Source organism: Lactuca saligna, chromosome 2 (genome assembly GCF_052625555.1).
Source record: "Lactuca saligna cultivar CGN05327 chromosome 2, ASM5262555v1, whole genome shotgun sequence".
Lineage (NCBI taxonomy): Eukaryota > Viridiplantae > Streptophyta > Magnoliopsida > Asterales > Asteraceae > Lactuca > Lactuca saligna.
Window position 1 is genome coordinate 50,849,027 of NC_136418.1, and position 72,089 is coordinate 50,921,115.

The 72,089-nt window shown below is 35.0% G+C and overlaps 1 protein-coding gene and 1 pseudogene across 2 annotated transcripts; one reads left to right on the top strand and one right to left on the bottom strand.

The window, feature by feature from the left end:
- Positions 1-32,603: 32,603 nt before the first annotated feature.
- LOC145029715 (putative disease resistance protein RGA3) lies at positions 32,604-36,361 on the top strand. Its single transcript, XM_078978193.1, has one exon. The coding sequence runs from the start codon at positions 32,632-32,634 to the stop codon at positions 36,253-36,255; it is 3,624 nt and encodes a 1,207-aa protein (XP_078834319.1). The 5' UTR covers positions 32,604-32,631; the 3' UTR covers positions 36,256-36,361.
- A 591-nt stretch (positions 36,362-36,952) lies between these two features.
- On the bottom strand, positions 36,953-42,348 carry LOC145030943 (gamma-tubulin complex component 2-like; annotated as a pseudogene). Its single transcript, XR_013676756.1, has 15 exons — positions 42,137-42,348; positions 41,938-41,966; positions 41,783-41,828; positions 41,485-41,619; positions 41,125-41,244; positions 40,956-41,009; positions 40,783-40,866; positions 40,119-40,193; positions 39,889-40,027; positions 39,155-39,280; positions 38,931-39,038; positions 38,545-38,607; positions 38,176-38,250; positions 37,418-37,623; positions 36,953-37,295 (listed from the first exon to the last, which is right to left on the bottom strand). The product of XR_013676756.1 is annotated as a gamma-tubulin complex component 2-like (transcript).
- Between the last annotated feature and the right edge of the window lie 29,741 nt (positions 42,349-72,089).

Consider the following 72,089-nt stretch of genomic DNA (forward strand, 5'->3'; position numbering starts at 1 on the left):
TAACCCTTGAATAATTGTTTTGTCAAGGAATGTTTCTTGACAAGAGAATCGTATATGTCAAGAGGTCAGTAGGAGTCTTAATGATCTTGAAAAGTTTCAAGAACTAATCAAGAGTAAACCTGTAGTTAATCACTAGCACATGACTTGAGGTTTGTAACTTATCGTGTTGACAAATTCTTGTTTCTGTGCCAATCCAGTTGTGTTAACTGTGCATATGAGTTCTAAGAGTTCTCATTTGACTACATAAAGGCAAATCAACTTGATCAATGGAAAGTACATTGAGCTGCTTAACAACCTAAAAGCAATGATGGGCATTCGTGCTACCATGAGGCAAGAAATTAAGATCGAACAATTTCAATCCATATGAGTTGGATTTGTCAAAAACATTGTCTTATGATTATGGTTATGACAAATTCACATGGATACGAACACATACACCATAAAATCTAAGTGTCATAAGGTTTCTCTCCGTTACATGAAAATGATTGTGAGGAAACGCTTACACTAAGAGAGATTTTAAGGAGATAGAAATTGTGAAAATCGCATTCTCAAATTCGATTATGATTACGACATCCCTCTTCATAGTTCGAATTGTGAGATTTGGCGATTAGTCTGAATGTTTGGGAGTTATTGATATAAGTTCTTAATTAGTTTAGACACACATGTGAGCTATCTAAGGAAAGGTGTATGAGTTTGAGAAGCTTAGATAAAGGCTTATCAAAGCATCTCGTATCAGAAATATGAACTTTGGTTAAGAAATTCAATAAGTATTGTTGTCTAGAAGTTCAGCTGATTTCTGGATACATGTCAAAGCTAGTGGGAACATAAATGTTATGTTGGTAAAGAAATAACCATCATGTTAGTGGGAGCATGATTATTAAAATAAGTGTTGCAAGTTAACAATATTAATTATAGAAAACAAAATTTCACTTTGCTAAGTTGCAGAGGTTGAAAGGTTGTTTTGCTATAATTAAGGGAGAAAATATTATACTTTATTTCAAATCTAAAAGCTTAGATCGATAAATTTTAATCAAATTTAGTCAAAAGATATATATATATATATATATATATATATATATATATATATATATATATATATATATATATATGAATGTTATGTTGAAAAGATTCAACATAAGGGAATTCTTTATATAGTAATATTACAGCAAGAAACTGGTAAAGTATCACGTTTTTCATTGTGAATCGTGTCCCATACGCTTCGGGTATAGGATTGATTGCATATGCTGTAATATTTGACCGTTCTAAATTTTCCAAATTCCTAGGGCATTAAGAAGGAAAAAGGACTAGAACCGAAAATGACTAAAATAATTAGACAACTATCAAAGGACGATATGAGGTTCGCTAAGGATTTGTCGCTTGTGAGTAGTTGGAAGTATAGTATTGGATGGACCATGTTGACATTATTATGAATAGATAAGATTCTATTTATAATAAGACCTCATATGGCAAATATGGAAATGTTTCCATAATGGGAGTTGGACGTTAAGAATCTATGTCTAGATTACAAACTTTTATGCAAGAAGGATATTCAAAGGAATGTACTTTGAATGTGAGACTTCATATCTATGGAATTGTCTTGTAGCAATATCTGATAGAGTAATTTGTAATTTCATTGGCCGAGTCTTTGTGACTTTGGTGTTGTGACATTACGAAAGGATCGTTGCATAAAATGTTAGAATCTAACATATAACATATTCTAATAGTGGTAAGAATTTGGTATTCTTACACTAATGATGAGGATTAGGAATTATGAAATAAGCAACAGTGGAAATGTCTTCAATTGATCTATTTCACATAGTATGGACCATAGGTAAACATAGTGTGCATGCTTGGAGCATGGGAAAACTATTGTTATAATTCAAGTGATAAGTCTATTATCCAAAACATTATACAATGAATAATGAGTAATCAATATGGTGATTAAATAAAAGGTGTTTTTATTTATACTCAAAAGTTTTGGGGGACATATAGGATTAAGTATTATTATTGTGTTTCACTTCGCATGTTTTGACTTCCAAAATAACTAGGTTATTCAAACATCCACAGTCGGTCATACGTTGGAAGTAGGTATGAAGCAAGACTGTCATGAATCCGTCTGTAGATTGTCTAAAGTTGTTTAGACATAACACAAGTTTGCTGCAGAATTCATGAGTGCTCCTGTAATAAGATTAGAGTATTGGATTAAACCCACGCTCACTTGAATCACTTCATGGATTTTATCACGGGTGATTAGTGAGACGATAATATCTTATATTCTTGAAACCAAGACATGTGAGTTGTAATTTACAAGTCGGTTGCGCATTGATACTATGTAAACGCACCAGTAACTTGGTGTTATAAAACATATTGTTGTGTGTGATTTGATGAGTAAGTGCAAGTGAGCATTTGAGTCGAAATTTATCCATTTCTTTTACCCAAAGTTGGATAAAAGCGATATCTGTGGGCCCCTTGATGATTTAGTGATGACACCCCAAAGCGCTTGGCCAAGCCTGGACTGATTTGATTTGTTCAATTAGTCAGTCGTCATAAATCGAAAATCGGGAAACAACATATAGACAGAGCAAATGATTAAAATCCATGTCTCGTGTCTATACGTTATCTTGAGAATGGAGGAATATATGATCCCTTATCTAAACAACGCGTTACTGATAAGATCAGAGTTGACAGCAGCTTTTGAAAGCTACGATTTCTAATCAGGTTCTGAAGTCGTACCTGCCAAATAGTTATTAGACTTATCCAAGTGGGAGACTGTTGGATTAGGTGTCTAAGCCCATAACTATTTTGGTATGTACTTGAACCGATTATGAGCATGATCCATTCGGGTTGCCTTCACCATAGCAACTGATAGGATGAATTAAGGAGAAAGAGGATTAATTATGATTTATTAATATATTATAAGAATAACATATTCAAAGAGAAATCAAATTGTTTAATTAATATTGATCAAGAGTTAATTTAGAATTAATTTTCTGGTCAAAATAGATTAATTAAATAAATGGGACTGATATTGTAATTCTAAGATAGTTACAAAGCTGGGCTTAGGAACCATAAATGAAGCATGGATGAATTCTATATGGAGGTCCATATAGAAATCGTCCAAGGGCCTTCTGGAAGAATCATTTGGGCTGCTTAAGGCCTAAGCAATTGGATTAGGGTTTCCTAGTTGATAACCCTAGAAGCCTAACTATAAAAGGAACCCCTAAGGCCTCAAAAACGTGGCTGAGCATTCCTTGGAGTATCTTGGATGTTTTTGGTGCCTCCTCTCTCTCTCTCTCTCTCTCTCTCTTGTTCATCTTTGTTGCTTATGGTGTTTGTGACTCCATTAGAGGTGCAACATCTGAGGCACTAAGCTTTCAAAAGTCAAGATCAAGAAGTTTTGTTGCTCATGGTCTTGTTCATTTTTGGTGTTTGTGACTCCATTAGAGGTGCAACATTCAGGATTTTGACCTGTTTTAGATTTGGATAATTACCAAAAATGATTTTGATTGATAAAATCCGATTTTTATTGATATGTAGTGATTATCCTTGCCAAAATAGAAGATAATTGTCATTTAATTGGATAATCATTGCCTTATATGATAAACTTGATTTATTTAAATTATTTGATTGAATTATCTTGCTATAAAATTGAATTTGGTCAAATTTAGATAATTACCAATTATTTGATTAATTGAATTATTTTTAATTTGATCTAGATAGTTTAGAAAAGTTTCAAAACTTGCCCTCAAGTTTTGGAATTTAAATTTTTGGTTAAAAGTTCAATTTTGAAATATTTAAATTCTAAACCCTAGAATTTTACAAGTTTAAAGTTCAACCCTTATGGTTTTATTAAGTTAATTAAGTGTATAATTAAAAAAGAGTTAATAAATCCATAATGATTTGGTTTATATTTAATTAAATTAAAAGTATAATTTATTAAATTAGACCACCTAGTATTTTAAAAGTGTAAAATACACCCTTATACTATATATAAAATTAAAAGTCTAATATTATATATGTATGAGTAAAGAGTCAGTCTTAGCGTTAGTAGGCCTCATTCACGAAGCTGGTCTCTAAGGGGTGTTTAAGGAAATTGCCTATAAAATGGCGATTGAATGGGTATCCACTCTTACCCACCACACTCTTGACTGGTGGAGGGGCGTTAGCCGAACGGGTAGGATAGGACAGAACCTTCCATTATAAGTATAATGAATACAAAGTAACTAAACGCTTTTATAAAATTCCTAAATCTTAGTTACTTTAGGCAAAATGTAAAAATATATGCTAATCCATGAAATTACACTTTGCACCTTGCTGAGACATTAGTGGAGTGTGTATGGGTAACCGACACACTAATCTGGGATTGGTAAGGGTGGCGAAGGGTGGCTCGAAGATTTTCATAGATCAATGGAGCATGTGTAGCTAACTGGCACATTGATTTTGGTGATAATGACATTGAGTGCACCATTTATATTTGCATGGTTATTCACACCTTGTTTGTGATCCTCGGCATCCCAGTCACAAACTTGAAGGGCATAATCGAGATTAAACATGCCATTGAAAAGTTCAATGAATCTCAAAATATCTAGGAGTTTCAATTCATTTAAATGTTAAATTTCTTTTTCGTTTTTCATGGTGGAAATTGGTAAATCGTCATTTACCTACCTTTAAATGTTCTACAACTGGGTTACGGCATCCCTCTTCCAAGTTGTAGAACATTGTGTTGGCTCCGAGCCTTAATATCTCATTTGGGTGTTTTCTTAAGGACTTAATCGACTAACTTAAATTTTCTCCCATTTTGTAGATGTGTGATTCTAACTATGGTCATCCCAAATCCTATGGAACAAGCTTTCCACATGAAGATAATATTCCACTATTCGATCGAGGAACACGAGATCATTCTTCACTTCCTCCACCTCCTCTTGTTGTTCTCCCTGACCCACGTGATCGTAAGATTGAAAAGTTCAAAGTCACTCAAGCCTTTTTGGCAAGTAAACACGAAGATGTAAAGTCTGTGTGTGCACACATCTTAGAGATGAAGTCACACATTGATAGATTGAGGATGTTGGGTGTCGATGTTCCAAGGAAGTTGGTTGTTGACTGGGTTCTTCAGTCTCCCTGGCTCATATAGTGAGTTCATTAGGGAGTACTATATGATGGACCACGACCTGACCCTCATTAATCTCATCTATTTTCTTATTACTGCTGAATCAACAATGATTTGGCGCACTGGTCAAGCAAATCTATCTGGTAGGTCAACCTTCCAACCTTCTATGGACAATGGCATCATTGGAAGTCCAGAAAAGTTTTCTCTACGCAAGAGAAAGACTGAGTCTGAGATAGTCCCGTGTACCATCCCAGAAGAGTCCATATGTTTCTACTGCTAAGAGAAGGGGCATTGGATACGAAGCTGCCATGTTTACCTGAGAGATCGAAAGGATGGGAGAGTCAATATGTATAACTCTGCTTCAGGTAAAATCCACTATCTAACTCTATTAAGTTCCTATTTTGTAGATTCTTAATATATAATGTGATAAGATTACATTTTGATGTTTTTTAGGATCAAAGAAAATAAAGGAAGCTTAAAGGAAGAAGTGTGCTGAGTCTGATCACGAAGAAATGGATTTCGATCACAAGGTTCGATGATCGGATTTTTGAGCTTCTACTTAGAGAGTTATGATAGATTTTTTAGGAATATGTAAAAGCATAGTTTTCATTTGAATTGCATTATAAGGACAAGAATTTTCTGCATTCTATAAATAAAATAAATTTTGAGTTTTTGTCTTATTTATATATTTCCTTGCAATGGCATGTGTGAAAATTGATGTTTGTGTATTTCTATTGTTAGCAATGTTGAAATGGATGTGATTCTTAGTTATGTTATTTGTGGTAATGTCGAGAATTTACCAAATAAGGAAAGATTTTCATCGCCCAAGTCTCAATTGGACAGAAACTTGGAATCATACAACTTGTATTGTATGATGAACGAGAAACTTCATATTTGGAAAATTAAGACTAATTCCTTGACAAAGAGTCAAGGGAAGAACTAAAAAAATGGTACACAATGTTGTGCAGTGGTCAAGTCCACCACAAATAACGATAAAAGTATTCGTCATGATTTGCTAAAAGTTAGTAAATATGGTTATGCTTACAAGATTAAGTGTAATTCCGAATCACTGAAAAGTTTCAATGTATGTCAGAACGAATAAGAAGAATCAATTAGGCGGAAAGATAAAAGGTTCTCCAATCTAAAAAGAAGGGAGAGTACTTTTGTATCGTGTTTTATGATCGTCGTAATGATTATGAAACCGTATCACAGTTGATCCTCCATGTAAATCTTAGTGCACTTGTATGGCTAAGAAGAGGAATCGAAATTGTTGAAATTCTTAAGTCAAAAGGTGAATCATACTTCGTTCCAATATCGAGTCTTAAAGTCAAGATTGTGACGTTGAGTGACACGTACTTTAGTAGGTTTGTAACACTTATCAAATGTGGAATAAGAAAAGTTTCTTAATTCTGCACATTTGAAATTGGTAAGTTGTGATGTCTTGGAGAAGACAAAAACTAACTAGAACCAATTGTGTGAAGTGTTAGTGTTGATAGGAATTTACACTAACCCTTGAATAATTGTTTTGTCAAGGAATGTTTCTTGACAAGAGAATCGTATATGTCAAGAGGTCAGTAGGAGTCTTAATGATCTTGAAAAGTTTCAAGAACTAATCAAGAGTAAACCTGTAGTTAATCACTAGCACATGACTTGAGGTTTGTAACTTATCGTGTTGACAAATTCTTGTTTCTGTGCCAATCCAGTTGTGTTAACTGTGCATATGAGTTCTAAGAGTTCTCATTTGACTACATAAAGGCAAATCAACTTGATCAATGGAAAGTACATTGAGCTGCTTAACAACCTAAAAGCAATGATGGGCATTCGTGCTACCATGAGGCAAGAAATTAAGATCGAACAATTTCAATCCATATGAGTTGGATTTGTCAAAAACATTGTCTTATGATTATGGTTATGACAAATTCACATGGATACGAACACATACACCATAAAATCTAAGTGTCATAAGGTTTCTCTCCGTTACATGAAAATGATTGTGAGGAAACGCTTACACTAAGAGAGATTTTAAGGAGATAGAAATTGTGAAAATCGCATTCTCAAATTCGATTATGATTACGACATCCCTCTTCATAGTTCGAATTGTGAGATTTGGCGATTAGTCTGAATGTTTGGGAGTTATTGATATAAGTTCTTAATTAGTTTAGACACACATGTGAGCTATCTAAGGAAAGGTGTATGAGTTTGAGAAGCTTAGATAAAGGCTTATCAAAGCATCTCGTATCAGAAATATGAACTTTGGTTAAGAAATTCAATAAGTATTGTTGTCTAGAAGTTCAGCTGATTTCTGGATACATGTCAAAGCTAGTGGGAACATAAATGTTATGTTGGTAAAGAAATAACCATCATGTTAGTGGGAGCATGATTATTAAAATAAGTGTTGCAAGTTAACAATATTAATTATAGAAAACAAAATTTCACTTTGCTAAGTTGCAGAGGTTGAAAGGTTGTTTTGCTATAATTAAGGGAGAAAATATTATACTTTATTTCAAATCTAAAAGCTTAGATCGATAAATTTTAATCAAATTTAGTCAAAAGATATATATATATATATATATATATATATATATATATATATATATATATATATGAATGTTATGTTGAAAAGATTCAACATAAGGGAATTCTTTATATAGTAATATTACAGCAAGAAACTGGTAAAGTATCACGTTTTTCATTGTGAATCGTGTCCCATACGCTTCGGGTATAGGATTGATTGCATATGCTGTAATATTTGACCGTTCTAAATTTTCCAAATTCCTAGGGCATTAAGAAGGAAAAAGGACTAGAACCGAAAATGACTAAAATAATTAGACAACTATCAAAGGACGATATGAGGTTCGCTAAGGATTTGTCGCTTGTGAGTAGTTGGAAGTATAGTATTGGATGGACCATGTTGACATTATTATGAATAGATAAGATTCTATTTATAATAAGACCTCATATGGCAAATATGGAAATGTTTCCATAATGGGAGTTGGACGTTAAGAATCTATGTCTAGATTACAAACTTTTATGCAAGAAGGATATTCAAAGGAATGTACTTTGAATGTGAGACTTCATATCTATGGAATTGTCTTGTAGCAATATCTGATAGAGTAATTTGTAATTTCATTGGCCGAGTCTTTGTGACTTTGGTGTTGTGACATTACGAAAGGATCGTTGCATAAAATGTTAGAATCTAACATATAACATATTCTAATAGTGGTAAGAATTTGGTATTCTTACACTAATGATGAGGATTAGGAATTATGAAATAAGCAACAGTGGAAATGTCTTCAATTGATCTATTTCACATAGTATGGACCATAGGTAAACATAGTGTGCATGCTTGGAGCATGGGAAAACTATTGTTATAATTCAAGTGATAAGTCTATTATCCAAAACATTATACAATGAATAATGAGTAATCAATATGGTGATTAAATAAAAGGTGTTTTTATTTATACTCAAAAGTTTTGGGGGACATATAGGATTAAGTATTATTATTGTGTTTCACTTCGCATGTTTTGACTTCCAAAATAACTAGGTTATTCAAACATCCACAGTCGGTCATACGTTGGAAGTAGGTATGAAGCAAGACTGTCATGAATCCGTCTGTAGATTGTCTAAAGTTGTTTAGACATAACACAAGTTTGCTGCAGAATTCATGAGTGCTCCTGTAATAAGATTAGAGTATTGGATTAAACCCACGCTCACTTGAATCACTTCATGGATTTTATCACGGGTGATTAGTGAGACGATAATATCTTATATTCTTGAAACCAAGACATGTGAGTTGTAATTTACAAGTCGGTTGCGCATTGATACTATGTAAACGCACCAGTAACTTGGTGTTATAAAACATATTGTTGTGTGTGATTTGATGAGTAAGTGCAAGTGAGCATTTGAGTCGAAATTTATCCATTTCTTTTACCCAAAGTTGGATAAAAGCGATATCTGTGGGCCCCTTGATGATTTAGTGATGACACCCCAAAGCGCTTGGCCAAGCCTGGACTGATTTGATTTGTTCAATTAGTCAGTCGTCATAAATCGAAAATCGGGAAACAACATATAGACAGAGCAAATGATTAAAATCCATGTCTCGTGTCTATACGTTATCTTGAGAATGGAGGAATATATGATCCCTTATCTAAACAACGCGTTACTGATAAGATCAGAGTTGACAGCAGCTTTTGAAAGCTACGATTTCTAATCAGGTTCTGAAGTCGTACCTGCCAAATAGTTATTAGACTTATCCAAGTGGGAGACTGTTGGATTAGGTGTCTAAGCCCATAACTATTTTGGTATGTACTTGAACCGATTATGAGCATGATCCATTCGGGTTGCCTTCACCATAGCAACTGATAGGATGAATTAAGGAGAAAGAGGATTAATTATGATTTATTAATATATTATAAGAATAACATATTCAAAGAGAAATCAAATTGTTTAATTAATATTGATCAAGAGTTAATTTAGAATTAATTTTCTGGTCAAAATAGATTAATTAAATAAATGGGACTGATATTGTAATTCTAAGATAGTTACAAAGCTGGGCTTAGGAACCATAAATGAAGCATGGATGAATTCTATATGGAGGTCCATATAGAAATCGTCCAAGGGCCTTCTGGAAGAATCATTTGGGCTGCTTAAGGCCTAAGCAATTGGATTAGGGTTTCCTAGTTGATAACCCTAGAAGCCTAACTATAAAAGGAACCCCTAAGGCCTCAAAAACGTGGCTGAGCATTCCTTGGAGTATCTTGGATGTTTTTGGTGCCTCCTCTCTCTCTCTCTCTCTCTCTCTCTTGTTCATCTTTGTTGCTTATGGTGTTTGTGACTCCATTAGAGGTGCAACATCTGAGGCACTAAGCTTTCAAAAGTCAAGATCAAGAAGTTTTGTTGCTCATGGTCTTGTTCATTTTTGGTGTTTGTGACTCCATTAGAGGTGCAACATTCAGGATTTTGACCTGTTTTAGATTTGGATAATTACCAAAAATGATTTTGATTGATAAAATCCGATTTTTATTGATATGTAGTGATTATCCTTGCCAAAATAGAAGATAATTGTCATTTAATTGGATAATCATTGCCTTATATGATAAACTTGATTTATTTAAATTATTTGATTGAATTATCTTGCTATAAAATTGAATTTGGTCAAATTTAGATAATTACCAATTATTTGATTAATTGAATTATTTTTAATTTGATCTAGATAGTTTAGAAAAGTTTCAAAACTTGCCCTCAAGTTTTGGAATTTAAATTTTTGGTTAAAAGTTCAATTTTGAAATATTTAAATTCTAAACCCTAGAATTTTACAAGTTTAAAGTTCAACCCTTATGGTTTTATTAAGTTAATTAAGTGTATAATTAAAAAAGAGTTAATAAATCCATAATGATTTGGTTTATATTTAATTAAATTAAAAGTATAATTTATTAAATTAGACCACCTAGTATTTTAAAAGTGTAAAATACACCCTTATACTATATATAAAATTAAAAGTCTAATATTATATATGTATGAGTAAAGAGTCAGTCTTAGCGTTAGTAGGCCTCATTCACGAAGCTGGTCTCTAAGGGGTGTTTAAGGAAATTGCCTATAAAATGGCGATTGAATGGGTATCCACTCTTACCCACCACACTCTTGACTGGTGGAGGGGCGTTAGCCGAACGGGTAGGATAGGACAGAACCTTCCATTATAAGTATAATGAATACAAAGTAACTAAACGCTTTTATAAAATTCCTAAATCTTAGTTACTTTAGGCAAAATGTAAAAATATATGCTAATCCATGAAATTACACTTTGCACCTTGCTGAGACATTAGTGGAGTGTGTATGGGTAACCGACACACTAATCTGGGATTGGTAAGGGTGGCGAAGGGTGGCTCGAAGATTTTCATAGATCAATGGAGCATGTGTAGCTAACTGGCACATTGATTTTGGTGATAATGACATTGAGTGCACCATTTATATTTGCATGGTTATTCACACCTTGTTTGTGATCCTCGGCATCCCAGTCACAAACTTGAAGGGCATAATCGAGATTAAACATGCCATTGAAAAGTTCAATGAATCTCAAAATATCTAGGAGTTTCAATTCATTTAAATGTTAAATTTCTTTTTCGTTTTTCATGGTGGAAATTGGTAAATCGTCATTTACCTACCTTTAAATGTTCTACAACTGGGTTACGGCATCCCTCTTCCAAGTTGTAGAACATTGTGTTGGCTCCGAGCCTTAATATCTCATTTGGGTGTTTTCTTAAGGACTTAATCGACTAACTTAAATTTTCTCCCATTTTGTAGATGTGTGATTCTAACTATGGTCATCCCAAATCCTATGGAACAAGCTTTCCACATGAAGATAATATTCCACTATTCGATCGAGGAACACGAGATCATTCTTCACTTCCTCCACCTCCTCTTGTTGTTCTCCCTGACCCACGTGATCGTAAGATTGAAAAGTTCAAAGTCACTCAAGCCTTTTTGGCAAGTAAACACGAAGATGTAAAGTCTGTGTGTGCACACATCTTAGAGATGAAGTCACACATTGATAGATTGAGGATGTTGGGTGTCGATGTTCCAAGGAAGTTGGTTGTTGACTGGGTTCTTCAGTCTCCCTGGCTCATATAGTGAGTTCATTAGGGAGTACTATATGATGGACCACGACCTGACCCTCATTAATCTCATCTATTTTCTTATTACTGCTGAATCAACAATGATTTGGCGCACTGGTCAAGCAAATCTATCTGGTAGGTCAACCTTCCAACCTTCTATGGACAATGGCATCATTGGAAGTCCAGAAAAGTTTTCTCTACGCAAGAGAAAGACTGAGTCTGAGATAGTCCCGTGTACCATCCCAGAAGAGTCCATATGTTTCTACTGCTAAGAGAAGGGGCATTGGATACGAAGCTGCCATGTTTACCTGAGAGATCGAAAGGATGGGAGAGTCAATATGTATAACTCTGCTTCAGGTAAAATCCACTATCTAACTCTATTAAGTTCCTATTTTGTAGATTCTTAATATATAATGTGATAAGATTACATTTTGATGTTTTTTAGGATCAAAGAAAATAAAGGAAGCTTAAAGGAAGAAGTGTGCTGAGTCTGATCACGAAGAAATGGATTTCGATCACAAGGTTCGATGATCGGATTTTTGAGCTTCTACTTAGAGAGTTATGATAGATTTTTTAGGAATATGTAAAAGCATAGTTTTCATTTGAATTGCATTATAAGGACAAGAATTTTCTGCATTCTATAAATAAAATAAATTTTGAGTTTTTGTCTTATTTATATATTTCCTTGCAATGGCATGTGTGAAAATTGATGTTTGTGTATTTCTATTGTTAGCAATGTTGAAATGGATGTGATTCTTAGTTATGTTATTTGTGGTAATGTCGAGAATTTACCAAATAAGGAAAGATTTTCATCGCCCAAGTCTCAATTGGACAGAAACTTGGAATCATACAACTTGTATTGTATGATGAACGAGAAACTTCATATTTGGAAAATTAAGACTAATTCCTTGACAAAGAGTCAAGGGAAGAACTAAAAAAATGGTACACAATGTTGTGCAGTGGTCAAGTCCACCACAAATAACGATAAAAGTATTCGTCATGATTTGCTAAAAGTTAGTAAATATGGTTATGCTTACAAGATTAAGTGTAATTCCGAATCACTGAAAAGTTTCAATGTATGTCAGAACGAATAAGAAGAATCAATTAGGCGGAAAGATAAAAGGTTCTCCAATCTAAAAAGAAGGGAGAGTACTTTTGTATCGTGTTTTATGATCGTCGTAATGATTATGAAACCGTATCACAGTTGATCCTCCATGTAAATCTTAGTGCACTTGTATGGCTAAGAAGAGGAATCGAAATTGTTGAAATTCTTAAGTCAAAAGGTGAATCATACTTCGTTCCAATATCGAGTCTTAAAGTCAAGATTGTGACGTTGAGTGACACGTACTTTAGTAGGTTTGTAACACTTATCAAATGTGGAATAAGAAAAGTTTCTTAATTCTGCACATTTGAAATTGGTAAGTTGTGATGTCTTGGAGAAGACAAAAACTAACTAGAACCAATTGTGTGAAGTGTTAGTGTTGATAGGAATTTACACTAACCCTTGAATAATTGTTTTGTCAAGGAATGTTTCTTGACAAGAGAATCGTATATGTCAAGAGGTCAGTAGGAGTCTTAATGATCTTGAAAAGTTTCAAGAACTAATCAAGAGTAAACCTGTAGTTAATCACTAGCACATGACTTGAGGTTTGTAACTTATCGTGTTGACAAATTCTTGTTTCTGTGCCAATCCAGTTGTGTTAACTGTGCATATGAGTTCTAAGAGTTCTCATTTGACTACATAAAGGCAAATCAACTTGATCAATGGAAAGTACATTGAGCTGCTTAACAACCTAAAAGCAATGATGGGCATTCGTGCTACCATGAGGCAAGAAATTAAGATCGAACAATTTCAATCCATATGAGTTGGATTTGTCAAAAACATTGTCTTATGATTATGGTTATGACAAATTCACATGGATACGAACACATACACCATAAAATCTAAGTGTCATAAGGTTTCTCTCCGTTACATGAAAATGATTGTGAGGAAACGCTTACACTAAGAGAGATTTTAAGGAGATAGAAATTGTGAAAATCGCATTCTCAAATTCGATTATGATTACGACATCCCTCTTCATAGTTCGAATTGTGAGATTTGGCGATTAGTCTGAATGTTTGGGAGTTATTGATATAAGTTCTTAATTAGTTTAGACACACATGTGAGCTATCTAAGGAAAGGTGTATGAGTTTGAGAAGCTTAGATAAAGGCTTATCAAAGCATCTCGTATCAGAAATATGAACTTTGGTTAAGAAATTCAATAAGTATTGTTGTCTAGAAGTTCAGCTGATTTCTGGATACATGTCAAAGCTAGTGGGAACATAAATGTTATGTTGGTAAAGAAATAACCATCATGTTAGTGGGAGCATGATTATTAAAATAAGTGTTGCAAGTTAACAATATTAATTATAGAAAACAAAATTTCACTTTGCTAAGTTGCAGAGGTTGAAAGGTTGTTTTGCTATAATTAAGGGAGAAAATATTATACTTTATTTCAAATCTAAAAGCTTAGATCGATAAATTTTAATCAAATTTAGTCAAAAGATATATATATATATATATATATATATATATATATATATATATATATATATATATATATATATATATGAATGTTATGTTGAAAAGATTCAACATAAGGGAATTCTTTATATAGTAATATTACAGCAAGAAACTGGTAAAGTATCACGTTTTTCATTGTGAATCGTGTCCCATACGCTTCGGGTATAGGATTGATTGCATATGCTGTAATATTTGACCGTTCTAAATTTTCCAAATTCCTAGGGCATTAAGAAGGAAAAAGGACTAGAACCGAAAATGACTAAAATAATTAGACAACTATCAAAGGACGATATGAGGTTCGCTAAGGATTTGTCGCTTGTGAGTAGTTGGAAGTATAGTATTGGATGGACCATGTTGACATTATTATGAATAGATAAGATTCTATTTATAATAAGACCTCATATGGCAAATATGGAAATGTTTCCATAATGGGAGTTGGACGTTAAGAATCTATGTCTAGATTACAAACTTTTATGCAAGAAGGATATTCAAAGGAATGTACTTTGAATGTGAGACTTCATATCTATGGAATTGTCTTGTAGCAATATCTGATAGAGTAATTTGTAATTTCATTGGCCGAGTCTTTGTGACTTTGGTGTTGTGACATTACGAAAGGATCGTTGCATAAAATGTTAGAATCTAACATATAACATATTCTAATAGTGGTAAGAATTTGGTATTCTTACACTAATGATGAGGATTAGGAATTATGAAATAAGCAACAGTGGAAATGTCTTCAATTGATCTATTTCACATAGTATGGACCATAGGTAAACATAGTGTGCATGCTTGGAGCATGGGACAACTATTGTTATAATTCAAGTGATAAGTCTATCATCCAAAACATTATACAATGAATAATGAGTAATCAATATGGTGATTAAATAAAAGGTGTTTTTATTTATACTCAAAAGTTTTGGGGGACATATAGGATTAAGTATTATTATTGTGTTTCACTTCGCATGTTTTGACTTCCAAAATAACTAGGTTATTCAAACATCCACAGTCGGTCATACGTTGGAAGTAGGTATGAAGCAAGACTGTCATGAATCCGTCTGTAGATTGTCTAAAGTTGTTTAGACATAACACAAGTTTGCTGCAGAATTCATGAGTGCTCCTGTAATAAGATTAGAGTATTGGATTAAACCTACGCTCACTTGAATCACTTCATGGATTTTATCACGGGTGATTAGTGAGACGATAATATCTTATATTCTTGAAACCAAGACATGTGAGTTGTAATTTACAAGTCGGTTGCGCATTGATACTATGTAAACGCACCAGTAACTTGGTGTTATAAAACATATTGTTGTGTGTGATTTGATGAGTAAGTGCAAGTGAGCATTTGAGTCGAAGTTTATCCATTTCTTTTACCCAAAGTTGGATAAAAGCGATATCTGTGGGCCCCTTGATGATTTAGTGATGACACCCCAAAGCGCTTGGCCAAGCCTGGACTGATTTGATTTGTTCAATTAGTCAGTCGTCATAAATCGAAAATCGGGAAACAACATATAGACAGAGCAAATGATTAAAATCCATGTCTCGTGTCTATACGTTATCTTGAGAATGGAGGAATATATGATCCCTTATCTAAACAACGTGTTACTGATAAGATCAGAGTTGACAGCGGCTTTTGAAAGCTACGATTTCTAATCAGGTTCTGAAGTCGTACCTGCCAAATAGTTATTAGACTTATCCAAGTGGGAGACTGTTGGATTAAGTGTCTAAGCCCATAACTATTTTGGTATGTACTTGACCCGATTATGAGTATGGTCCTTTTGGTTTGCCTTCACCATAGCAACTGATAGGATGAATTAAGGAGAAAGAGGATTAATTATGATTTATTAATATATTATAAGAATAATATATTAAAAGAGAAATCATATTGTTTAATTAGTATTGATCAAGAATTAATTTTATGGTTAAAAGAGATTAATTAAATAAAGGGGACTGATATTGTAATTCTAAGACAGTTACTTAGTTGGGCTTAGGATCCATAAAGGAAGCATGGACGAATTCTATATTGAGGTCCATATAGAAATCGTCTAAGGGCCTACTGGAAGGATCCTTTGGGCTGCTTAAGGCGTAAGGAACTGGATTAGGATTTCCTAGTTTATAACCCTAGAAGCCTAACTATAAAAGGAACCCCTAAGGCCCCAAAAACGTGGTTGAGCATTCCTTGGAGTATCTTGGACATTTTTTGGTGCCTCCTCTCTCTCTCTTGTTCATCTTTGTTGCTTATGGTGTTTGTGACTCCATTAGAGGTGCAACATTTGAGGCACTAAGCTTTCAAAAGTCAAGATCAAGAAGTTTTGTGATTGTTATTGCAATATAACAATCAAAGGTAAGATCTAAACTCTATTCATATGTTAATTCGATTATTCTATGCTAGATCTAGGGTTTATGAGCCTTGGATGATTAATGCATGTTCATTAGACAAACTAGATCCAAAGCTTTAGGGTTTGCATGTACACCATAGGATTGATGTAGTGCTCAAAACCCATCAATAGCAACATACGGTAAACCAGGATATCAATCCAATGGGTCGGTCTTGGTGCCTTCGACCCGAAAGTACAGTGAGGAAAACTCACCTCACAGTTTGATAAAAAGTTGAACGGTAAACTACTCCACATACTGGCTCTACGTGTCACCTATTAAACAGACAAAGACCAAGACTCAACTATTGCTCAAAATACCCAAAATAACCTTAAGTCAAACTTGGTCAACCTTGGTCAAAGTCATAGTCAAAGTCAATGGGTCAAGAAAAGTCAACCCAGATGAAGTACGCCCTGCATACTCGGCTCGTACGCGCCACGTACTTGCGATCCAGATCGGGCTCCTTTAGGCGTACGCCCGATGTTCGATAAGTTACGCCCAGAGTATGCAATGACTTAACAACTTCATTTTGAGGACTTAATTCCTCAAGCCACAACGTCCAAATCCCAGTCTTAGTCCCAAATGGCATCCCAAACCTTAAAGTTCCCAACTTTATGGTTCTACATATCTAAATCAAGACCAACAACAAAACCCTAACTTATCTTAACCACTAAAGCTCTTAATGGCTTGCATGAAAGAATCTTAGGGGTCAAGATCATATTTTTATGATTCAAGACATGGAAATACGTCCAAAAGGACTGCCCAAACGTTATAAAGACACAAGAAAGGCCATATTTGTGGATAAAAACTCATATTATCATCATGCAAGCTAGATCTAGCAACTTAATCATCAAGGTGGGAACTTTTTACCTTCTGGAGATGTAGAATGATGCAAGACTTCCATATCCAAGCTTGCTTCTAGCTTCTAAGGTTCACCACCACCTTCTTCCTCTTTTTGAACACAAAAAAACACACTCAAAGGTCACCAAAATGCACTATTCTCACTTAAGGTTTGATTGGGATCATTTTCACAGAGGGAGACTGATGAAGGAATGAGACATGAGGCTATAATGGGGGTTTAAATATGGATCAGACCCTAAAAATTAGGGTTTGGACATTCCTTACGTACACCCCGTGTACGAGATGTACGCCCAGCATACTAGGGCGCGCCCTAGTATGCCTAGCGTACAAAACGTACGCTCATCGTACTACACTTGGGCAAAATTACGATATTACCACTATGGGACATTTTGCAATCCTTTTCAATGCCAAGGGCTGAGATGCAATATTATTCAAACACAGAGTTGAAATTAAAATTACCTTGACAACAGGATGTTACATAATACGATCGATCGATCGACTGAAATCATTCAAAAATTTCATATCTCATATCTTTGTCTAAATTAATACATCTACAACAACTGAATCATATGGCGAATTTTAAAACTGATCAGGTTGTTTATTTTTTATAGTTTTGTATATTAATACGTTGAGACAATTTTCAAACTGGTCAGGTATGTATTTGATTTGTTAGGTGTTTAGCACTCATGAAAATTTGAAGGAGTGGGTTGACAATGTGGCACGAACTCTTGGATATGTGGTCATTACAAAGAAATAAAAGTTCGAAATAAATGCAAACTATGTTTCAAAAATCATTTTAGTTTGTGATCAGAGTTGTGTCTATAGAGGTACAAATACATCTGGCATAAATAAGGGACAAAAAAAATTGTCCCTTTGAATTGGTCGGAAATGATTATAAGACTTATGATTATTGGACCTTGATGGTTAAAAATGGTGAACATAATCATGATCGTGCAATGTATATGGAGGGTCATGCATCTGCAAAACGGTTAACTAAAGATGAGCATCCTATGGTGGAAGACATGACTGATATATTCGTTTGGAGAATCTTCAATGTTCAACCAGAAACCAGAACCGGAGAGGCAGAGTACGTATTTGTTTGGAGAATCTTCAATGTTCAACCAGGAACCAACGTATCAAAGATCATACTTCGACCATACACTTATGGATGATATTTCAAATGAATTTCAACCATATGTGTCAAACATACAAAATGTGGAAGGAGATGTACATTGTGGATTTCGAGCAGTAGTTGTTGCTCTTGGTTATAGTGAAGATTATTGGCATCAAATTCAGACGGACTAATACGGAGAGTTATTGATGCACATTGATGATTATAGAGTGGTTTTTGCAAATGACGTAAATACCGTTAATGAAGCGTTGAATTTCTATGGAACACCCGCGATTCGAAAATATTGGATGATTATGCCTAACAGTGGTATTCTAATTGCTAATAAGTATGGTGTTATTGTTTATTTCTTAAGTAAGCTCAAATCTTCAACGTCTTTCCCACTTTGGAGTGGTCCACAAGATTTCCCAAATCATCCAATTATAAATATCACCCTCCTTAACGTTTTCATTATGTTAAGGTTGATTTACAAAAGGGTCATCCAATGGCTAATGTTTCTTAGATATGGAATATGCACAAATCAGCACGCTCTACCAAATGGAAAACACTGTATCATGTTTGATTGAATGCTTACGTTCCACCATATAGACAACGCAATAATCGTTGTCCTGAAATAGTTAACGTATCAGATAGTTAGTAAAATGTAAAATTTTAATATGTTTAATAATAACATTGTATTCTTATGTTTTATCACGCTCAACCGAATGTAAAATTTTAATTATTTTAATGTTTAATGTTTAATTTGTTTAATGATAACATTGTATGTATAATAATAACGTTGTAGTGACAATCTTTAGAATTTGTTAATTTTTTTAAGGGTAAAATTTTGAATTCATAATATCGTTTTAATATTTGAAATAGTTAACGTATCAGATAATTAGTAAAATGTAAAATTTTAATTTGTTTAATAATAACATTGTATGCTTACGTTGTCTCACGCTCAACCGAATGTAAAATTTTAATTATTTTAAGAGATAATTACAAAATTAGCCAAATACACTAATTACCTTACAAATTTAGCCAAAAAAATAAAAATTGCAATTATAACCACTGAAATCGCAAAGGGAAATGACCCATCTGCGATTTTGCCCTTCCATCTGCGAAGGTACAAGTGCCTAAAGCACAGTTGTGCTTTAGGCACTTGTACCTTCCCAGATGGAATAGTCCATCTGCGATTTGCCTGTTCCACCTGCGCTTTTCCGAACAAAATACTATAAAACCGTTTTTTTTCCTTCATTTTTCACTCTTCAATATAGAAAAACTCTCTATCTCTCGGCGATTCCTTGTGACGATTTCTTGAAGAAAATGGACAATTTTTTCAACAATCCCGAAAATATGGTTAGATTTTAACTTTTTTTTATGTTTGAATTAACATTTATTTACTATTTGTTTTTATTATTTTATTATTTATTGTATTAGTTTGTGTAAAAAACTGAAATTATATTGTTTGTGATTGGGTAATTTTGTTGTATTTGATAGATTTAATATTATTTGTTAGTAAACTTGAAGTTTTAATGCTATTTTGTTAGTGGTTGTATGAATGTACAAGTATAGACTGCGTAGAATGTACATTGGTTAGTTGTACATTTAGTAAAATGGTTAGAATATGTTATTTTTTTTTTAAGTTCAAAGTTAAAGAAAGTGTTACAATAATGTTTACAATATGTTTGGTTAGTGGTTTAAGTTGAGAAATTGATATAACATGGTTAGAATATGTTATTTGTCGTTTGTATAGTTGTTGTATAACTTGAAAAATTGTATATATCGTATAAGTGGTAGTATAACTTGAAAAATGGTTATAATAATGTTTACAATATGTTTACAATAGTCGTTTGTATATTTGTCGTCTAACTTGAAAATTTGTATATACTTGTCGTTTAAGTTAAAAATTTGTTATAGTATGGTTAGAATATGTTATTTTATTTAATTTGAAAGTTAAATATCGTTTGTATAATTGTCGTATAACTTGAAAAATTGTATATAGTTGTCGTTTAAGTTGAAAAATTATTATAGTATGTTATTGTTTTTCAGTGTAAATATAGAAATTATTGATTAAATGTTGGTTTTTTCATTGTTTATGTTTGTAATTTGAATGTTCGATTATTATTGCATTTAATATTCCGATATTTTAAAATGAAATAGTTGTTTAGTTTTCTAATATGTTATTGTTTTTTGTGCATCATGATTCTAATAATTTCAATGTTAAATGTTAAAGCTATTGTGAACTTAAAAGGATCGGGGTGTAACATATGAGAAGTATTTGATGTGTTAGATGATGCCAGACGTGATATTTTTAGACAAACAGTATTTGGTTACTTGTTGGACGTCCCTCGTTTGCAAGGGGATGGATTGCTGTTCCACAAGATGTTTCTTCATCATATACGGTCGGACGCTGTTTTATCTCCATATGGAATAAAACGGTTATATTTTAGAGTGGGTGATACGAAAGTGGTATATGGTCCGGAAGAGTTTTGTTTGATAACCGGGTTGAATTTTGGCGAGTATCCTAAAATGATCGGCAAAAAGTGTCAGAAAAAATAGTTAGTAGTAAAAAAAGATGTTTATTGCATGAACGTTTATTTCCGAACCATACAAATAGTTCGGTGAAAATCGGTGACCTGAAAAGTTTTATTTTTAATCATTCATTCTTAGAAGTTGGCGACACTGATGCAGTTAGAGTATGTTTGATATACATTTCGTATGAAGGTTTTTTGGGAAAAGAAATAAATGATCGGGTGCCACAAGATTGGTTTTTTTTGGCTGAGAATTTGGATGTCTGGAACAAGTATTTTTTGTTTACTTTGAAAGTTTCATATTATTAATGTGAATGTATATTATAACTAATATTTTTTTGTTTTGTTAGTTTTGCTTGGGGTAGCTATTTGTGGGATTTTACCTATGAGGACCTTGAGGATACGTGGAACAAGATAAATAAATATTTAATCACTGCCTGAGCGTCGTTAAACTTTAAAATACTCCGTCTCAGGATTTACGGCTCCATTTAGGGTATAAAAAATTATTTATATTTAAATGCTTTTATTGTTATGTTAGTTATTTTAATATTAACTTTTATTACTATAATTGTAAAAAATGTAGATATGGATATATGAGATGCTTCCAGCTGTTCGAGCCTGTGGATTTGTATTGAGAAAAAATAGAGACATGTCTCGGATGAAACGATGGAGTGACACAAAAAAATTGAAATGGGTTGATGTGAACAATATTTTTTCAAAGATATAGGTTTATAAAAAAATTATTTTTAATAAAATAAATTATTATACTTTTATATGCATTTTTAATATGTTCAATTTTTTACGAGGGACAACGACCAAGAAATAAAATGTCACCGAGTGATGATGAGATGACATCTTGTTATTATATGTCATTTCAAGAATATGTCATCAACTCATTTCAAGAATATGTATATGGTGAACGGAAATCAGTTCCATCCCCAGTACGGGACCATTTTAGGAGACAAGACGAATCTTCGTCTAGTATGTCGTCTAGTGGTCGCTCTCACGGTAGAGGTGGGCGTAGTGGGAAACCCAGCTTAAAGGAGGTGTTGAAACGACTACATGCAATAGAACAACAGGTGTTTATGAACCGAGAACCTACTGAGGTGTTTATTGAAGAAATGAATAATGAAGATCTATGGAATAACATCAGTTTTGAGGAGCTTGCAGTATTCCAAACAAATTTTGATCAACCGGTTAGTTACACGCTACATTTTTTTAAATTTATTAACATATTTGAAAATTTTTGTTCATATTTTATAGTTGAAAATGTAGGTTGTAGAAGGTGAAAGGATGAATAAAAATAATAAAAATAAAAATGTTTTTGGTGATATTGAAGACAACAAGGTTATTATATATAATGTAGGGGTTGGAGGAGATGAATGAGAATGCGGGTTGTAGTAGGAACAATTTTGATGATGATGTGTTTGATGTAAATGATTATAATGAAGCTAAAGAGGTTGTTATACTTACATTTATTTAATTTTTTTAGTAGATTGAAACATTTTTTAATTAGAGATTATTTCTTATTAATTTAGGTGTCGGAGGAAGATGATTTAATAATGATGGGAAATGTATATTATTATGATGCTTATGGTTTTGATGGCAAAGAAGTTACACCCGATAGACCGAGGGCTCGAAATCCATCAAAGTATTTGTGTCCTCCTTACACTGAGGTATTCGTTTAATTTAAAAGCTTATATCGTAATAATAGAATTTTATTTTTATATGAATTATTTGAAAGATAGAGATTTAAACATTTGAATATTGTTTTAGTTGCACACGACACCGAAGCAAAAAAGAAGACAAAAAATGAAGGTTGATATCAAATCAACAAGCCTCGTTCCTCCTCCGGCATTTGCTGTTGTTCACGACTTCTCCATGTTGCGCCTGCAACCTTATGTAGCAGGCGGTGAGGTTGTGATCCAAAATTATTTATTTCATTCATATGACGTGCATCATCGTTTGTTTAATTTGGTGTTAGATAGAGATTTTTGGAGCGACTTGTTTGGGCATACACACGACGGATGGTTGGAGGCAGCGGTAAAATAATTTTTAATTTATTATTTTAATTTTTTTTTTGTTTTTTAGTTAATAACAAAAGTATCATAATTTTGTGCAGCATATCACCATTTGGTATAGACTACTGATAGAGAGACGTTTTGATAGCGACCGACATAGAATAATGCCTCCAAATTTTTTTGTTTGCCATGTTCTGGAGGAAGGGTACGATTGGAGGGCGTTTATGGTTGGTATTGCTACATACCCCAACTTCATGGTTGCTTGGTGGGATGTCGATACGGTAAACTGAATTTTATTTTTTGAAAATTTTTTTGTTATGTTTTTGTATTATGATATGTAAACATAAAAAAAAAATTATCCTTATACAGGTCCTAATGCCGATTCATTCATCCCCTAATCACTGGTTATTTGGGGAACTACGATCGGCATCAATGGAAGTCCATATTTATGACAGTCTCAGTAGAGGGGCTTATGAAAAATTCAACTATGATGGAACCTTTACCAAATTTGAAGCTCGGGTGGCAGATTATTTAGACAATATTGACTATTGGGCCCGGAGGAACATCCCAAGGATTCCATTGAATATGCAATTCATTTTCAAAACAAATGTTCTCCAACAAAGTAGTCATTTGGGATATTGCGGTGTTTTTGTTTGTATGTTTATGGAACAATTAGTTTCAAGGCAACCAATACGTGAACTTATTGACCCAAGGAACGCAACTTTAGAGTTTCGCCAACGGATGGCAAAAGTTTATTGGGGGTCGAGTCTTGGTCCTATGTAGTTGGATTATATATTTGTATATGTAATTGAATGTTGGATTTAATGACCTAGTAATAACTTAAATACTTACAACATAACAACGACACCACCATTTGTTTTAACGTTACAAGTACACTGCTCTAAACATAAAAACAAATACAACAATTTATTGATGTAACAACTTCAAAACTATCAAAACAATATTAAAAAGCTTACAACTTGTAAACAATAATTGCCAAAAACAACACCCAACTACAAACCAAGGCTATCTTTAACTTCTTATTTTCCGATTGAAAGTGCTTATTATAGTTAGCTACTTTAGCTATTACCATAGATGATTGGTCATTCTCTTCATCAACCCAACTGATAAACCCGCATTTTGGTCCCTGTAAATTTAAACATTAACAATAAGAATTGTTGCCATATAATCATGAGGGTGTAAATATGAATGAAGTTAAGAACATGATACCATATATAGGCAAGCGTAAAATAATCTTCATGAGTTTGTAGTTGTACCCGAAATCCTAATGATATGTTCACCTCCGCAATTACAGTATGTCATTCGCCTTATTTATTCTATCAAATATGAATTACTTTCACAGATAAATTTCATGGTGTGACTTTACACCTATTTATAGAAGAAATTTTATTACAGACACGTATGTTTGACTATGAAATGAATTGGCTTGACTAGGAATTCAAAAAGTTGAACTATGAACTGCATACAAGTACATTTTATTGTCTTGTTGGCAAGTGATGTTTGACTATGAACTGGTTTGACTATGAATTTAAAAAGTTGAACTATGAACTGCAGACAAGTACATTGTCTTGTCTTGTCTTGTCAGTCAGTGATGTTTGACTATGAAATGAACTGGTTTGACTATGAATTTAAAAAGTTGAACTATGAAGTATGAACTGTAGAGAAATACTAATTTGTATATAATTATAGTTGTATTCGTGTGATGATTGTAAAACACTTTCATTGCTTGTGAAAATGAGTACTTACACTGAAAGAAGCTTTTCTCAGCTACCAATATTCTTGCATAATCTACAAAGAACAAATCCTAATATCTTCATAGCCATCAATAAAACGGATACCAACCACTTTCAATACTGTTTTGTGGATTTAGGTTGCGTGGTATAACATATTTGTTTTATTGAGTTAATTAATATTTCTTGGTAATGTATCTCATTTACTTTTTACTTATCACTAATATATGTTTGTTTTTTGCAGGGAGGTTGTCTGGTGGGGTGACCCCTTATCTTGAGAATAAGGTTCAAAAATGTGTCAGCAAGTCTTATAATTGGGTGGCAAGACGTTTGTATGGGGATACATTTGAAGTCGATGACAATTTTGCCACCAGCAAAGTACAATTTGAACGTAGGGTATGTAGTTGTGGGAAATGGCAAAAAAGCGGTATACCATGTGGCTACACTATAGCATCTCTAAAAACCCGTACGTCTGAAGCCATTCACGAAATGGTTGGTTATAAGTTCACTGCTTTCGTGTATCGAGTTGCATTTGTATCTGAGTCGGTGAATTCTATACCATCACATGTGCACTGGGAAATACCAAATGAAAGGGTGGTCATGTTACCTCCCTAAAAGAAGTAGTTATTCATGTACCCTGTTTGCATTTTATGTCATATTATGTATTATTTATTTATGTATGATGTTGCATTTTATGTCATGTTATGTACTAGTTATGGGTTAATGTTTTAATGAATTGATTATGGACCTGTTATCTTAATTCAATTTTTAATTGCGATTGAGGAAACAACATACATTAAAAGTAAGGGAGATTTCTTAACTACTCACAAAACACACGTACAATAACAAGCAACTTAACTAACGAAAAACAAATAACTTAACCGACATGCATATTAAAAGTGAGGGACATTCTTTAAAAGATTCCATGCATCTCCGTGGGTAAACTCTCTACCATCAGATTCGAAACAGTATAGTTCAAAAGCCACATGTATGAGAATGTCTTCATCCATATTCGCATGTTCATTATCCAGCTCGTTATAAATACGTTGAAAATGCTTGACCTTTATTTTCAAATCCAGAAACTTCACTTTGACATCTCTTCTTCTTCGATATTGAGTACGCCCCATTTGATGGTGAAACAAGTGACAGACACGAGACCAAAATGATCCAACGCGAACTTCTGGCGGACCCGGTGGAAAATTTTCCTCTAGAGTTACAATCCAAGCTTGAACCAAAGCGACCTCCTCTTCGTTGCTCCATCTATGTGGTACAGGTGAGTCCATATTTGCAAGGGGAAAAGTAATGCGATACAATTAAAATGGATATAAACAACTATTTATAGCGACTCCTTATTTTCCCAGTGCAATGGCTTGTCAACTCAAGTAGCAGTGTATTGTGTTGTCATTCGATGCAATGACTTTTCAACTCGAACAGTGATTTGTTGTGTTCTCAGTTAGTACACTGCGTTCTTCAGTTAAGTTGGACTATGAATTGCAGACAAATTAGAAGATTAGACTGCGATATTATGTATAAACTACTATAAATTGACATTAAGTTAAAAAAACAGTTTACTAAACGATGTTACAGTTATTCATATATTATTTTTGAAATTTTACTCTCTTTGTTTCACTAAAAATGAGTTTTATACCATGGAGCAATGAGGAGTTCTTGGTTCTTACACGTGCATATATTCATGTGTACGAGACCAGCAAGTGGAACGATCCTATGTTTTGGACTCGTTTAACCAATATCTTCAACGCTGAAAACTGAATGACTACAACAAACGATCGTGACGAACTGGACATCTTATCAAGATGGTATGAAATGAAAACTAAAGTTCTATTATTCAACGATCTTTATACCAAAATGGACGACACCCGTTTAAATGCTACTGAGGAGGTCATCTTGGAAGCTGCTAAGGAGGAATACAAATCATTAAGTGACGGGTTGGAATTCCAGTTTGAAGCCCCTTGGAATATTTTGAAATATATCTCATTTATTTAATATCTATTTCAATTTATTAGGTGTGTACTAGGTTATTTTCATGTATTACATATGTATTGGATGCACCTCCTATGTTTATTTTTAATTAATAAATGCTCATTGCATTAGTTTTCATGATACATTACAATACATTACTAACAACAATTCCATGAACCATTACAAACATTACAAAACATTACTAAAAACAATGAATTAAACTTAAACTATTAAACTAACAACCATTACATGAAACATTAAAGTTATAACATTACTACAAACAAAGCATTAAAATAAAAAACAAGTCCATGGGTTATTTTAACAGAAAATAGAGCGGTCTACATGAAATACTAATTATTTTTAACAACCTTCCAAACTTCCTTATATTCGAAGTCTCTGCCTTCACGCTCATAGATGTAAAAATCTATAACAACTTCCAAGAACTCTTCTTCGTCTCGACAACGAAGTTTGGTACTTTTCGCATAATTACACGCTCAATTGAACCATGTGACTTCTTCCTTTACATCTATCCATTTACTAACAACATCTAATTGTTGTCGTTGTTGTCCTTCTCCCATCTCATGGTTGAACAAAGTTGTTATGCGGGTCCATTCATCGCCTACTAGGAAATGGGGGGAGCAAGTAATGGTACACCCTCCTTAACATTTAGCCAGCATCGTGTTAGAACCAACACCTCGTTTCTCTTCCATGGTCGTTCAGAATTGGAACCAGGTACTTCATTCGAAGAAGTTTCTGCATTCGATGACATTTCTAAATATGGGAGTTGGTTTCGTTTAAGTGATATGGGTGTTTGGTTTGTAGATCTTAAACATCTATTTATATTAATAAATACAGGACTATGAATTACAACTTTGACTATGAAATGGTTGCATTTGGACTATGATTTGCAGGTTGTTGTAGTGACTTATCATGTCAAACAGTCATTTATGTCTTGTCACTTCAGAGTTTGACTACGATTTGCAGGTTACTACAATGACTTGTCATTAATGTGTAGTCATTTCAAAGTTCGACTATGAATTACAACTCTAACTACGATATGGTTGCATTTGGACTAGTATGTATAAATACCACTTATAGCACCAGTTTATTATAATCTCAACTTTATTATGAGTTCCTCACAAAAATTCGAAGTTTGCTCATGCAACGAAGTAGATTGTTACTACTGTGATTCAGTCGACCCTTTTTTTACACCCTCTTCCTCCGGCCCATATATGTCAGATGAAAATTTTGAAGAATTGAAGAAGGCTGAAGAACAACAAGAACAGGACAAAGAGTCATCCCGACTTCTCACTCAACGTGGTAATGATATTGCATCGGAATGAAAACAAGCTCAAGAATGGATAGACCTCAATAAAAAAAAATCAAAGAGCATGAAGAATGGATAAAAATATACTAAGAAGGCAATCAAAACGACTGAAAAATAGCTTGCTGAGAAGGACGAGTAGTTGATACACCTTAGGGTGCAAAAGAATCGTTTGGAAGATAAAATGAGAATTAGGGATGACTATATAACAATCGAGAAAGAGAAGTACCCATTGCAGTTCCCTGAGTTTAAAAATTAGTTACAAAAATGTTGTAACATTATCATGATACACCTTAGGGTGAAAAAGGATCGTTTGTTGTTTTTTTTTAAATAACATCTTGTAATTGTTATATGCAAACTAAATATTATAATATAAAAGCTTCATTAATTGTTATAATCTACAAACTAAACTAAAATATGAAAGCATAACAATGTCTGGTAAGATTTAATACAAAAATTACAATACATAATAAGTTAACAACTCTTCATTTCAAGGTTGTTTTATATCAAAATTTGCGTCATAGGTTTGTGAGCAACTCGCTGAACCACCAATATTAAATGTCATTTCTGCAGTAGAAATTTTTGTGCGATGTGCTCCACTATCGGACGCCCTTCCAATACAATTGTTTCTCGTGTGTCCTAGTTGACCACATATAGAACACTCTTTTCTAATTGGACCCTCGCCTTGGGATGTAATGCAGTCTGTGTTTCTTGGCCTGCCTGGCTGACGTTTATCCATTATAGGTGGCTTAACAATCATCAAATCATCGGGGATATCCCATTCGGATGGCTTTGGCAAAGGGTTTATTGATTCCTCATATGTTTTCCTTAGTGTTTCAGTAAAGTAAGCATTTAATGCATACCTTGAGCAGTCTTGGTAATTTTACACTGATAAACATCTTATGACATGACCACAAGGTATCCCATCAAGTTGCCAATGCCTACATGTACATGTCATTTGTTGGAAATTAACAATCACGTTTCGTGCCCCCTTTTTGACCTCGCATTTCGTATTTGAGATCATGCGAACATCCCACTTACTAAAAGTTTTTTTGTTTTCTTTTACAATATCATCAGCCCAAGGGGTGAGTGTTGTTGTTGCTTCCGCTTAAAAACAGACAAAATGAAGAAGTTAAGATCAATAACATTTAATAAAACATTAATATTAAAAATTAACTTAATACCTACAAAGTTACGTCTTTGAAACCACCATTGTTACATTGTTGCACGGAAAAAAATCGATCAACATAAGTATCGGCACCTTACGTGCGTGTCTAGATAATGCATTTATAGACTCCACACTGTTGGACGACATAAGATTGTATCGGTTCCCTCTAAAATGTGCCCTAGACCAATTTTCTGGATTTATACTTTTTAAGTACTCCCATACTGATTCTTTTGTCTTTTTCATAACTTCCATGGCAGCGTCAAAAGCATCAACTGTGTACGCCCTACAAGCCTCCCAAAAAATCCATTTAACTATGTTACTCTTCCCGAATCTAGATACTATGTTGAAATACAAATGGACAGCACATATTCCATGATGAGCGTGAGGAAAAATGTTGGCAATGGATGTTGCTATAGATGGAGACCTATCAGATATAATTGTAAGCTCCTGCATATTGCCTATGCAATCACGTAGTTTTTGAAAAAAACCATGTCTAAGAATCTGTACACTCATTTTTGCATATACCATATACAACCGGTAATATTTGGTTTTGTCCGTCCTTAGTAACTGCAAGTAACATGATACCTTTGAACTCGCCCTTTAGGTGGGCTCCATCTACTACAAGGGTCGGTTTACAAAAATTGACAAAAGCACGTACCTACAATACATTATATATCTATTCAAATACACCAAAATAAAAATGTAAAAAATAATAAAATATTAAAATACTAACCGAACAACCAAGTGTGTGGTACAAAAACTCAAAGCAATCATCACCATCTGTTTTAATATGTGTCACCGTACCCAGATTATGTTTGACCAAATTGTGGAAATAAGCCGGAAGTTTGGTAAAAGAATCCTCTTTCGTATCCCTTAACAACAACAATGCATATTGCTTCGCACGCCATGCCTGATGGTATGAGATATTGATATTCCATTGAGCATTCATATCATTAATAATATCCTTTCCCCGATAAACTCTACTATAATCTTCAGCCAAAACATCAGCAAGATATTCACGCAAAACATATTTGTTTGTTTATCGATGATTAGGTTGCAAAATTGTTGAAGAACATGTGTGTACATTAACAAATTTATTCACTTGGAAAAGTCCATCAGAATTTTTAATTGCTTTTGCTCTTAGTAACCAAGAACAATTATTCGAAACACACACAGCCTCATACCTTGATTTGGTGGATCTACTTTCCTCGTCTGAAAACCTTCTCTAAGACATTTTTTTACCAATAGCCCGCTTTAAAAGTTCTTTGTTCGTAAATATACTCTCACATTCAATCTTTTGAAGATTGATGTCTACCATCTGTGTTAGGATATCTTCATTAATATCAACTAGGCATGCTGGTAGAGGGGGCATACCGTAAAAAAGGTTATCGGGAAACTTAGCTTTAACTTCATCACCCAACTCATCTCCATCTGAATTGCTTTCTAAGTCAGTTATATCTAAACCTACATCAGCAACATCAACATAATCCCCGTAAACATGCTTTTTTTCATCTTTTTGACGCATAATTTTTTTTTTCTTTTTACTTTTATCTACTACACGCCTATTCATAACTTTAACTTCTTGTTTGGGAACATCAACACAACAACCACCCACGTCATTAAGATATGTACCAACATCATCATCACCAACATACTTGTAATTCTCAGGATCCACATAGTGAATAGGTGAATAACTAACATTAACATTTTTAGCAACACTTTGAAATTGAGGTACACTAGGAGTATTGAAAGTACCTATCGGATCGTTGCTCCCTTTATAGCTGCATAAATTACCAATCGGCTGATTTCCACTCTGACCAGTCTCATTAACCTCATCTCCTTCATCAACCACCACAAACACTTTCACAGCCCTTCCTCCGCTACATTTGATTACATTTATCAACATTCTAACATCCATGTCTTCAACTATAGCTATATAATAATTCAATTCAGGATGATGGAAACGAAGACTAATTCTATATTTGTCTAACAAACCAATTTTGCTTCTCACCAAAGATACAAAATCACTATAACTAATATACTCAGAAAATATCAAAGCGAATTCAGAAATACCTGCATGTGGACATACATATTTCAGATTTGTTTCAATAACTTGCCATCTCCCACCAGTTACAAGACAAACCAAATATTCAATCATTTTTTTAGAGAGATTTTAAAGAAATTTCCTAAAGAAATAACAAGTAAACTGATAATTTTCTACAAAAGTTTATATATAATAAGGTTATTTTGTAGTCAAACCCATTGATTTCATAGTCAAAATTAAAAAAATTATATATATATATATATATATATATATATATATATATATATATATATATATATATTCGCAGATGAAAGAGAGAGGAAATCGCAGATGGACACAATCCATCTGCGATTTTAGCCTGGTAAACCCCTATATATATATATATATAAAGAAAAATTAAAAAAAATACTCCACTTGTACATTCGCAGATGGACCATTCCCATCTATGATTTCTGTGGCCAAATTTGCAATTTCAATTTTTTTGCTATTTTCCACAAAATAATTAGTATATTTGGCTATTTTTTTCATTTTCTCTTATTTTAATGTTTAATGTTTAATTTGTTTAATAACAACATTGTATGTTTAATAATAACATTGTAGTGAAAATCTTTAGAATTTGTTTATTTTTTTTAAGGGTAAAATTTTGAATTCATAATTTCGTTTTAATATTTATAATCATCTATAATTTTCAATTAATTACAAAATAAATGTAATTTGTAGTTGATATGGTTCAAAACTCCTACATTAACAAAAAGATAGCATTAAGATCGTTTATATTAATGTCATTAAAAAAAATATTTTTTTAATTCGATAAAAAAAAGGTAACATCCAAACAATTTAAAAGGAAAAAAGACAAAAAAAATAAAAAAAAATAAAAATAAAAATAAAATAAAAATAAGAAATAAAAACATGATTTTAATTGATTTAATATTATATAATAATAACAAAAATATATATATTAAAAAAAAAAGTTTACATTTGGGAATCACGGTACATAAAAAAATCCCCAATTACAAATATTATATTGATTTCTTTTAAGATAAAATTAATATTGAATATGTTGAAGCATCTTTTCTGTTTTCCATGTTGCGAGTTTTGAATTGTGTGACTTTATATTTCACGCTCTTCCATCGACTCTCTCTCGTATCTCAAACACACATACACACACCCTTGAAATTTGAAAATGGCCGACGCTTTAGTTAATGTTGCTGCCGAGGCGATCCTGAAAAAGTTAGCATCCATAGCTGTCAACGAAGTCGCCCTTGCTTGGGGTTACAAAGAGAAGTTGTACACACTTGAAGGGACCTTGAAAATGATTCGTGCCAAGTTACAGGATGCCGAGAATCAGAAAGGTCAAAAACATAGTGTGATGGAGTGGCTGAAACAGCTAAAAGAGGTGGTTGCTGAAGCTGATGATGTAGTCGATGAGGTTCACTACGAAATGTTGAGGCGTGAGGTAAAGAAGCGAGATCGGGTGGCAATAAAGGTACCCTCTCTCCCAAGCTTGAAAAAGCTTTTCTTTCGTAGTGAAATGGGTCATAAAATCAAAAACATTAACGAAAAGTTGTCTCAAATCAATAAACAAGCAAACGAGTTGGGACTACAAAATGAACAGCCTGGCCCTGTTGTTCAATATCGCCCCTACCTGGAGACAGATCCAAATTTAGGCGAATTCAAAATTGTTGGGAGGGAGGATGAGGAAGAACGCATCATACACCTTTTAACCGAGTTAAGAAAAGAAGAAAAACTTACGATTGTTCCTATTGTGGGAATGGGCGGGATGGGGAAGACCACTCTGGCTAAGTCCGTATACAATAATCCAAAAATCCAGCAACATTTTGATGTGAAAGCTTGGTTGTGTGTGTCGGTTAAGGTTGATATCAACACACTTCTCGTAAAGATCTATGAATCTGTTGCAGGAGAGAAACCTAAGTTGGAAACAATGGTCAATTTAGTTCGAGATCTTGAATTGAAGTTGGGTTCAAAAAGATATTTGCTAGTCCTGGATGATGTCTGGGATGAACAGAGATTATATTGGGAAGACTTTAGGAGTGTTATGATAAATGTGAAGTCCCAAATTGGAAGTAGCATTCTTGTTACTACCCGGAAACTTGACATCGGAACTAAGGCTATGGCGATGGATTCATGTCCTTTAAAAGGTCTTTCTAGTGATCATTGTTGGTACATCTTTAAAGAGAGAGCGTTTCTACCAGGTCAATCACCACTAACCGAATTGGAGGAGATAGGGCGTGATATTGTGAAAAAGTGTGGTGGTTTACCGTTGCTAGTAAAGGTAATAGGAGGCATGTTGCAAAATTACAATGACCAAGAAAAGTGGTTGTCCATCAAAAATAGCAAAGTCTGGGATCTAGAAGATGAAAGGGATAGAGTTGAAAAAAGCTTGCAACTAAGCTTTGATAATCTTCCTAATTCTATGGCTAAGCAATGCTTTGCATATTGTTCCATCTTTAAGAAAGATACACTCATGAAAAAGGAAGAACTGATCCAACTTTGGATGGCTTTTGGGTTGGTTCAAGCAGATGAGGAAAAAGACAAGGAGGTGGATGATGTGGGAAATGATATTTTTCAAATTTTGGTTAGCAATTCATTGTTCCAAGATGTTGAAAGGGATGAGCTGTATGGTCACATCACTTGTAGCATGCATGATCTGGTGCATGATCTTTCATTATCACTTTCAAAACATGAAAGCTTATGTCTGGTGGATGCGACAAATGATGACATTACATGTATCCCTCAGGTTAAACATCTCGCATTTTACCAAGAACAGAACTATAAATTGGCAGCGGAGGTTTCTATGTTCATTGAAAGGAAGATGGTGGCTAGAACTTTGCATACATTGTTCATCAAAGGTGAAGTTGGGAAGACGTTTTCATTTCAACGATTAAAGTGCATACGCATCCTAAAACTCAACAAAGATAGTATTGAGAAGTTAGACGATTCAATTGGAGAGTTGGTGCATCTTAGGTATCTTGATTTGTCAAAGACGTATATTAGTGTTCTTCCTAAATCTATTGGTAAACTATACCACTTGCAAACTCTGAAGTTGCACAATTGCTATCATGTCAACAAGTTTCCAAAAACTATGAGAAATTTGATAAGCCTGCGATATTTCATTTATGACCAAAACATTCCCACCAATATTGTGGGACAATGGACTCTTATCCGAAAATTGCCTTCCGTCAAAGTGCTTAGAAGGAAGGGACATGGTATTGAAGAGCTACGCCATTTGAATAACCTTACTGGAAAGCTCTGTATTGTCGATCTAGAAAATGTTAGGAGCAAAGAGGATGCTGTCAAGGCAGATTTATCGAGAAAGAAAAATTTATACGATATTGAGTTCAATTGGAGTGGGAATGATCAAGGCTCCAACAGAGTTGCTGACAAGGATGTATTGGAAGGCTTGCAGCCCCCTGGAGGTGTTAAGATATTGAGAATTATAAATTTTTGTGGTGATAATTTTCCAGATTGGGTAACGAAGATGGCAATCCATATCGAACGGAAATGGACTCCCCTTGACAAGCTGGTGGAGATCAGATTATATGGATGTAGCAGCTGCCTCTCTTTTCCAACCCTTGAGCACCTTCCACATCTTCGGGATCTTTGGTTGGGAGGTATGGACAGCTTGACATGCTTAAGGAGTTCCAGTGTTACCGGATCAAACAAGCCTTTGTCTCCATCGTTGAGATTGCTCTGGTTAATGGGTATGAAAAAGCTGGAAAAGTGGATAGATGGAGAACCCAACAGCTCAAAAATGATATCCCCTGTCCTTGAGAAGTTGGTCATTTGGAGGTGCCCAAATATGATTCTCTTAGATGAATGCCATCCCCATCCTCTTGTTTCTTTAATTATCCAGAACTGCACTGGTCTGGCGTCCATTAAGAGCATACAAGGCCTTACATCTCTTGAATCTTTATCTATCAAGAGGTGCCCGTCAATCACATTATCTGACTGTAGGAGCTGCCTCTGTCTTCCGACGCTTGAGAACCTGCCACATCTTCGGGATCTTGAGTTGGAGGATATAGACAGCTTGACATGCTTAAGTATTCCCGATGTTACTGGATCAAAAAAGCCTTTGTCTCCATCGTTAAGATCGCTGAAACTATCGCGTATGTTCAGCCTGGAAAAGTGGATAGATGGAGCAACCAATAGCTCAACAATGATATCGCCTGTCCTCGAGAAGTTGGAGATTACTCATTGCCCAAAGATTATTCTCTTAGATGAGTGCCATCCCCATCCTCTTGTTTCCTTAGAAATTAGAGCCTGCACAGGTCTGGTGTCTATTAAGAGCATACAAGGCCTCACATCTCTCGAATCTTTAAAAATTGCCATGTGTCCTAGTCTTTCAGAAATAACCAATTTACCCAACCAGTGTCATTCTTTGAATACTTTGCAAATTATCCATTGCGACAAACTGACTTCCTTGCCTCACAAAATGTTTGACTGTTTTGCCTTCTTAAATGAGTTGAGAGTTGGTCCGTTCTCAAAGGAGCTCGATTCTTTCCCAAGTCTCCAAGGCATCGAGAAGTTAAGTAACCACCTTCACTCGTTAGAATTGAGAGGTTGGGATCATTGGGAGTTGATACCTGAAGAAATACAACACCTCACCTCACTGTCTTGGTTACACATAGATGGATTTGGAATACAAGAACTGCCCATGTGGTTAGCCAGCATGTCATCTATCCGACATTTGAATTTCCATGAATGCAAGGGGCTAAATAAAGAAACAGTTAGACGGGGAGCACCACAGGAAGCAACTGATGTCACACTAAATAATAAACTATGTTAATTAATTAGGTATTTGAGTGTGTTGGTTGGTGTATAGATAGATATGTTGTATCAGTCATTCCTTTCTCTTTCTTAATAATAAACTTTCTCCTCCCTTGTGATCCAAATTGTACCAAAACATTTGCCTTGTTCGAGTATAAGACACAAGAACAAAAGATGGGTAAAAGTCCAAACATTTTATAAAGTTGATACTTAATCTCCCAAAATTTTACAACTTTAGCTGTGCTTAATATTCTGTCATAATTCATCATTTATCTAATTCATTGCATGATGGCTCCCGTCCATTGTAACTGATTTCTACTATATAATTTGCTGTTACCCTGTCATGCGATCTTAATAAGGATTAAATGTCCATTTTATTTGTGTCATTAGCTTGGAAATGTTTCTGCAAGTTGGTTAATGCAGGTTTTAATTTTAGTAGTTGTATTGGTCATAAAGCTAAAGCTAAAGTTGGTTAATGAAGGGGCTGATCCTATCAAGTGCTAAAAGTTGGAGGTGGCTGAGGATGACAGAAGTTATTAAAAGTTGTTCCATATCAATCCAGAGTGTATTCTACGCGTTTAGATGGAAGTAAGTGAATAATACAAATTAACTTCAAATCCAATCTGAACCAACCAAATTATAAATCGGTTGGATCGCGTTTTACAATTTGGTTTTCAAGAGGCATGACATATACTTTCAATCAATAAAAACTCCATATCATTTTAATAACAAGAAACAAATTGTATTTGGCTAAAATCAAATCCAGATGATCCATGTTTTACTACTATGAAATCTACACAAGTGGTTCATCATGCAAGCAAAAACACTCATTCCAAAACAGATATATACAAAAAAAAAAAAAAAAAAAAAAAAACCAATACAACCAACAAGCAAACTGTAAAATTGAAGAAAAAAAATACAAAAATCTAGATGTGGTGATCCATACCAACACCAAGAATTAACTGTGCAAGATGAGTCAAATATGGTTCTGCCTGTGCCCTGCTGCTCAATATCGGCCTTAAACTCTCCAGCTCACTACTAAACTCCCTCTCAAATTTCCTGCCAAAAATCACTCCACTCCATCACACATACATACATACATACATACATACATACATACATACATACATACATACATACATACGTACATAGAAAGAAAAAGAGGTGTTTTAAGATCTTACAGGATACATTCGATGACTGTAGACTCATCTGTGGGTGAATTTGGTTTTTTGGAAGGCTTTCTTAGCTTCAAAACCTTTACATTTTCCAAGGAAGATGAATCCAAATCATCAAAGGAACTGTTTGAATCAGGAGCTTCAATGGAGCTCATTAGCCACTGAGTTGCAGAAGCATATTGAAGGCATACAAGTTTCAGTTTCTCAAATTTCTGCATTCACCCCCAAAAACTTAATTATTATTATTATTAGAACAAATTCACAAACCTTCTATATTATACAACTCTATTTCTTTTTCACTTAATGGAGACATGACCTAGGGGCCCACTAAGTCATGTATGGGTAAAGTGACTGATCAGATAATGATGTCTGTCTGATCAAATGACCATTTTACCCTTACATTCCAGAAAAATCAGAATATTCATCAGTTTTTAACATGAGAGAGTACTGTCCTCGTTAACCTCATTAAGTCAAAAAGAAACAGCCCCTTAATGTTGTAGCTTACATATCAATGTTTCTTTTTAACCGAACTGTTTACCAATTTGACTTCATTTACTTTTTACTTCCAATTCCTCAAGTGTGTCATCGTTTTCTCAAATATTTTTTAAACAATAGTTATCCAGACAGCACTTTATACAGAAATAATGCTTAATGAAAATCATATTAAATTCACATGCTATTCTATTCCTCTGTTTTTTCATATTGTATTTCGTAAAATTAGATGTGCAAATTTGAGAGCATTATGAATAGGGAATGAGGAAAACCTTGAGGAGGATTGGAGAAAGAAGTGAACATTCCTTGAGACACTTCTCCATGAAAAAGTCATGATATTGAATTACCTATTTTAATAGAAAGATTAGAAGCACACACAAGAAAAAATTAACAATTTACTTTCATTTATTTGTGAAATATAGTAATGTATTTTTATATTTTTCTTTTACAGCATTGTAGTACAAATTTTTTTTTCTTATTAGAACATTATACTTTGAAAATCAACCCAACTAAAGAAGTAAATATTGCTTTGTATTTGTATGACATTACTAACTGGGTAGATTTTTCAAAGCACAACATTTTAATACAAAAAATAAATGAAAATAGGATGCTACAATAAAGTTAAACAAATCAACATATACCTCATCTATGCTCTTTGCATTCTCAAGTTTATTGTGCATAACATGCCAATTTGGTTCAAGAACCTAAAACAAGATAAAACAGAATATGTTATTCAATCATAATAATATGATATCACTTCTACCTTTGTTGGTTGACAGAAGAATTACAGAGACATAAATAACCACATTAAACATTGGATTAATAAATAAATAGGAAATAGCAATATATTTATATTTCTTCACCCATAATAGCAACATACTTATAGCATGAAACTTACACAATGTACTTTATTTTTTATATAACATACTTACCTTTTTACTGATAATAATAATATATTGTTATTATTGGTAAGGAAATGTAAGTAGATTGTTATTTTATAAACATAAGAACATGGTTTTACTTTTACCTCAAAGGTTAGATAATGAAGAAGGCTATTGATAAATTTAAGCATATTCCTGCATAGTATTGATGATGTAGAGATTGCAGTTCCATGCATATCACGTGCACGTGCACCCTACAACAACAACAACAAAAGTATAATCACACATAATATAAAGAGTAAAAAAGGAGATACTTTTATATTTCTTAATTTTTAATAAATATTTATATCAGGGATATTCAGTCTCATACTTGATGTAGTTGCCAAGCTGCACAAAGCTGTCTGTGCACATGTTTGCAATGAAACAGAAATCGAAAAATTAATTGATATTTTGTCAGAGCTTTTCTTGATATCACAAGGGATAATGGCCATTGAACCTGTAAAAAAAATAACACCTCACTTTCATTTAATTGATAATTAGAAAAATAGAAAATTAGATAATTAGTAAAGTAGTTTCATTTATGGGTTAATCTCATAAAAGACCTTATATTTTGTGTTTTTTCCAAATTTAAACCTCATCTTTCTTTTTTTCATGAAAAAGGCCTTAAAAATTTTCTTTGTTTTTTCCAAAAAAACCCTCGACTGTCTTTTTTTTCCCGAAAAAAACCCTCAACCTTCTAAATGTTTCCAAATAAATCCTCAACTTTTTTAGGTTTTCTTGATAAAAAGCTCACATTATACAACTTTTTTTAAAGAAAAATGACTAAAAGGGCCAGAGGTTTAATCCGGAAAAAACACAAAATATAAGGTCTTTTATGAGATTAAGCCTAATTCCAATTATAACATTGTAATATTGAAAACGATTTGTATTTGAATGACATTGATAAACCAAACTAAATGGATTTTTTCAAAGTAGAATGTTGTAATAGGAATAGATGATATTAAGATGTTATAAATAAATAATAAACAAATGAATGAAAGTAGGTTGCTGTTTCTTGTATTAAATGAAAGAAAGAAAGAAAATGTTAAAGGTGTGTTTAATTACCTTGTAATTAACAGAGAAGGTTTCCATACCAGTGATCAAAGGGCTCTTCTTCTACAGCCTCTGAAACTATCTCACCACCACCACCACCTGTTTGAAGATCTTTCAGAATGCTCAGTCTCTTTAACAAAGAACCTGTGTCCTGAAAAATGCATAATAATAATAAATAAAATATTAATTAATTAATTATTTCTGAAAGTGGAATATTGTGATAGGAATAAATGAAAACTGACCACAGAACATGTGACATCTTCATGCAAAGGATCTGCTGCAGCTGCTGTCGAACGCAGTGCAAGGTCCAACAGAGACTGAAAATTAAACTCAATTAAATTATAAAGTTAATTTGCAAAAAAAAATAGCATTGTACTTTCATTTTCATTTATTTGTGTATTATATTCAGAGCATCAAACTCTTTATTCAGAAAGAAAGTCAGGAAATTGAGTATTTTTCTATAAGTCATCTGTTTACAAAATGTCATTTATTTTCTCAGATAGAACTTAATGGGTAAAAACAAAGTGAGAAACGATAATTCAATTCTTATATATGGATAACTTTTATCCCTAACTATACATATGGATCATACAAATAAGGGCAAATTACAGAAACAGCATTATATTTTGGGCAATTTTGCAGTTTAACTAACCATTTCTACTTTATTTTTTTCCAATAAAAAAAACCATTAAAGTTTCAGACATATTTCCAATTTAACCACTTTGACCTGATATTATAGGTCAAAATGGTTAATTTGGAGAATTAGAATGGTTAGTTTGGGAAAATGTCTTAACTTTTAATGTTTTATTGGAAAGAAAAAAGTATCAGTGGCGTAATCACAATAATTGCCCGAAATATACTCTGAGTTTTTTTTAGTCAGATAATATGAGGTAAATGGAGAAAGACCTGAAGCTTCTCAACAGAGATCTCATTTGGTGTTTTATCAAGTTCATCACGTGCAATATCCATAAAATGAACCAAGAAATCACCCTGTATTTCTAACTCAATCAAATCAATTATCAAATTTAATTTCAATTCAAATACTTTAAACTACAAAAACACAACAATCAAAATTTAACCTGATCCAGAAGAAGATAATGCTTAATAGAACGCAGCTTTCCAATGAGGTCATACTGTCAACATTCAAAAGAATAACAGGTCACTAAATATTGTTAAAAGAACTAAAAAGCACAGCCATTAGAAATAAGATTTTAAAAAAATAATAATAATAATAACAATAAACCCCACCTTGTCCTTCATGAGATTTAGTAATTCGCCACTTGCAAAATCATAAGCAGATTTAATGCATTCAAGATAGTGATCATTCGACCCAAAGTTCATCAATTTTGAATTCTCCAATGCAGGCACCTATATTATTTATACACATGTATAAAACCCTCTAATAATAGCAATATTGTGAGTAAATTACATTTTTCATCCCTGTGGTTTCTTAAATTTTAAAAATATGGTCCACTAGTTCGATGATTCCTGCATTTTCTTGCAATATTTATTTCCCAAAAGTGAAAAGAGTTCCAAGAAGTTATAGATACATACATATGTGAATCTGTGTATCAGTGTATGCATAATTGTATATGTGAAGAATCTTACCTGAAGTGCCAAATCCATAGATCCATCAACATTGAAGATAAAAGAGTCATCATTCCCTCCAACTCTATTGATAGAAATATATCGCCCCTCAATCCCAACTAAACCAGATAGAAGATCATCAATTACAATTAGTTCCTGCATGTGTTGAAACATTATCACAAAATCTTCATTTATCTTTACATTAAAATGATATTCTAAATTAACTTCTTTCTAGGTTTCAAAATTGACACTAGTTTGACATTATGAATGAAAAGGCCAAGAATTGCACAAAAAAGCATAAAAACATCAGTAGCTGTACCTGAACAGAAGCATTGTAGCAACCTATCAGCTTCTCAGATTCCAAACTGTACAAAGAGAGTGTAAAAGGAGGAAACAATTCGCTTTAATAACAGCAATTACACGCATAGAAACATGAACAAAACTCAATATCAGTCCAGGGAAAAAGTAAAGTACCCTATATCCACTGAATGTCCCTTTGAGTCCTGCATTGAACAAGCATAAAGTTATACACCAGTTTCCAACAAAATCAAATTTTGAACAAGATAAGCTACATTCACAAAAGGGTAGACGGTTCGGTATTACATTATCGGGATAAATATGTCTCCGAGCATTCATACACATATGTAAATATATATACAGAAAGAAGAGAAACCTGGTGAAATTGGCCGGTGAGGAAACGTCTGTCGTAGTTCCATTGAGGGGTAGAAGGGAATGGAGACGATACTGCATCTATGGACAATGGCGAAGCAAGTAGATGAAAAAGACGCTATGAAAATTCGGAGATGGCGACGCAGCGATCTAGGATTCTGATTTTCCGATTTGTGGAAATGTGAGTGTGAGAGGAGAGAGTGGCATTTGAAAAACTTACGCCCTTCTGTTGTTTTTTCTTTCTTTTAATTAATAGCAGCATTTATGAAATGGGATAAATTGACAATGATGTCCGAATTAAATAATGACTTTTAGATCGAAATAATGATTTAGGGATGATAACACATTATAACTTTTATACATATTTAGTCATTTAATTTTTTTTTTGTGTTAACCTTAATTTTTTTTGTTTCATGAAAATGATAGAGTATATTTCTAGAAAATCCAATATTTTCTTTAAATGAATTGTAAGTCTTAATCCAAAGACTAAAATGTAAGTAATATTGTACTGAAAAGTAACGTTTATGCCGTTTTATCACTATATAAAACTATTTGTATGTTAACTCGTAAATCAAATGTCATGTGGATACCATATGTGAGTTGTTATAACCATGCTAAAACGACTAGTGGCCTGAACGACGTGCTTCGGGCGTCAGAACTGTTACGACATTTGTCACCCTATACCCGCTGGTCTAACTGTAGCTAACAGTTTAGGTGCGGTATAGATCTATACACAAGTGTCACGCTCTCCCTACAAGAGACTCTGGTTATAACTTAGGATTTAATGTGTACTCTGGTGGGTATGGTGAAGCTAAATGTCTCACAACCAGTATTAACCGATTTACTTGAACTGTAAACTCCTTTTTATGGTAATTAAAATAATTATTCCTTTAAATAATTATTTGTTTTATTCTGAAACTTTAGTGTAGTTATTATGATTCCCAAACTATACAAATTATAGTTTATTATAAATGTTATGTTATGTCCATTTATATAATCATACTTATATAAATATGTATATGTTCACATGTCTAGGTGTTTCAGAAGATTATTTCATATAAACATACACCTAACACAATTTTTGAAAACACCTAGTACAACCAAGTAAATATTTAATCTTTGATCCATTTTAACGATATTTACCAGTGGCTAGTACAATATAATTTAGTAAAACTTGTTTTTAAGCTAGTTGGGGTTTCTAACCCAAATTAACCTTATATGATTTAAACCATATATTTTAGTCAAAAACCCATAAAATGATGTCATAAACTTGTTATGACCACTTTTGCTTAAAAATCCATTTTTACATAAAATAATAGATTTTTGTGTTTCTTTTTGTAAGACTGATTTCTAGTTATTTTTGTCTGGTTTTAAAACACATATCCCAACACAACACTTTCTGGGTTATAACACACAAGACGATAAAAATAACTAGTTCATATCTATATTTGCCAAAAAAAACCATGTTTTGTCCATAGAATCTTAGCTTTTGGTTTTTGAAGTAAAACTTTTTCTAATGAGCTCAGCAGCGTAGACCCCGTGTTCCATGTTTCCAACCTAAAGAAGTGTTTATCCGATGAAACTCTTGTCATTCCCCTTGATGAAATTGAAATAAACGAGAATCTCTTGTTCGTGGAGGAACCAGTTGAAATCATGGACAGGGAGGTGAAGAGTACCAAGCAAAGTCGCATTCTGATTGTGAAGGTACGGTGGAACGCAAAACGCGGGCCAGAGTTCACATGGGAACGCGAAGATCAAATGAAGCAGAAGTACCCTCACCTATTCTCGCATTCTCAAATCTAGCTTTCAAAAGAATTTCGGGACGAAATTCCCTCTAACGAGGGGATGATGTCACAACTAGGAATTTTGATGCCTTGTAAACATTGAACAATGATAACAAATGTGAACCAACAATGTGAAATCATGTAGGATGTTTATTCAATAACAACAGAATTTCAACCAAACACTTCATACAAGCACTGCAAATAGTCAACAAAGAATTGGAAACCCTAGAAATCCCGGTTTAAGTCCATTCTGGACCAGGATTTCCTTATTGGGCCCAATGGGCCAATAAGCTTTCAGTTTGACTATCTTGGGCTTAGAACTCTTAAATGGGCTCTAATTGGACCCACTTCCATATATTTTAAATGTTTTGGGCCGTATTGGGCCTAGAATGAAATAAAATACCTAAATGGACCTTATTGGGCCATAACTAACCTAATTTAGCCCTAATAGGTCATAAAAATCATATTTTTATTTATTTGTGCCAAAAATCACCTAACTTAACCACAAAATGGGCTTAATCATTCAAAGCCCAAAAATCTTCTCTTTCCCTCTCCATTTTCGGCCCCAGCCCACAAAGAAAGAAAGAGTTGACTTTGTGGTGCCAACTCATTTTTATTTAGTGGATTTCCATGCATGCTCTCATACTTCCATGCAACAATCCCATCACCCTTCTCTCTTCTTCTCCTTTTCTTCCTCTCTGCCGAACCCAAACAAACACACACACACTTCACTCAAAATTCTCTCAAGAAACTCTCTCCATTTCTCTCCAAATTTTCGAGATCTAAGAGGCTTTCAAAGAGATTCTTCCACAAAAATCATCATCTAAGGTAAGTTGATGTTTGATCCATGCTTTAACTCACTTCTTTTCATCAAAAATCATCTCTTAATCCATTCAAATTCATGATCTTGCATCTTAGAACCCACTAAGTTCGAGATCCATCCAAGGAACTTGCATGGACCGAAAATAGCACCAAACTTCTCCCAATCTTCTTCAAAATCGAAACCACAACTCAAGGTGAGCTTCATACCCCTTTCTTTTCGGTTTTTATGAGTTTTACGGGGGAGAATACAAGAAAATGTGTAGATCTATGTCTATGTGTATGCTATGTGTGATTTGATGCATGTATGTGTGTGATTTCATGTGTTTTGTGATAAATATGTTACCAAAAAGGATGTAAACCCGAGATCTATGACATAAGGAAGGAAACAAACATAATCTAAGCTATTTTACACTAAACAAGTCAAGAATAATAGCTTATAAGGTCATGATGAACATATTCTAACATAAAACCCATTTTGGGCTTAAATTGTCAAAAATACAAAACTTGGGATACAAATCGACAAGTCACGGTTTCTTGAAGGTCAAAAGGGTCAAAACAGTTTCTATAATCATTTTTCTAAACATTAGAATTTTCAAGGGACTTAAAATGTAAATTTTTAGCTTAATGGGCTAATTTTGGGCTTTTCGACCCAATAAGCCTCAAAATGCGAAAAATTATAAATTTTAGGGGCTGAAACGAAAATTTCTGTAAAACAGGGGGTAATTAGCATGACAAAATTATTTTATGAGTCAAAAATGCTTTTCACTATCAGAAAGGACCAAAAATGTAAAGTTTTTAGATTTTGGGCCAAAACTATAAAAGTTGTGAAAAATGGGGCTCTAACCGAGAAACACTATTCTGGAAGGGCTGAAGCTGTCAACAAAATAAATTTTGGGTTAAAATTGTGTTTTCATCCAATAAATAATATAAAAGTGTCAAGAAAAGGTTTTAAGGACTAAAAATGAAATTCTTTTATATAAAAGGACCAAAAGTGTTATTTTTATAAAAGAAGGGTAGTGAAAAGGTCAAACTCCACTTTTAAACAAATTAATTCATTAATACAAAAATACAAGATCCACGACTACTGACGAAACGGAAAACAAATACACTCTCAACAACAAATATCGTTAAAAATGAAGTGATTCGGTCTCGAATCAATACAAAACAACAAGCGTTTAACCAAACCATCTAAATAAATACGTGATAACTACGATGAGCAAACTTACAAAATTTGGGCTTGGAAGTTTCAAATCATGCTTGTTGGGCCTTGCTAGCCCATTAACATGATCTTTGGGCCCAAAGGGAATATGCTTATGTGTTATTGGGCCTCCTATGACCCGATTTCATGTAAAAGGACTTTCAATGGCTTTAATGTGCTATTGGGCCCTAGTGGCCCATTAGTATTGCTATTGAGGTCAAGAAATCAAATGCGAGTTGGGCCAACGTGCCTTTCGCATTCCCGACAGCCAAAATAACTCACGGAATATAACGGGACTTCGTACTCCCTTTTTCCTTTGTTAGGCTTATGAGTAATCAAGGAAATCAGATTCAGGACGTTAATCAAAAGTAATCATGGTTGTTGGATTAAGTGAGTAGTAATGGGTGACGCCTTTAAGGATCTTTCGAAACCTGTAGTTATAAACTAGTCATTTTCAAATGCATGATTATAACGACTCACAAACCCTAATTAATCCAAAGCCACCCGAGTAATCAAAAATCATTCATCGTGACGGTATAACAAATTGAGAATTCACTGTGTTTTATGTAATGGGAAAACATCGGGTTTTCCTGGGAAGTTCAACATTTTCACTTGCGAGATCATTACAGAAGTTCAACAATTATACATGTTTTGAAAATCAACAAGCATATATTTACAGATCTTCACACTTTTTTTTAAAACATTTATCTATTCAGAAAATATCGGATTTTCTGGGTTCTACAAACTACACCAAATCATTTTATCACAACATTGCTTATGAACTCACCAACATTTCATATGTTGACGTTTTTCAAAATTAACTTGTATTCTCAGGTAACAAGTAAACCGAAGAATAAGTATCAAGTAATGTCTGGATGTTTTGCTTATGATATCTATCAGACAGTTTATGTTATGAAATTGTAATGTTTAAAACAATGTATTGGATGTAAACAATATCAGTTGTATTATTTCAATGCATGGTGATGATTTATGTTATGATTCATGTATGTTCATTGTGATGGTATTCAATTTAAGTCACAAGAGCCCTCAGACGTTTTCGCCGTCTGGTTCGAGGGTGTGACAGGTTGGTATCAGAGCTCTGTTTATAGTGAACTAACATATCTAACCACACATTCATATGCAACTATAAACCAAAAAGAGGGGCTAACGCAACTCTGAACAAAACAAGCAAAACATAACAATAAAACATCCTTGCTTGTGTAAATTAGGAAAAAGAACATAATACCAAACCAAACAAGATAATGCTAGCATCTCGGTTAAGCCAGGACTGTTCATAGTCGTATCAAGGAGTGGATGTAGCCTGATCAACTACATTTCTCCAAGGTACAACTATCACATGTCTCGAGGAAGTCGTGATGGCTAGGGAACCTAAAAACATACCCCTTTATCACCAAGAAGAGAACATCAGCTCAATCTATACAATAATGGTAGCGTCCTAGGAGTAATGATAGTTTATTCGTATACCTGCTCTCAGTCGCTATGGAAGGGGAGCAGCAGGGCATTCAGTTTCATCAAGTCTTAGTAGCCCATAGGATGATCGAAGATGAGCCGGAAGGAGATCAGGGGGAGCACACGCCGTGGGACCTGATGAGTATACAGACACTGACTACGAGTTCGATGAGGCTGAGGACGACATGGAGGAAGAACAAGACACCAGTGAGGACACTACCACGACACCTGTCAGCGAGGCGCAGCCGGACCATCCCCCGCCCCACCAGTGAATCCCACAAAGGAGAATCGCTCCCCCGAAGCTGAGATTGTCGCCCTGCGGCAACAACTATTCGCCATAGAAGTACGTGTAGTGCGAGCTGAGCATGAGAGGGATGAGGTCATTGGAGAAATGAATGAGATGGCTCAGTTGTTGGCTCAACACTTCGGCATATGATCTCGCTACTGTCATAGGGCGCTCCATAGAGTGTTAGGAATAGACTTATCTTACTAATACTATGACCTATGCTATGTACCCCGACTCTATGTTTAAGTGATTACACTACTCATAGAGCCGTTATGCTGCCGAACTTGTACCGCTTATGTATGCTCTTTCGAGCAAAATTTTCATGTATCAAAGTGCGGATAATATTAATGAAAAATTTTATATGTTTACTGTGATGTTTTAAATCTGCTATGTGGTACATATCCATGATTGTGTGCTAATTTGTGAAATTACTTAAGTTTGTGCTAAACACCTAGTATATAGGATCACAACCTCACAAAAATAGAACAAGAGCTGTGGAATCTCACCGTCCGGAATGCTGATATAGATGCATACATATCAAGGTTTAGCGAACTGTCTCTGCTATGCCCTGGCATGATCACCTCAGAAGGAAAGAAGATAGAATGATTCATGTGGGGACTAACCTCCCCGATCCAAGGAAACGTGATAGCTGCAAACCCCGAAACTTTCGACAGTGCCAAAAGATTGGCCAAGAAGCTGTATGACCACAACAACAAGAAGGGTGAGAAGTCAGTGGAGACAGAAGGTAAGAAGGAAAATGAAAACAAAAAGGGAAAGAACAACAAGAGGAAGGGACGTCAAGGCTCTGAATCATCCAAGAAGCAGCAAACAGTGGCAGTTAATGTTGCAACCACTCAAGTTCCACCCACACCACATGCTCCAGCCTCAGCTGCTCCAAGTGCTCCTAGGCGTTATTCCGGTAATCATCCTAAGTGCAACAAGTGTGGTCTCCATCACAATGGAGAATGCAGGGAGATGCAGTGCACTAGTTGCAATCGGAAGGGGCACACGACAAAGTATTGCAGGACCTACCTTCCTCAGAACAAACAATAGGGAAACAACAACAACACCGACAATGGCGACAATAATGCAGGACCAAGCCACACCTTCTATAGATGTGGAAGGACTGGGCATTTCCGTCGAAACTGCCCCAACAACAACAATCCCGAAAATGGAGGAACAGGAAGGGTGCTGACCATGGGTCAGGGAGAAGCGGTTCAGGATCCCGCTGTTGTTACCGGTACGTTCCTCCTAAACCACACTTATGCATGCATCCTATTCGATACCGGAGCAGAACGAAGTTTTGTGAGCAATAAGTTTAAGCATTTGTTAAAACAACAACCCCAGAAGCTCAATGAAACCTTTACGGTGGAAATGGCCAATAGGAAAACAGAATCCACTGGGGAAATCTATATCAGATGTACCCTAGCCCTAAATCAACACGTCTTTCGAATAAACTTAATGTCTGTTTCCATTAGGAGTTTTGATGTGATTATTGGCATGGATTGGTTAAGCCCTCACCATGCTGAAATTATGTGTCACGAGAAGGTCGTTCGCCTTCACCTTACAAATCATGAAACCCTAATTATTTACGGAGACAAACCCAACACGAATCTTCATCTCATCCCGTGCGTCCAGGCACAAAAACATCTGCGAAAGAAAGATTTGACGTTCCTGGCGCACATAGTGGATAAATCCAAGGAAGAGGTTAACGTTCAAGACATTCTTGTAGCATGTGAATTCCCAGATGTATTTCCTGAAGATCTTCCTGGAGTACCCCCAGAAAGACAAGTTGAATTTCGAATTGATCTTGTGCCAGGAGCTACTCCCATCGCTAAATCACCTTAGCGATTGGCTCCTGCTGAGATGCAGGAATTGTCTAGCCAACTCAGTGAACTCCTGGACAAGGGATTCATCCGACCCAGCTTCTCGCCATGGGGAGCTCCGGTCCTCTTTGTCAAGAAGAAGGACGGATCTTTTAGGATGTGCATCGATTACAGAGAACTAAATAAGCTCACTGTCAAAAATCGCTATCCACTCCCACGAATCGACGATCTATTTGACCAGCTCCAAGGAGCTAGTTACTTCTCTAAGATAGATCTGCGATCCGGGTACCATCAACTCAAGGTCCGGGAAGAGGATATTCCCAAAACCGCTTTACGAACTCGTTATGGACATTATGAATTTGTCGTAATGCCCTTAGGTCTAACGAATGCCCCTACCGCATTCATGGACCTAATGAATCGAATCTGCTGACCATTCCTCGACAACTTTGTTATTGTTTTCATTGACGACATTCTAGTTTATTCTCGAAGCGAAGAAGAGCATGGACAACATCTCCGACAAATCCTGGAAACCCTGCAAACTGAGAAGCTATATGCAAAACTCTCCAAGTGTGAGTTCTGGCTCCGTAGCGTGAACTTTTTGGGTCATGTTGTTAGTCAGGAAGGAATAGATGTGGATCCTTCTAAGGTCAAAGCCATCGAAGGATGGGCAGTCCCAACAACACCCACAGAAATTCACCAATTCTTAGGTCTAGCAGGTTACTACAGGAGGTTCATTCAAAACTTCTCTAAGACCGCCAAGCCACTTACCTCGCTTACACAAAAGGGCGTACCCTTCAAATGGACGGACAAACAAGAAGCTGCATTCCGAACTCTGAAGCAAGCACTTTGTAGTGCCCCGGTACTATCACTACCAGAGGGAACGGAAGATTTCGTAGTTTACTGTGACGCGTCAAATTAGGGTTTAGGGTTGCGTTCTCATGTAGCGTGGAAAGGTGATAGTGTGACAACCCAAATTTCACTCCGTCATTGTAACCGATCCGTCAGTAAAATTCGTCGTTTTTGAATTTTTTCCGTTTACCTTTTTAAAATTAAGTCATTAATTTTAAGTCTTCTATTATGATTTAATGAGTACCGAAACACATTATAAACTCATGATAACACCCCAATTTAATAATTGGAAGATTTTTAGATTCGACCATATCGGGTAACGACAATTTAATCGGGTACGACCAAAGCCTCGGTAAATGTCAGTATCGGGTAGATTTCCACCGTGTCCCAAACTCAACCCATATTTAAAGCTCAAATAACCTCATTTTGAAGCTTTTCATCCTCTCTCACTACTCTCTCTCTACAAACTCAATCCTAGGTCCAAAATCATCCAAATCAAGCTTCAAATCATCAAGGTAACCATCCTAACTCATTGTATAACCTTTTTAGCTTTCAAATCTGTGTTCAATCTATGATTTATGACCATAAACATGTGTTTACGGCCCTGGAGCACTCATGGACTGTGAACACATATAAGATGGGTTTTGGAGCCCAAAAACCCTCTCAAAACACTTTTGGAGCTTGGAATCAACCTAAGGACTTATTGGAATGGACTTGGAACACCTTGAACTCATCATTTAGGAGGTAAATGAGAGATTATGGCCCAAGCATATGCTTTGACCGTAAACACCCTTTCATGGGCAGTAAACTCATTCTAGGGTGTTAAGATGCCCCTTAAACACCTCATAAGCCTTGGAATAAAGTCTAGAAGCAACCACAAACGAGTTAGAGGCCTTAAACTTGATGAAAACCACCACCATAGGAGCTTACGGCCGTAAACCCCCCAAGAATGGGTTCTTGGGCCATAAACTCCTATATCTTGGTCAAAGTGTGCCCTAAATTCACCCCATGACTTGTAAAATGAGTTAGAATCACATGTGATTGATCTAGGACCACCAAAACATCAAAGGAAGGGGGATGAGGGAGCTTATGGCTGTAAACTCTTAGTTTACTGCCGTAAACTCCTTGTAATGGTCCATATGTTGATTTAATTCCTTTCCAATGCCCTAGAACCAAACCTAGCATCATCCCTCAAATGTTTTAAATCCATTTAGCACTCAAGAGCACCACCCATGAGTTTAGGGCCGTAAAATCATGGGGATGTGGTGTTTAGGGCCAAAAACTCTTCTAAGAGTTTACTCTTGAAGAGGAAACTCCATTCCTAAGCCATACACCCCCTTAGACGCCACCCGGGTCACTCCAAACACTTGAATTGAAGTGTTTTCGCGTCCAGAAGTGTTTATTCTTATTTAATTAATAGACCAAGGTCTAATTAGATACAAATTATGTATCCCTTCATATTACATAGGAACCTCACGTGTTTCAAGCCCTGAACTGACAATTAGCATCCAACCGGCACATCTCTCGTCTGGTGAGTTCATACCCCTACGCCTTTTTCAGTGTTTTTCAATGTTTTCAGGGGGGAATACAAGCAAATTATAAATATTTTCAAAACCTAAAACTAATGTAATTCTATAAATATCTGGCTAACTTTTAGATATCTTTACCCCTTATGTATTATGCGGAGCATAAGGGATGTTTTACTGAGTATAACTAAGTAAATTTCAATCACAATGTAAGAAACAATCAAAACAATCAAATTATTATGGGAATAATTTGGGATCTTCAGTTCTTGTTTTATGAGCACAGATTTATGTAAAGTTAATAGATAAACTATGTCTGATTCAATTTATCTCTGTTTAATTTAGAGTATTATGCCAAATAATTTCATTGTATTAAACTGTTTTTACTGTATTATTTTCAAAACGATTAATATGTTTAATAACGTCCAAGAACACCGTGAATAATTTAATACTAGCTTGTGAGGTTATCTTCATTAAACCCTTCGGGTCATCAGTAAATCCTCCCCGGAAGTGTAACCAGAGTCTCTTGGAGGGAGAGCATGGAATTTGTGAATAGATCTATTCGGGACTGACAATCCCACACCTAAACTGCTAGCTACAGTTAGGTGGGCACGCCTGGGGTGACAAATTTTGGATATTGTCCGACGCCTGAAGAACGTCAAGGAGGTCTCGTTGTCATATTAGCATGGTTACCCGACTCACAATATGTCTTAATATAAGTTTATTCACGGATTTTCATATCTATCTTTGATCTATGGTTTTTATATCTAGTACGGGATGGTATTCCTATGGTTTTTATATCTAGTACGGGGATGGTAATCCCATGGCTTTCAATCTATAGTTTTTGTGTATTAAAACTATCTTATATCTAGTACGGGATGGTATTCCCATGGTTTTCAATTTATATTTTTATGTATTAAAAATATCTACTATTGTACTGGATGGTATTCCCAGTGGTTTTCAATATATAGTTTTATGTATTAAACTATACACTGGTGTATTTAACGGAAATTCAAAACTTTAACTAAACTGTCTTTATAAGTAAATATGGGATTTTCTTGGATAACAACTTTTCAGAAAACCAAAGGAAACATGTTCATTTTCAGAAAACAACACTTATGAACTCACCAGCTTTATGCTGATTTTTAAACTGCTTGTATTCTCAGGTTCTCCTTAGACAGGTATCCCGCATTCTTTTGCAGAGACGGAGCGTATGGAAGTCTCGTCATATTTTGATTAACTTATGTAACTATAAAACTTGTATTACTTTACTTTCAAACAAATGTAATGAATCTATGTAATGTAATGTTTTGTGTTTACTATGCTTACTATGTACATTGGTTACGATACTTCATTATGTCCTCCGCCCCGGAACGTTTCCGCCTTCGGTTTCGGGGTGTGATAGATAGCTTACGCGTCCCGACAACTAAAGACACACGAAGTGAGTTACACAACCCACGATCTGGAATTGGGAGCAGTGGTCTTTGCCCTGAAAATTTGGAGGCACTAACTTTATGGTACAAAGTGCACCATCTTCACGGACCACAAGAGTCTCCAGCACATCTTGAATCAAAAAGAGCTTAATACGAGGCAACGAAGGTGGGTTGAACTATTAAACGATTATGAGTGTGAAATCAAGTACCACCCAGGCAAGGCTAACGTGGTAGCTGATGCCTTGAGTCGGAAAGAGTACTCTAATCGTCGTGTGAAAAATCTCTCAATAACCATCCAATCTCACCTAACCACTCAGATCAGGGTAGCCCAGTTAGACGCCATGAAGGCGAAAAACAAAACAAGCGAAGCATTATGTGGAATGGAGAAGAATATCGAGGTGAAAGAGGGCGGAGTATATTATTTCATGAACCATATTTGGGTCCCTAAACTTGGAGGATTTAGGGAGGTAGTCATGAATGAAGCTCACAAGACGCGATTTTTCACACGACGATTAAACAATAGTATTGGTGGCCTAACATGAAGGCAGAGATTGCCACCTATGTTAGAAAATGCCTTACTTGCACCAAGGTAAAGGTGGAATACCAGAAGCCCTCGGGGTTATTACAGCAACCAGTAATTCCAGAGTGGAAATGGGAAAGGATTACTATGGATTTTGTGACCGAGCTACCCAAGTCGTCAGATGGATTGGACACTATATGGGTAATAGTCGACAGACTGACGAAATCCGCTCATTTCCTGCCAATAAAAGAATCCTACAAGATGGAGAGATTGACAAGAATATACCTTCGAGAAATTGTGAGACTCCACGTAGTACCAATGTCTATCATCTCAGATAGAGATAGTAGATTCACTTCACGTTTTTGGCAATCACTTCAGAAAGCACTGGGAACTCATCTCGACATGAGCACTGTTTATCACCCACAAAAGGATGGTCAAAGCGAATGAACCATTCAGACGCTTGAAGACATGCTTCGTGCATGTGTGATAGACTTCGAGAAGTCCTGGGATACCCACTTACCCTTTGTTGAATTCTCATACAACAACAATTACCATTCGAGCATCAAATTTTCTCCTTTCGAGGCACTGTATGGACGTAAGTGTAGATCACCGTTGTGTTGGGCTGAGGTAGGCGACACCCAGCTAACAAGGGAACTAGTATCAGACAAGACGTTAACGGGACCGGAGATCATACATGAAACCACGGAAAAGATAGTTCAAATCAGAGCTCGACTACAAGCATCACGCGACCAACAGAAGAGCTACGCTGATAAGCGGCGAAAGCCCTTGGAGTTTCAGGTTGGGGACCGAGTGCTGTTAAAAGTTTCTCCCTGGAAAGGGGTTATTCGTTTTGGAAAACGGGAAAAATTGAATCCACGATACATTGGACCTTTCGAGATTCTTGCCCGAATTAGCCAAGTGGCGTACAGACTGCAACTACCCGCTGAGCTCAGCAGCGTACACCCCGTGTTCCATGTTTCCAACCTCAAGAAGTGTTTATCCGATGAAACTCTCGTCATTCCCCTTGATGAAATTGAAATCAACGAGAATCTCCTGTTCGTGGAGGAACCAGTCGAAATCATGGACAGGGAGGTGAAGAGTACCAAGCAAAGTCGCATTCTGATTGTGAAGGTACGGTGGAACGCGAAATGCGGGCCAGAGTTCACATGGGAACGCGAAGATCAAATGAAGCAGAAGTACCCTCACCTATTCTCGCATTCTCAAATCTAGCTTATTGGACCCAATGGGCCAATAAGCTTTCAGTTTGACTATCTTGGGCTTAGAACTCTTAAATGGGCTCTAATTGGACCCACTTCCATATATTTTAAATATTTTGGGCCGTATTGGGCGTAGAGTGAAATAAAATACCTAAATGGACCTTATGGGGCCATAACTAACCTAATTTAGCCCTAATAGGTCGTAAAAATCATATTTTTATTTATTTGGGCCAAAAATCACCTAACTTAACCACAAAATGGGCGTAATCATTCAAAGCCCAAAAATCTTCTCTTTCCCTCTCCATTTTCGGCCCAAGCCCACAAAGAAAGAAAGAGTTGACTTTGTGGTGCCAACTCATTTTTATTTAGTGGATTTCCATGCATGCTCTCATACTTCCATGCAACAATCCCATCACCCTTCTCTCTTCTTCTCCCTTTCTTCCTCTCAGCCGAACCCAAACAAACACACACACACACTTCACTCAAAATTCTCTCAAGAAAATCTCTCCATTTCTTTCCAAATTTTCGAGATCTAAGAGGCTTTCAAAGAGATTCTTCCACAAAAATCATCATCCAAGGTAAGTTGATGTTTGATCCATGCTTTAACTCACTTCTTTTCATCAAAAATCATCTCTTAATCCATTCAAATTCATGATCTTGCATCTTAGAACCCACTAAGTTCGAGATCCATCCAAGGAACTTGCTAGGACCGAAAATAGCACCAAACTTCTCCCAATCTTCTTCAAAACCGAAACCACAACTCAAGATGAGCTTCATACCCCTTTATTTTCGATTTTTATGAGTTTTATGGGGGAGAATACAAGAAAATGTGTAGATCTATGTGTATGTGTATGCTATGTGTGATTTTGATGCATGTATGTGTGTGATTTCATGTGTTTTGTGATGAATATGTTACCAAAAAGGGTGTAAACCCAAGATCTATGACATGAGGAAGGAAACAAACATAATCTAAGCTATTTTACACTAAACAAGTCAAGAAATAGCTTATAAGGTCATGATGAACATATTCTAACATAAAACCCATTTTGGGCTTAAATTGTCAATAATACAAAACTTGGGATACAAATCGACAAGTCACGGTTTATTGAAGGTCAAAAGGGTCAAAACAGTTTCTATAATCATTTTTCTGAACATTAGAATTTTCAAGGGACTTAAAATGTAAATTTTTAGCTTAATGGGCTAATTTTGGGCTTTTCGGCCTAATAAGCGTCAAAATGCGAAAAATGATAAATTTTAGGGGCTGAAACGAAAATTTCTGTAAAACAGTGGGTAATTAGCATGACAAAATCATTTTATGAGTCAAAAATGCTTTTCACTATCAGAAAGGACCAAAAATGTAAAGTTTTTAGATTTTGGGCCAAAACTATAAAAGTTGTGAAAAATGGGGCTCTAACTGAGAAACACTATTCTGGAAGGGCTGAAGCTGTCAACAAAATAAATTTTGGGTTAAAATTGTGTTTTCATCCAATAAATAATACAAAAGTGTCAAGAAAAGGTTTTCAGGACTAAAAATGAAATTCTTTTATATAAAAAGACCAACAGTGTTATTTTTATAAAAGAAGGGTAGTGAAAAGGTCAAACTCCACTTTTAAGCAAATTAATTCATTAATACAAAAATACAATATCCACGACTACTTACGAAACGGAAAACAAATACACTCTCAACAACAAATATCGTTACAAATGAAGTGATTCGGTCTCGAATCAATACAAAACAACAAGCGTTTAACCGAAACATCTAAATAAATTCGCGATAACTACGATGAGCAAACTTACAAACTCTGGGCTTTGAAGTTTCAAATCATGCTTGTTGGGCCTTGCTAGCCCATTAACATGATCTTTGGGCCCAAAGGGAATATGCTTATGTGCTATTGGGCCTCCTATGACCCGATTTCATGTAAAAGGACTTTCAATGGCTTTAATATGCTATTGGGCCCTAGTGGCCCATTAGTATTGCTAGTGAGGTCAAGAAATCAAATGCGAGTTGGGCCAACGTGCTTTTCGCATTCCCGACAGCCTAAATAACTCACGGAATATAACAGGACTTCGTACTCCCTTTTTCCTCGTTTGTTAGGCTTATGAGTAATCAAGGAAATCAGATTCAGGACGTTAATCAAAAGTAATCATGGTTGTTGGATTAAGTGAGTAGTAACGGGAGACGCCTTTAAGGATCGTTCGAAACCTATAGTTATAAACTAGTCATTTTTAAATGCATGATTATAACGATTCAGAAACCCTAATTAATCCAAATCCACTCGAGTAATCAAAAATCATTCGTCATGACGGTATAACAAATTGAGAATTCACTGTGTTTTATGTAATGGGAAAACATCGGGTTTTCCTGGGAAGTTCAACATTTTCACTTGCGCGATCATTACAGAAGTTCAACAATTATACATGTTTTGAAAATCAACAAGCATATATTTACAGATCTTCACACTTTTTTTTTAAAACATTGATATATTCAGAAAATATCAGATTTTCTGGGTTCTACAAACTACACCAAATCATTTTATCACAACATTGCTTATGAACTCACCAACATTTCATATGCTGACGTTTTTCAAAATTAACTTGTATTCTCAGGTAACAAGTAAACCGAAGAATAAGTATCAAGTAATGTCTGGATGTTTTGCTTATGATATCTATCAGACAGTTTATGTTATGAAATTGTAATGTTTAAAATAATGTACTGGATGTAAACAATATCAATTGTATTATTTCAACGCATTGTGATGATTTATGTTATGATTCATGTATATTCATTGTGATGGTATTCAATTTAAGTCACAAAAGCCCTCGGACGTTTCCGCCGTCTGGTTGGGGGTGTGACAAAACTTTTCTCGTATTCACCCCCCTAAATACATGAAAAATCTCGAAAATAAGGGTATTAACTCACCTTGAGTGGTTTTTGTGTGTAGCTTGAAGTGATGCGAAGAAGATTTTTGAGCTTGGCACTTAAATGGAGGGGGTGAACTTCTTGAAAGTGTTATTATCATAAGGATTAGCACTTAATAATGTGTATAAAGAGGATGAAACCAACATAAATTCGTATGAAAACACTAGGGTATGATGAAATACTTACCTAATAACCCGAGAGTCACTTGAAGAAGATAATTCCTTCGAAGATCTTAGCTAGATTTTGAGAGAAAGAGATGAGAGAAAATGAGATAAAGAACGTTTGGTGGTGGTTTGGTGACCTTCGGCCGTAAGTTTAAATAAAGAGGGGGTGAGTTGGCTTCCTAGTTGTTTGAGGGTTATTTGCATGCCTAGCATGGAGACTTAGTGGATAAAATAGTGTAAAGTTGGAGGGTTAAATCACTATGTCAACTCCTTGGACTCTTCACCAAAACTGAGATCCCATTTATGAGGCTAGGGAGTATTCGGTCATAGAGACCAAGAACTAGGTTCTCGGTTCCACCAAGAACTAGGTTCTCGGTTCCACCGAGAACCCTTGGTGGGTGGTTTTTTTTTATCTGAGGGAGGGGAGTTCTCGGTTGCAAGGCTTCGCAGTCCATACTTTAACACCTCTAATGCAATTTGAGATCTCGAACTTCTTGATCCAAACTTAAAACATCCTTTATGCAAATTGTAATTTCTTGAAACCCTTGTCCCATTTTATTGATTTTTCAATTGTTTATTACAACAAGATTGTGATGTGGTTTCTACATTAGACATAGCTACACTTTGCTTGATCCAAAATTTTCTAGTTGTCACATCATCCCCCCATTAAAGGGAATTTCGTCCCGAAATTAGTTTTAGAGTAAACACTCATGAACTAAGGAAAATTGATGTTTCTATATTTCCTTGCAATGACATTTGTGAAAATTGATGTTTGTATGTTTCTATTTTTAGCAAATGGATATGATTCTTTTGTTGGTGCTAGTGTCTAAATTTACCAAATAAGGAAAGATTCTCATCACCCAAGTTTCAATTGGACAGAAACTTGGAATCATGCAACTTATATTGTGTGACAAATGAGAACTTTCATCTTTGAGAAATTAAGACTAATTCCATGTTCATATATAGATGTGAGTCAAGTGAAGGACTAGAGGATCAAGTACACATTGTTGTGCACTGTCCAGGTCCACCACAAAGAATAATAAGAATATTCATCATGATTTACTAAAAGTATAGTAAATATGGTTATACTTACACGACTAAGTGTAATTCTGAATCATTGAAAAAGGTTTCAATGTGTAGCAGAATGAATAAGAAGAAACAAATTAGGTAGAAAGATAAAAGTTTCTCCAATCTAAAAGGAAATGAAAATACAGTAGTATCTTGTTTTGTGATTATCTTAATGATTATGAAAAACCATGTCACAATTGATTCTCTAAGGACACATTAGTGCACTTGTATGGATAAGAAGAGGAATCAAGAATTGTTGAAATGGTTAAATCAAGAAGATGAATCATACTTCATGCCAAAATCGAGTTTTAGAGTCATTCTCCAAGATTATGATTTGAGTGACATATCTTAAGTAGGTTTATAACACATTCAAATTGGTAGTTGTGATGTTTTGGATAAAACAAAGACCAACTAAGACCAACCGTGTGAAGTGTTGTTCTTGATAGGAATCCACACTAACTCTTGAATATTTGTTTGTCAAGGACAAGAGAATCTTATATGTCAAGAGGTCAATGGGAGTCTTAAAGATCTTGAAAAATGATTTCAAGAACTAATCAAGAATAAACCTATTGTTAATCACTAGCACACAACTTGAGGTTTGTAACCTATCTGTTGACATATTCTTGTTTCCGTGTCATTCTAGTTAAATTTGATTATGCATGTGAGTTCTATGGGTTCTCAACTGTTTGCATAAATGCAAAGCACCTTGATCGGTGAAAGTTCATTGATCGGTAAGGGTGATCTGCTCAACAACTTGGAAGACATGGTAGGCCATTGTGCTGCCAAGTGGCAAGAAATTAAGATTGAACAAGTTCAGTCCATATGAGTTTGGATTTGTCACTTACCTTGTCTTGTGATTATGGTTATGATAAATTCACATAGATCTGAACACATACACCATTAATCTAAGTGACAAAGGTTTCTCTCCAATTCATGAAAATGATTGTGAGAAAACACTTTCACTAAGTAAATTTAAAAGTTAGCAATTTTAATATTTGCATTCTCAAATTCTATTATGATTACGACATCCCTCTTCATAGTTCAAATTATGAGAAATGTCAAAAGGTCTAAACATTTGAGACTTATTGCTGTAAGTTCTAAAAATTTTTGGACACACATGTGAGCTTTTCTAAGGAAAGATGTATGAGTTTGAGAAGTTTAGATAAAGTCTTATTGAAACATCTTGTATCATAAATCTTAACTTTGGTAAGAAAGTCAACAAGTATTGATTTTTAGAAGTTAAGCTGATTTTCTAGGTACATGTAAAAGTTAGTGGGAGCATAAGTGTTATGTTAGTAAGAATGTAATTAGTATGCTAGTGGGAGCACAATTATTACGTTAGGTGTTGCGAGTTAGCAATGTTAATTATAGAAAACAAAAGTTTCAATTCGCAAAGTTGTAGGGTTTGAAAAGTTTTTTTGCTATAATTAAGGGAGAGGAATTCATACTTCATTTCAATTCTAAAAGCTTAGATTGAGATTTTAATCAAATTTAGTCAAGAACATATATGAATGTTATGTTGAAATGATTAAACATAAGGAAATTCAATATGTGGAAATATTACAGCAAGAGACTGGTCAAGCATCAAGTCTTTATGTAAGACATTATGAATTGTATCCCATATGCTACGGGTATAGGATCGATTACATATGTATATGCTATAATATTCATCTGTTCTAATTTTCCAAATGCCTAGGGCATTAAGAATGAAAAAGGACTACAACGAGGTATGGCTAAAGTGGTTAAACATTTGTCAAGGACAATCTAAGGTTCGCTAAAGATTGGTTGTTTAAGGGCAGTTGGAAGTATAGTAATAAATGGACCATATTGACATTATTTTGAATAGATAGGATTCTATCAAGAATGCATTGTCATATGACAAATATGGAAATGTTTCCATAATGGGAGTTGGATATTAAAAATCTATGTGTAAGTTAGAAACTTTTATGCAATAAGGATATTCAAAGGAATGTACTTTGAAATTGAGACTTCGCTTACATGGTATTGTTCTTGTGACAATTTCTAAAGGAATAATTTGTAATTTCACTATCCAAGTCTCTATGACTTTGGTGTATTGACATTACAAAAGGTTCATTGCATAAAGGTTAGAACCTAACACATTATAATAGTGACAAGAGTTTGGTATTTTTAGACTCGGGATAAAGATTTGGAATTGTGAAATGAGTTTCATTGAAACTGTGTTCAATTGATCTATTTCACAAAGAAATGACCATAGGCAAACATAGTGTGCATGCTTAGAGCATGGGATAACTATTGTTTAATTCAAGTATTAAGTTGATTAATCGAAACATTATACAATGAATAATGTGTAATCAATATGGTGATTAAATAATAAGTGTCTTATTTATACTCAAAATTTTTGAGACCATATTGGATTCGATTATTCTTGTGTTTCATTTCACATGTTTTGACTTCCCGAATAACAAGATTATTCAAACTATTGTAACATCCTGATTTCCCAGGTACATTATTTATTCTTTATTTTGGAGGGACTCGGCGAGTTGATGCTTAGACTCGCCGAGTAGAGTCGCGAATTCCATCCGGGTTAATGACCGGACTCGGCGAGTCCGCACTGTTTAATGAAGCCCTAATTCTCGGGGATTGAGACATATTTAAAGGGGCTTATAGCCACCAATTGCGACTATCAGATCCCTAAGTGAAACCCTAAGCGATCTAGAGCGTTTATGAGGAAGAAGAGGCCATTTTTGATCCTTGTGTGGGTGTTTTTTCAAGAACAAGGTGACCAAGGCAAGAGGGAGCTAGAGAGGGTGCTATTCTGTGGATTTCAGAGCCTAAGGACTTCATATTGAGGTATATATTCGATCCTTCTTCAGTTTTGGGTGTTAATCCTTGAGAGTTAGGGTTTCAAGCCCATTTAGAGTGTGAATGATGGTGCAATTGGTCCCTTCTTGTGTTAAGGCTTCGGACCTGGATCCAAAGAGGTTCAGAGACCTTAACTCCTTGATCTTTATGGGGTGACATTGGGTAATATGAGCTTAGGGTGACATATTGAGGCAATTTCTTCAGAAAGAGCCATTGAGTCTTTGCATGGGCATCAAGATCCAGACTTTACGTGTTTATGTTGCTTAAGGAGGCCAGATCTATGGGTAGAGGAACGGATCTGACCTCAGGAGGTCATTTGAGCTTGATCATGGCATGAACTCGCCGAGTCCCAAGAACAGAGTCGACGAGTAGGGCTAGGGTTTTCCCATAGTTCACTCAGTGAGTAGCTTGCCGAGTTGGGGGAATGACTCGGTGAGTCAGAGGGAAATAGAGGACTGGAGTTCAAGGCGGAACTCGCCGAGTTCTTAATGGGACTCGGCGAGTTGAGTCGGGGTGGCCCCGCGATTCATGCCAGGTGTAAACCGTCAAGCAGAGGAAAGACTCGACGTGTCATGCGAGACTAGAGGGATAGTGGACACGCGTAGACTCGTCGAGTCGCCCAAGTGCACTCGGCGAGTCGGGTCAAAGTTTGACCATTGACTTTGTTGACTTTGAGGGTTTGGTCAACAATGGGGTCTTTGTGTCAAGAGAGGGGTAAAATGGTCTTTTACCCTTCTGAGGGTGCCAAGAGAGGGTTGAGTCTAGTCTCGAGAGTTATATTTATGAGAGTATTTACTTTATGTGATTAGGCAGAGGCTAGACAATATTTCTACCGAGTCAGAGATTTACCGAGACATCTGAGGTGAGTCTTCTCACTATACTTTACTTAGAGTGCTAATAGAGTTATGCGACAGAGTTATTGTATACTATGTATGCGATGTGTGGCACTGCATTATTTCTATGTGATTTATGCTGTGTGTATATCAGAGTTAGGACCGGAAGGTCCACAGAGCTAGGACCAGAGGGTCCACAGAGTTAGGCTTAAAGGTATGTGCCAGTGTATTTGTATGCTATTTATTTTATGGGATTTATTGTGGTATGTGATATGCATGATTCAGAGTTATCAGAGTTAGGACCTTTGGGTCCATAGAGTTAGGGCGAGAGGGTCCGCAGAGAGTTGGGACTGGAGGGTCCCACCGAGACACACTGACCAGAGGGTCAACAGAGTTATAGCCTTGAGTGGCTAATATGTGTTAGAGTGGTATTTTGTGGAACTCACTAAGCTTCGTGCTTACAGTGTTTTGTGTTACATGTTTCAGGTTTTCTCAGGATCACGGGACGGCACCGGCTCGATTGTACACACCGGAAGAATTGTTGGTTTTGAGGATCCTGGCCTATTAATTGGTTGAACAAAAGAGTCATGTTTTGTAATTTAAATAAAAAGGGAGAATTTTATGTAAAGTATTAAAGAGATAAACAATTTTAAATGAAAAATTTGTTTTAAAATTTTTGGTGTTACAAGTTGGTATCAGAGCCTTGGTTTGAGGGATTCGGATGCATCTTCAGGTAAATCTGGACTCAAACTGAGGAAGTAAGAAAAGTTTTCAAAGAAATGATTTTATAAAAGTGAACAAGAGTTCAAAGAGAAAGCGAAAAAGAGCAGTGTGTACAATCAGCCAGAGCCCGAACGGTGATTTCCCAAAATACCCTTACTTTTGTGTTATGAGATATTTATGATACATTTTGTGAGATATTATGCATGCTAGAGACAGGCTAGGTATTTCATATCTTAGGACTAGAGTGGCCTGATTTATGATGCCTTAGCCTAGGAGTTGCTGTTATATGTGATGTGCTTTTGAGTATGAGTGAGAGTATTCAGTTGGAATCCTTTTAGGGGATTTGAGTAGAGGAGTAATCTAGGAGAGACGCCTAGATGAGTATTGTGGTGCTTATCGAAGGAATAGTTAGAACCCGTGAGGGATAGAGTTGCAGAGTTCGGTGGTACTTTTGAGAATGAGCAGAGCAAGCGGAGTTATCACCCATAATGACTTCTATGTATTCTTCGATGCCCAAATGCTTCTTGCTTCGTTCTTTGAGGAACTCTCGATGACGGGAGTCAGCTACCAAGTGAATATGACGATATTCATGAGGTAGATGGTTGTCATCATTAGGAGCTCTTCAGCAGTTGATGGCGGAGAAGTGGGAGGACTGAGGAAGCGCCTAGGGAGTAACATTAGCCAGATGAGTACGCTGGCGGAGTAGAGCATTTCACTGAGGAGCGAGCACGCGTGGCGGAATTAGTGAACGAGAAGGTTGAGCAGCTACTTAGGAGCTCTGGAATGGTCCCTGTTGAAAGTATGGGTAGATGTAGCAGGTAGTATGGGCCCGTACTACCGAAAGCAGAGGACCCATACTCAATACAGGGATTATTCTGAAGGTTCTAAGGAGCATATTGAGGAGTGATGTTATGGTTTGAGTACCATACATCGGAGCAGATTGAGGAGTGATGTTATGGTCCGAGTTGATAGGTTTTAGCCATAAGAACATCCTATGTTAACATAAGAATGGGATTTAGATCTTACCTTGATTGTTATGTATCAATAACAATCTCAAATCCTCCTTGTAATGGCTTTAGAAAGCTTAGAGTCACAAGTGTCACTCCTCTAATGGCTCACAAACACAAAGAACAAGAGGATGAAGAATAAGGAGAGAGGAGGTTGCCCAAAACGTGTAGAAACCCTAGTGGAACTCTTAGCCACGTTTTTAGGGCTTAAGGGTACTATATATACATGTAGGCTATTAGGGTTTTCAACTAGGAAACCCTAATCTGACTGCTTAAGCCCTAAGCAGCCCATGGACCCTTTTAGAATATCCCTTGGACGATTTCTAATGGGTTTCCCCATAGAATTCGTCCAACCTATAATTCCAAGGTGATCCATAGCCCAAATGCAATTATCTTATAATTACAGTTTCAGTCCCTTAAGTTTAATTAATCTCTTTTAGCCACAAAATTAATTATCAATTAATTCTTGACTAATATTAATTAAACATTATGATTTCTCCTTTAATATATTATTATCATAATATATTAATAAATCATAATTAATCCTTTCTTTCCATAATTCATCCTATTAATTTGCTTTGGTGAAGCCAACCCAAAAGGACAATGCACCATCGGGTCAAGTACATACCAAAATAGTTATGGACTTAGACACTAATCCAACAGTCTCCCACTTGGATAAGTCTAATAACTATTTTGTGTATGTCTTCAGATCCTGATCTGCAATCGTAGCTTTCAAAAGCCGCTGTCAACTCTAATCTTATCAGATACGCGTCCTTTAGATAAGGGATCATATATTCCTCCATTCTAGATATCGTATAGACTGAGACATGGATTTAAATCATTCTCTTTGTCTATGTGTTGTTTCCCGATTTCCGATTTATGATGACTGACAACAGACTACAATTGAACACATCAAATTAGTCCCGACTTGGCCAAGCGCTTAGGTGCCATCACTAAATCATCAAGGGGCCCACATATATCGCTTTTATCCCACTTTGGATAAAAGGAACGAATAAACTTTGATTCAATGCTTGTTTGCACTCACTTACTGAATCACACACAACAATATGTTTTATGACACCAAGTTACTGGTGCGTTTACATATTATCAATGTGTAACCGACTTGCAAGATACAACTCACACATCTCGGTTTCAAGAATATAAGATATTATCCTCTCACCAATCACTTGTGATAAAATCCATGAAGTGATCCAAGTGAGCGTGGGTTTAATCCAATGCTCAAACTCATATTCATAAGCACTCATGAACGTTGTAGTAAACATTTACTTATGTGTAATATACTTTAGACAATCCACACACCAATTCATGACAGTCTTCATTCATATCTACTTCTAACATATGAACGATTGTGGTTTGTTCGAATAATTCGATTGTTCTGAACCAATTTAATTATTCAGGAAGTCAAAACATGCAAAGTGAAACACAAGAATAATACTAATCGCATATGGCCCCAAACTCTGGATATAAACAAAACATTTTATTTAATCATTATATTGATTAGTCATTATTTGTTGTTTCGGGTAATCAACTTCTTACTTGAATTATTGCTACACTTGTCCCATGCTCTCAGCATGCACACAATGTTTACCTATGGTCCTTACTTTGTGAAATAGATCAAATGAACACATTTCCAATCATACTCATTTCACAACTCCCAATCCTTATCATAAGTATAAGAATATCAAATTCTTGTTACTTATGCTAGATTCTAACATTTTATGCAATGATTCTTTCGTAAAGTCATAGCTCAAAATCATCAAGACTTGGTCAATCTCTATCAGAACCAATTCTATAGATATGATGTCTTTCACTCAAAGTACATTCCTTTGAACATCCTTCTTGCATAAAAGTTTCTAATCTAGACATAGATTCTCAATATCCAACTCCCAATATGGAAACATTTCCATACTTGCCATATGACAACTCATTCTTAATAGAATCTTATCTATAATAATGTCAATATGTTCCATCCAATACCATTCTTCCAACTACTCACAAGTGACCAATCCTCAGCGAATTTTGGATCGTCCTTTGATAGTTGTTTAATTATCTTAGTCAAAAACCGATTCTTGTCCTTTTTCCCTCTAAATGCGGTAGACATTTGGAAAATTTTAGAATGGTCAAATATTATAGCATCTGCAATTGATCCTTTACCCGAAGTGTATGGGATACGATGCATAATGTCTTACATAAAGATACGATACTTTATCAATCTTTTGCCATAATATTTTATGTGTCACATTCTCACAATTCGAACTATGAAGAGGGTGCCACAATCATAATCGAAATTTTGAGAACGCACTATGTACTCTTGACTAAATATTATTAACATTCCACAGCCTAAGCCTTTAGATTTGAAATGAAGCATAATATTCTCTCCCTTAATTATAGCAAAACAACTATTCAATCCTTACGACTTTTCAAGGTATAACTCTTGTTTTCTATAATTAATATTGCTAACTTGAAATACTTGCCTTAATAATCATACAAGGACAACTTTTATGCTCCCACTATCATGATGATTATTATCATATAAGCATAACACTTATGCTTCCACTAGCTTTGACATGTATTTAGAAAACCACTTATACACCTTTTCCTTAGATAGCTCATATGTGTCTAAACAATTCAAACTAATTGCCAAATCTCACAATTCGAATCATGGAAAGGGATACCGTAACCATAATCGAATTCGAGAATGAAATTTCACAATCACTATCTTCTTAAAATCTCTCTTAGTGAAAGTATTTCCTCACAGTCATCTTCATGAAGGAGGGAATCTTATGATACTTAGATTTTAATGGTGTATGTGTTCCTATCCATGCGAATTTGTCAAAACCAAAGTTTGCGACAAACCCAAACTCATATGGACCGAACCTTCTCAATCTTGATTTCTTGCCTTATGGTAACACGGCTGCCCACCATGTCTTCCAAGTAGTTAAGCAGCTCACCCTTTCCTATCAATGTACTTTTCATTGATCAAAGTGCTTGCCTTTTATGAGTTCAAATGAGAACTCATAGAACTCATATGCATAATTAACTCAATTGGAACCGCACAGAAACAAGATACTGTCAACACGATAGGTTGTAAACCTCAACTCGTGTGCTAGTGATGACCGATAAGGTTTATTCTTGATTAGTTGTTGAAACCTTTCAATACCATTGAGACTCCCACTGACTCCTTGACATATAAGATTCTCTTGTCAATAAACATTTCTTGACAAACAAATATTCAAGAGTTAGTGTAGCTTTTATGAAGATAAAACACTTCACAAAATTGGTCCTAGTTGGTCTTTGTCTTATCCAAGACATCACAACTTTCCAATTTCAAATATACAAGAATAAGAAAAACCTTTTTCCAAATTCCATATTTGATGAATTTTATAAACCTTCTTTAGACTTGTCATTCAATGTCACAATCTTAACTTAAAGACTTGTTTTTGGAACGAAGTATGATTGACTTCTTGATTTAACCATTTCTTCAATTCTCAATTCCTCTTCTTAGACATACAATTGCACTAAGACTCACTTAGAGGATCAATTGAGATATGGTTCTTAATCATTAAGACCTATCATAAAACATAATAAAAGGTACCCTCCCTTCTTCTTAAAATAGAGAAACTTTTATTTTTCTGCCTACTTGATTCTTCTTATTCGTTCTGCTATTGATTGAAACTCTTTCAATCAACTGATAATTACACTTAATCTCATAAGAATAATCATATTTACTTAACCTTAGTAATCATGACGAATATCTTTATTACTCTTGTGGTGGACTTGATCAACACACAACCTTGTGTACTCGATCTCCTAGTCCTTCACTTGACACTTTGTCAAGGAATTAGTCTAATTTCCAAATATGAAATTTCTCATTCATCATGCAACCAAGTTGTATGATTCCAAATTTCTGTCCAATTGAAACTTGGGCAATGAAAAACTTTCCCTATTTGGTAAATTCTTGACCTTTCCACAAATAACATAATTAAAAATCAAATCCATTATTGCTAATAATAGAAACATTCAAACATTAGTTTTTCATACACGCCACTCCAAGGATAAATAAATAAATAAAATCAAAATTTATTTTATTGCGGAAAAATTTGTCCTTACAATGCAATTCATCGAAAAACTATGTTAATACATATTTCTTAGCAATCTATTCTAACTCTAAGTAGTAGCTCAAGAATCCAATCTACAAGCAATGCGATCGAAATCCATTTCTTCACGATTAGATTCTGCTCACTTCTTCCCTTAAGCTTCCTTTCCTTTTTTTTTGATCCTACAAAACATCAATTGTAATCTTATCACATCATGTATTAAGAATCTAGAATAGGAACTTACAAGAGTTAGTTAATGGATTTTATCTAAACCAGAGCCATACGTTTTGACTCTCCCATCTCTTAGATCTCTTAGGTAAATAGGGCAACTTCGTCTCCAATGCCCCTTCTCTTGGCAATAGAAGCAAATGGACTCTTTTGGAATGGCACAAGGAACTATCTCAGAATCTACCTTTTATGGATCTCCAATGTCACCATTTTTAATATCCATTGAAGTTTCGGAGTTTGATTTACCAGACAAATTTGCTTGACCAGCTCGCCAAATCATTGCAGATTTAGCAGCTATAAGCAACCAGGTCAAATCAATGAGGGTCACGTCATGATCCATCATATAGTACTCTTTAACGAACTCACTATATGATTCAAGAAGTGACTGAAGAACCCAGTCAACAGCCAACTCCTCACAGACAACGGATCCCAACATTCTTAACCTATCAATGTGTGACTTCATCTCTAGGACGTGTGCACACACTGACTTTCCTTCTTCATGTCTACTTGCCAAAAGGGCTTGAGTGAGCTTGAAATTTTCAAGACTTCGAACTTGTGGGTTAGTGAGAATAATTGGAGGAGGTGGAGGAAGTGAAGCATGATCTCTTGTTCCTTGATTAAATCGTGGAATATCATCTTCATGTGAAAAGCTTGTTCCATGGGATTTGGGAAGACCATAGTTGTCATACTTTGACATCTACAAAACGGGAGAAAAAATAAATTCAAGTTAGTTGATTGATTGAGTCCTTAATAAATCACCCAAATGAGATATTAAAGCTAGGACCCAACACAATACTCTACAACCTAGAAAAGGGATGACGTAATCTAGTTGCAGAATATTTGAAGGTAAGTGAATGACGATTCACTAATTTCCACCATGAAAAATGAAAAAGAAATTTATGTTTTAAATATATTGAAAATTTCTAGATCTTTTGAGATTCACTGAACTTTTCAATGGCATGTTTAAATCTCGATATGCCCCTCTAGTTTGTGACTGGGATACCGAGGATCACAAAACAAAGTGTGAATAACCATGCAAACTTACATGGTGCCCCCAAATGTTACAGTCACCTATTCGGTGTGCCAGCTAACCACACACACTCCACCAAACTATGACAAACATTGGGTCACCCTTTGCTACCTTTGCTTAGAACCATTTAGTGTGCCGGTTAACCACACACTCTCCACTAACGTCTTCACAAGGGCACAAAGTGTAATTTCATGGAATTGCATCAATTCACTTTTGCCTAAAGTAACTAAGATTGGGAATTTTATGAAAGCTTTTAGTTACTTTTGTACTTCATTATACTTATAATGGAAGGTTTTTGTCCTATCCTACCCGTTCGGATAACGACCCTCCACTAGTCAAGAGTGCGGTGGGTAAGAGTGGATACCCATTCAATCGCTATTTTATAGGCAATTTCCTTAAACACCCCTTATAAACCAGCTTCGTGAATGAGGCATACTAATGGTAAGACTGACTTTTATTCTTACATATATATAATATTAGACTTTTAATGTTATATATAGTATAGGGTGTATTTTACACTTTCAAAATACTAAGTGGTCAAATTTAATAATTATACTTTTAATTTAATTAAATCGTAAACCAAAATTTTATGGATTTATTAAATCTCTTTTAGTTATACACTTTAATTAATTAATAAAACCATAAGGGTGTGATTTGAACTTTTCAAAACATTACTAGGGTTTTAGAATTTAACATTTCTAAATTAAACTTTTAATCAACTTTTAAATTCTAAAACTTGAGGGCAAGTTTTGAAACATTTCAAAACATTAGGGTTCAACTTATTTAAATTTCAAAAACAAAACTTTTAAGTTCAAATTTAAACCATAAAACCTAAAGGGATTAATTTGAAACTTTTTCACAACACAAGGATCAAATAACAAATAATAGAAATTAAACAATTAATTTTGTCATTATCTATATTTGACCTAATTTCAATTTCTTGCAAGATAAGTTACCCAATTAATACAAATAATCAATCTTTAATCATATAAGGAAGTTATTATCTAATCAATTGGTAATTATCTTTTGTTTAATCAAGGATATTCTCAAATATAAGATAAAATTTGAATATTAAAGACCCAAAACAATTAAGGCAAGTATCCTCAAGCAAAACAGCAAGAAATCCCGAAATCTGCTCTTACTGACGCTCGAACTCGCCGAGTTCCTCTATGGACTCGCCGAGTTGGAGCAACTCGCCGAGTCCACATTGGAAGTCGCCGAGTTCATCAGTCAGGGAGCCAAAAAATCGATTTTGAAGCTTGAACAAATAACCAAGGCATCAATACAATAGAAACCAATCAAGGCTCTGATACCACTGATGGGTTTTAGCCATAAGAACATCCTATGTGCTCATGCAAACCCTAATGCTTGGATCTAGGTTTCTCTATTGTACATGCAATTCATCCAAGACTTTAAACCCTACTTCTAGCATACAATTAATCATATTAACATAAGAATGGGTTTTAGATCTTACCCTGATTGTTGTGTAGCAATAACAATCTCAAATCCTCCTTGTAATGGCTTTAGAAAGCTTAGAGTCACAAGTGTCACTCCTCTAATGGCTCATAAACACAAAGAGCAAGAGGATGAAGAATAAGGAGAGAGGAGGCTGCCCAAAACGTGTAGAAACCATAGTGGAACTCTTAGCCACGTTTTTGGGGCTTAAGGGTACTATATATACATGTAGGCTATTAGGGTTTTCAACTAGGAAACCCTAATCTGACTGCTTAAGCCCTAAGCAGCCCATGGACCCTTTTAGAATATCCCTTGGATGATTTCTAATGTGTTTCCTCATAGAATTCGTCCAACCTATAATTCCAAGGTGATCCATAGCCCAAATGCAATTATCTTATAATTACAATTCCAATCCCTTAAGTTTAATTAATCTCTTTTAGCCACAAAATTAATTATCAATTAATTCTTGACTAATATTAATTAAACATTATGATTTCTCCTTTAATATATTATTCTCATAATATATTAATAAATCATAATTAATCCTTTCTTTCCATAATTCATCCTATCAAGTTGCTTTGGTAAAGGCAACCCAAAAGGACCATGCACCATCGAGTCAAGTACATACCAAAATAATTA

Coding starts and splice junctions, on each gene's coding strand:
- LOC145029715 (XM_078978193.1), top strand. CDS start 32,632: ATGGCCGACGCTTTAGTTAATGTTGCTGCCGAGGCGATCCTGAAAAAG.